The 72,089-nt window shown below is 45.0% G+C and overlaps 2 protein-coding genes across 16 annotated transcripts; one reads left to right on the top strand and one right to left on the bottom strand.

Annotated features, from left to right (window-relative positions):
• Window positions 1-25,258: 25,258 nt before the first annotated feature.
• LOC123078623 (CTD small phosphatase-like protein 2) lies at window positions 25,259-30,821 on the top strand. Of its 15 annotated transcripts, none has more exons than XM_044501193.1 (8): window positions 25,337-25,493; window positions 26,300-26,416; window positions 26,655-26,724; window positions 27,182-27,312; window positions 28,326-28,428; window positions 28,651-29,160; window positions 29,655-29,992; window positions 30,406-30,821. In XM_044501193.1, exons 4-8 carry the CDS (start codon window positions 27,220-27,222, stop codon window positions 30,571-30,573), a joined length of 1,212 nt encoding a protein of 403 aa, XP_044357128.1. In that variant the 5' UTR covers window positions 25,337-25,493; window positions 26,300-26,416; window positions 26,655-26,724; window positions 27,182-27,219; the 3' UTR covers window positions 30,574-30,821. The 15 variants fall into 15 exon arrangements, with proteins under 15 accessions (XP_044357124.1, XP_044357136.1, XP_044357127.1 ...); XM_044501196.1 differs by having other exon boundaries at window positions 25,340-25,493; window positions 26,308-26,416; XM_044501189.1 differs by lacking the exon at window positions 26,655-26,724 and having other exon boundaries at window positions 25,259-25,493; window positions 26,201-26,416.
• A 546-nt stretch (window positions 30,822-31,367) lies between these two features.
• On the bottom strand, window positions 31,368-38,171 carry LOC123078622 (mitogen-activated protein kinase 10). The gene is made up of 10 exons (XM_044501188.1): window positions 37,736-38,171; window positions 36,267-36,675; window positions 35,427-35,554; window positions 35,268-35,327; window positions 34,479-34,628; window positions 34,238-34,393; window positions 33,912-34,123; window positions 33,695-33,793; window positions 32,325-32,491; window positions 31,368-32,242 (listed from the first exon to the last, which is right to left on the bottom strand). The coding sequence occupies exons 1-10, from the start codon at window positions 37,757-37,759 to the stop codon at window positions 31,806-31,808; spliced, it is 1,842 nt and encodes a 613-aa protein (XP_044357123.1). The 5' UTR covers window positions 37,760-38,171; the 3' UTR covers window positions 31,368-31,805.
• Window positions 38,172-72,089: the final 33,918 nt, after the last annotated feature.

Consider the following 72,089-nt stretch of genomic DNA (forward strand, 5'->3'; position numbering starts at 1 on the left):
TCTTACATGCGGAAAGGGAAGATTCGGAAAGGAGCGAGTTCACCTTGTGTCCAATGACGTATGCTTGAGGTCTCAACATGTGGGCACTTGGGGCTTGGGGAGTAGTCATAGTGTACATGGGAATGATCGTAGGATGCTCCGCATCAATCTAGGAGGGACTGGTCTAATGATAGGGGCCATGAGTGGTGATGTACAGGGTCTACTTCGGGGTTTTAATGGATGTCAAGAAGAGTGTTGATGTGGCTTGATAAAAATCTCCGAGATGAATCGAATGGATTATCTGGTGACGAGCATGCCATGAGCACTGAGAGGCGCTCGTCCACATTACACCGACCAAGGAGGTGCAGGAGTCATTCCGGCCCGGTGTTGGTGATGTCCTCCAGGGTCGGCGTCCATGGCATTCCATAGGTCCCGTGCAAAACATGGAATGTATCCTTTGTGTCGTGGTTTTGTCACGGCAGATGTCCTAAGGAAAGGACTTAGTCGTGGAGCCATCGCGCGGGTTAGCTTAAAGGGTTTAAAGCGGACAAGGGACGCAGAGAGTTTATACTGGTTCGGCCCCTTGCGGTGAAGGTAAAAGCCTAATCCAGTTGTTGTGGAATTGCTAGGGTTTCGATGACTAGGGAGCGAATACGCTTTGCCTGAGTCTCGAGTTGTTGTCTGTTGTCCTTGAACCGCCGCCAGGTCGTCCCCTTATATACATGGGTTGACGCCCGTCGGTTTACAGAATCCCGAGGCCGGCTCATAAACATGTCCGGCTCGGTCTCTGCTCTTTCTATCTTACAACACAAGTTTACATATCAATGCCGGTTTATGTCTACAGGCCATAAACCGGCTTTGGGCCCTGGGCCTTCATACAGCGTCACCGTCTGTCTTCATGGGCTTCAGATATAGTGAACTACCATGGGGTTAACCCGGTCTCTCCTGGTCGGTTTACGCCCAGTGGTAATATCCCCAACATTAGGCCCCAGATTGATTTGAACTGGTTCATGTCAATCCTCAATACTTTAGAAAAAAATTCTTCAACATCTTCACGTAATCTTGTAAACCGCCGTGACATCATCTTCCAGGACCATGGTAAATCGCCGTGACGTCATCTGTTATTTAAAACTGTGTATAACCCATCTTCATTAATGAGCCTCCGACAATCGAGGTAACAACTCCGCCTCATATCCAAATTTTGGGCTCCTCGATTTTCACGCCTGACGCTTATCTTTTTGCCTTTATAAATAGGGCCAGGGGGTCTTTCCACCCCCCCCGTACCTCTTCACATCATCTTCTTCCTTGCGCTGCCCGACCTTTCGAGCTCCGCCGCCACCGTCGACCTTCGTTTCTGCCTCCGCAACGGCCGCTGCATCAACCTGACCGGACCAGAAAAGTGCGGCGCTCCTCCGCTGTTCCCTCATCATTAGTGAGTTCTTCTTTTCTTTGCTCTAGATCCACCATTAGGGTTTCAATGTTCATCGGAGTCTATCCAATCTCCGCCATTGTTCTTTCCTGTTCTTTTCATTAGCATAAACAACTAGCTGGATCCGATATTTCTTACGCGGCCGTAGCCATAATCCCCTTTTTGTTAGATCTGTTCCTTTACACAAAACTCATATGAACCTTGCTGAACTGTTCAAACACTTGAAATTAGGTCTGAATTTATTTTGATTTTCCAACGCACGGCAGATCTGAAATTACCATGCCAAGCTGTGAAACTTGTTTTTCCTTCACTTACGCATTTTCAAACTTGTATCTTCAATACCAGATTAGGCGGTTTAACTTCATAGAAAAAATGATGACCCAGTAGATACCATTAGTCCCCTGTTGAACCGCCACTGCATTCATCATTGCACTGTCTCCATTGTCAGACTCCGGTTTACATATAACCAGCTCCGGTTTAACAATATGCTTAGATCCTTACCGCCTTATAGTTGTCCACTGTAAATCCTAAACCGGCAATAATCATGTTTCAGATTTTCATTGTCATGGCCAAGCAAGTCTATGAATGTGATTGGGCTCCTTCTCGAGTAACCGAAGAACAGTTAAACAACTGTGTTAAAACGGGCGCTTTAGCCAAGAAAGATGTCATCCACTGGAGGGTCCCTGGCCCGAAAAATCCTCCTACTCCCAAGGATGGAGAGGTAGTCGTGTTTGCTGATCACTTGGGTCAAGGTTTTAGCCCTCCCGGTTCAAAAACTTTCTAAGATGTACTGGCCAGCTTTCAGTTGCACCCTCAAGACATCGGTCCAAACTCTGTGACCAACATTTGCCACTTCCAAGTCTTCTGTGAGGCTTATCTACAAGAGGAGCCCACGGTTGAATTGTTTAGGGACTTCTTTCACTTAAACTGTCACACAGAGTTCACGGATGGACCCAATACAGAATTGGGTGGAATGGCGGTTCAGAAAAGGAAGGAGTTACTTTCCCTCATCCCAAGCTCCACAGTCACCCCAAAGAGTGGAACAAGACTTGGTTTTATTGCAAAGACACATCTCCAACTGATGAGAACCCCTTGCCAGGTTACCGCCCTCACCGCCTTAGTAACACGCATCCTTTTCCCCAGAGGTTGACTGCCAAAGAAAGGGCCAACTATGCCCCTCAGCTATCAAAGCTTAGAGCCTTCATGGCGAACGGTTTGACAGGAGTTGACCTTGCTCGTTGTTGGATAAGCTGGAGTATTCTGCCCTTAAGCCGGCGCTCCAGTTTGATGTGTGAGTACACAGGGAGTTTGAAGGATGCACAGCGACACATTGATATTCAGCTTACAGATGCAGAAGTAACTGAGGCTGTAAAGAAGATGCTGAATGAACCGGAGGCTGTCTATAGCCAGACCGGACTACTCCCTTTCTGTACCTTCAACAAACCGCCAGTTGTAAGAATCATCTAACTTCCTTACTGTAAGTTACCTCTTTTCAACATATTTCCTGAGAGCTTGTCTGATTTTGACACGGTGATGATCCATTCTGGAATAAAAAGCCACAAGACAAACCAGTAAAACCGCAAGACAAACCGGTCAAGCCGCAAGACAAACCGGTCAAGCCAGTTCGTCCAAAGACCAAGGTTGTTAAAAAACCTGCTAAGAAAAGGACCACTGCATCCTCCGAGCTACCAGCTGATGACGATGTGGGTAACCCGGAATCAGAGGTAGAACTTGACTCTCTTGGTTCATTTTTCGTACACCTCATTGACAATGATTATTATTAGGACGACGCTGAAGGCAGTCATGCTGATGATGTAGAGGTAATCATTCTTTCCTCCGATTCAGATCCTCTGCCAACATCAAAAATCCGTCGAGCAAACCGGAAAGTAAAATTTTCTCACCCCCTTGCTTACTTGGACCCAAACTTTCTTTTGAAGACACAGCAGCACGAAGCTCGCCGCACAACCCGGCACAGCGGCCAGGTGGTTACCTCCGTCGGTTTACCGAACACTCCGGTTCGGAAACGCCGATCAGAGGTCTCTCATCCCCTTGACACTTCATGCCCCAAAGTGGGTTGTTTCCGTCAGCCTCTTAACCCGTCTGATTCAAATTATCAGGGTACTTCTCACTCATCTTCTGGCGAGTCATCGGCCACAAAGCTTCCACCCCTCAAAACAGTTCTTGGGTGAGCCATACACTTATTTTTATCCTTGATATGTTATTTTTATATATGGTACTGATCCTCATGTTTATTTTTCTCAGCGCCAAGCCCAGACCCAGCAAGAAGGCTCGGTTGAATAAACCGGCTGATGATAACATAGCTGGTGAACCGGACCCAACTCCAGATCCTGAAGAGACCGATGTTGACGCCATGCTTAATGACCCCCCACCTCAAGACCATGACCTTTTTGCTGAGCAGGTAGAAGTTGACACCACAAGCCATGCTGACCAGCCAACCAGCCCTGTCCGGCCTGATGACAAACCGGTTAGTCCAGTTAAGGCTACTGACAACCCACCAACTCCAGCAAAAGCTGCTGATGATAAAGAGGATGATATTATGATTACTGGCATTGGCCACACCACTCCTGGTAATCCTGTCGCTTTGTCAAAGCATACTGCCAAGGACGAGCTCTCTGCTATCGGCAAAGGCAAATGGAACGTCGATTTGTCAAACTATGCCCATCTTAGTGCTCAAGACCTTCACTCCGGCTTCTTGAACCGTTTGTACACTAGCCGTGACTATGAAGCCGGTTTGGTAAATTTGATGAAAGAGCGATATGAGGTAATCAATACTCAACTCTGCTTAACTGTCTTTCTTTGTAAATTTCAAATGTCAACTCCAGTAGCCCCCAAGTGACGGTTTAAGATATCAATCTAAACCGGGACTTTTAATAACAATCTTTATATTTGCAACACTTCATCTTTTTTCACTGGTATAGCCCCCAAGGGCCGGTTTAACTTTATAAAGATGAACCGGGACTGTAGAAGAATTCCCATAGCAGCAATTATGAGCAAACACACATTAGCCCCCAAGTGCCAAGATTAATACTTGTATTGTGCTTGGGACTTGTAAAAATTTCTGATAAAGAGGAAATATGCATTAGCCCCCAAGTACCAAGGGCATAACTTGTTATGTGCTTGGTACTTCAAATATGTACTGTCAACTCATGATATATCTGTCTCTTTATAGGCTGAGCTGAGTAAGAAGGAAAGCCAAACCGCTGATCTGCAAGAGAACCTCAAATCCGAGCAAGCCGAAACCTCCAAAGCCAAGGAAGAGTTGACTAGCGCTCTAGGCGCTATGGAGAAACTGAAAGAGGGCTTCAACAAGGAGCGGGCGGATTGGGAGACTGAAAAATCCGCTTTGATAAAAAGGGCTGAGAACGCAGAAGCAGCTCTTAAACCGGTGGTTGATGAACTGACCGGTGTAAAGCGGTAGATTCATGCCATGACTTCTGTTGTGTTCGGTAAAAATCTTTTCCTTAATACTTTCAACATGTCTTCCCATGCATTGTCGGTTTACTGATGTGTACAATGGTGCAGGAACTCGCATTAGCCATTTGGGCTCTGATGTACAAAAGAAGTTGAAGGCTGCCTACACTCTGATAGAGCAGTTGTACACCGGCACACAGCGGATCATCTATACCGCTTCACACAATAATCCTCCTCCCACCTTGATCAAGGAAACCTTAGAAAGGTTATCTATGCTTCTTGCCCGGGTAGAAGAGCTAAAAAAGTCTGCCACAAGAACGGGCGCTCTGACCGCACTAATCCGGGCAAAAGCATGGGTACCTGACTTTGATCCAGTGGAAGCGGCCCAAGGCTATCCCAGCTTGAAAGAAGACGGAACAGAATTTGGCAATGATGATCTCCGAACCATAAACCGGGAAGTACGTCCATTGGCTTGTCAACTGGCTGAAGAGGCGGATCTCTCGTACTATCAGGCGAGTTATGATGACAAGAACAGACGGGTTGCTGCACCAATTCCGGAAGCGCAAAATCTTACCCCACCAATCCGTAAGCACACTTATGCCCCTGACATTGAACCGTCCACGCTTATAAGCGATGAAGCTGTATTCCAAGCCCTAACTGGGATCGACTGGGCAACTGTTGACTTCCAGCCACTGGGTAGAGAAGAGGGAGTTGAACTGGTGCAAGATGATCCGCAGCCGTCAGGCCAAGCTGGTGACGAATCATGATCCGGAGGCCGGTTTAGCCTTCTACATGCTGCCACACGTATTTGAGAAAACAATTATCCTTTTGGGCACTGAAACGCCCTGTAATAGGCTAGTTAAAACACTTGGTCTGTTATGCCTTCGTGCATATTTATCTGTGACTGATGCTTGCTAATTCGCCATGCTTAAGATATAATGTTCATAATCCATAGCCATTTATTCAAGCTATCCCTGCAGATAAGAAGCTTAAAGCGCCCTGGCGGTTTACCACCGGGCGGGTCACAATACCCAAATATATATATGACCAAGGTTTATAACCAAGGTTGTAAAGTATGATACTTGTGACCTTTAGGCATAATGTTGGCTGACCAACTTTGTAGTGAGGATCATAACCCTACTCCGGAGGAGAAATAACTCCTGTTATATGATGCCGGTTTACAATAAAACCGTTCCGGGTTGTGATAAACACCGATTTATTCCATACTGGTGACTTTGAGTCAAAACCAGACCGGGTTGATAGTCTCCGGATTATAATTTGATCGTGTACTGACAACTTGTAGTTGACAGCCTAACCGGGTTGATAAACACCGGTTTGAAAACATCACAAATCTTATCAAAAGAAAGAAAAACTTAGCAAAAGGCAAATAAAAACCGTTGTAGTCGAGGCTTTTCACGGGCTGCCAGGCCCCAAATTCGAGGCTTTTCATGGGCTGCCAGGCCACTGAGTTAAACCATTTTTGCAAAGCCTTTTAAGATGGTCCTCAATCCTTAACCAATCATCGTTTTAACTTGACAAGTTCAGGGTCTTTATTTTAGAGTAACTTGTCAAAGTTCGAAGGGTCATACCAGGTTTACCTGGGCGGAGTGACTTACTTAAATAGGTAGGTTAACCCGGGGTTTTAGGTGTATACACCAGGCTTCCAAGCCATGGCTTGATAGCCTATTACAAGTGTAGATTCTTAGTTCATTTCAACAGCAAAGAATCCCCAAGTAACGTTTTGAGCTATGTTCAGTGGGTGCCTATGTTTGAGTTGTTGTTTTACAACACTCTCTTTGGCCCCGGATTGATTTGGCTCTGAGCCGATCAAGAGGTGTGACTATGGTTCAGATACGACCAAGCCCCCAAGTGATGTTGTGGCGTTGCGCCGATCAAGAGGTGTAGCTATGGTTCGGATACGACCAAGCCCCCAAATGATGTAATCTAAAGCTTTGAGAAGCTAAATCAAGGGGTAAACCGGACGCCGCTTTATAAACAGAAGCTCCATGTAACCACACATGATGTAAGAAAAACAACAGATACCCCGCTTTAGCTGAGGTTCCGGTTTATTATATTGATTATAATATATACATTGTCATAATATGTACATAAGCAGAGCCTATGGCTCAAGTATAGTAGGGCCGAAGATGAGCGATATTCCACGGCCGGTGGGTCTCCTCCTCCGATTTACGTGAGTCTTTGCGCTCTCGAACATCTATGAGGTAGTATGACCCGTTGTGTAGATTCTTGCTGACCACAAAGGGTCCTTCCCAAGGAGGGGATAACTTGTGCATATCCGTCTGATCCTGGATGAGCCAAAGCACCAAATCGCCTTCTTGAAAGGTTCTGGTTCTAACCCGGCGGCTATGATAACGACGCAGATCTTGCTGATAAATCGCCGAACGGGCTGCCGCCATGTCACGCTCCTCATCTAACAGGTCAAGAGCTTCCTGCCGTGCCTTCTCGTTGTCAGCTTCAACATATGCCGCTACACGAGGTGAGTCATGACGGATGTCACTAGGAAGAACCGCTTCCGCTCCATAAACCATGAAGAACGGTGTGTATCCTGTCGATCTGTTGGGTGTGGTATTGATGCTCCATAACACAGAAGGTAACTCCTCAACCCAACAACCCGGCGTCCGTTGCAAAGGAACCATAAGCCGGGGTTTGATGCCTCTCAAGATCTCTTGATTGGCCCTCTCCGCTTGACCATTGGACTGGGGGTGAGCCACTGATGATACGTCAAGCCGGATGTGCTCACGTTGACAAAACTCCTTCATGGCACCCTTTGACAGATTGGTACCATTGTCTGTTATAATGCTGTGTGGAAAGCCAAACCGGAAAATCACCTTTTTGATGAATTGAACCACCGTAGCTGCATCACACTTACTAACTGGCTCTGCCTCCACACACTTCGTGAACTTATCAACCGCCACCAAGAGGTGGGTCTTCTTGTCCTTGGATCTCTTGAAAGGCCCAACCATATCCAGCCCCCAAGTTGAAAACGGCCAGGTGATTGGAATCATCCTCAATTCTTGAGCCGGTACATGAGCGCGCCTTGAGAATTTCTGACAGCCATCACATCTTTTGACCAAGTCCTCGGCATCAGCATGAGCTGTCAACCAATAGAAACCATGACGAAACGCCTTGGCCACCAAAGATTTTGAACCGGCGTGGTGACCACAATCTCCTTCGTGGATCTCACGCAAAATTTCACGGCCTTCTTCGGGAGACACACAGCGTTGAAACGCCCCCGTCACACTGCAATGATGTAATTCTCCATTGATAATAGTCATGGACTTGGACCGCCGGATTATCTGCCTGGCCAAAGTTTCATCCTCTGGTAACTCACCCCGATTCATATACGCCAGATATGGAACCGTCCAATCCGGGATAACATGAAGAGCCGCCACCAACTAAGCTTCCGGATCAGGAATAGCCAAATCCTCTTCACCAGGGAGCTTGACGGACGGATTATGCAACACATCCAGGAAGACATTAGGTGGAACCGGTTTACGTTGGGAACCTAAACAGCTTAAAGCGTCCGCCGCTTCGTTCTTCCGCCGGTCCACATGATCCACCTGATAATCTTTGAAGTGACCTGCAACAATATCCACCTCACGACGATATGCCGCCATGAGTGGGTCCTTGGAATCCCAAGTGCCGGACACTTGTTGAGCCACCAGGTCCAAGTCACCGAAGCACTTAACTCGGCTTAGGTTCATTTCCTTAGCCATCCGAAGACCATGGAGTAAGGCCTCATATTCAGCTGCATTGTTAGTGCAAGGGAACATTAAACGGAGAACATAACAAAACTTATCACCTCGTGCGGAAGTTAATACGACTCCAGCCCCCGAGCCCTCCAATTGCCTGAACCCATCAAAATGAATAGTCCAATAAGTATGATCCGGCTTCTCTTCTAGCGCTTGTAGTTCCGCCCAATCATTGATGAAATCCACAAGTGCCTGAGATTTGATCGCCATTCGGGGTATGTATTTCAACCCGTGAGGCCCGAGCTCGATAGCCCACTTAGCAATCCGGCCAGTTGCTTCCCTGTTCAGGATTATATCCCCCAAAGGAGCAGAGCTGACCACCGTGATGGGATGACCTTGTTGGGGAACGTAGTAATTTCAAAAAAATTCCTACGCACACGCAAGATCATGGTGATGCATAGCAACGAGAGGGGAGAGTGTTATCCACGTACCCTCGTAGACCGACAGCGGAAGCTTTATCACAACGCGGTTGATGTAGTCGTACGTCTTCACGATCCGACCGATCAAGTACCGAACGTACGGCACCTCCGATTTCTACACACGTTCAGCTCGATGACGTCCCTCGAACTCCGATCCAGCCGAGTGTTGAGGGAGAGTTTCGTCAGCACGACGGCGTGGTGACGATGATGATATTCCACCGATGCAGGGCTTCGCCTAAGCTCCGCGACGGTATTATCGAGGTGTAATCTGGTGGAAGGGGGCACCGCACACGGCTAAGAGATCTCAAGGATCAATTGTTGTGTCTCTGGGGTGCCCCCTGCCCCCGTATATAAAGGAGCAAGGGGGAGGCAGCCGGCCAAGGGGAGAGGCGCGCCATAGGGGGGAGTCCTACTCCCACCGGGAGTAGGACTCCTCCTTTCCTTGTGGGAGTAGGAGAAGGGAAGGGGGAAGGAGAAAGAAGGAAGGGTGCGCCCCCCTTCCCTAGTCCAATTCGGACCAGACCATGGGGAGGGGTGCGGCCACCTTTTGAGGCCTTTCTCTCCTTTCCCGTATGGCCCATTAAGGCCCAATACGAATTCCCGTAACTCTCCGGTACTCCGAAAAATACCCGAATCACTCGGAACCTTTCCGAAGTCCGAATATAGTCGTCCAATATATCGATCTTTACGTCTCGACAATTTCGAGACTCCTCGTCATATCCCCGATCTCATCCGGGACTCCGAACTCCTTCGGTACATCAAAACTCAATAAAACTGTCATCGTAACGTTAAGCGTGTGGACCCTATGGGTTCGAGAACTATGTAGACATGACCGAGACATGTCTCCGGTCAATAACCAATAGCGGGACCTGGATGCCCATATTGGCTCCCACATATTCTACGAAGATCTTTATCGGTCAGACCGCATAACAACATACGTTGTTCCCTTTGTCATCGGTATGTTACTTGCCCGAGATTCGATCGTCGGTATCTCGATACCTAGTTCAATCTCGTTACCGGCAAGTCTCTTTACTCGTTCCGTAATACATCATCCCGCAACTAACTCATTAGTCACAATGCTTGCAAGGCTTACAGTGATGTGCATTACTGAGTGGGCCCAGAGATACCTCTCCGACAATCGGAGTGACAAATCCTAATCTCGAAATACGCCAACCCAACAAGTACCTTTGGAGACACCTGTAGAGCACCTTTATAATCACCCATTTACGTTGTGACGTTTGGTGGCACACAAAGTGTTCCTCCGGTAAACGGGAGTTGCATAATCTCATAGTCATAGGAACATGTATAAGTCATGAAGAAAGCAATAGCAACATACTAAACGATCGAGTGCTAAGCTAACGTAATGGGTCAAGTCAATCACGTCATTCTCCTAATGAGGTGATCCCGTTAATCAAATGACAACTCATGTCTATGGCTAGGAAACATAACCATCTTTGATTAACGAGCTAGTCAAGTAGAGGCATACTAGTGACACTCTGTTTGTCTATGTATTCACACATGTATTATGTTTCCGGTTAATACAATTCTAGCATGAATAATAAACATTTATCATGATATAAGGAAATATATAATACTTTATTATTGCCTCTAGGGCATATTTCCTTCAGACCTTGGAAATATTGCTTAAGCTTCCGGCGTGCCATGAAAACTCCATACACCAACTTTTGCCAATGCGGGTACCTCTGCTTGGACTCAATAAGTACCTCACTGATATAGTAAACCGGCCGTTGAACCGGATATTCCTTCCAGCCTCCTTTCGCTCTACCACAATAGCCACGCTAACAGCCCGAGCATTAGCTGCCACATATAGCAACAATGGCTCCTTGTCAACCGGAGCAGCGAGAACCGGCGGATTAGCCAACTGCCGCTTTAAGTCCTCAAATGCTTCATTACCGGCGTCACTCCAGACGAAGTTATCCGTTTTCTTCAGCATCTGATATATAGGGATGGCCTTCTCGCCCAGGCGACTGATAAACTGGCTCAACGCGGCAATCCGGCCTACCAGGCGTTGAACATCATGGATACACTTCGGTTTGGCCAAAGAGGTGATGGCTTTGATCTTTTACGGATTAGCTTCAATGCCCCTGTTAGACACCAAAAAACCCAAGAGTTTTCCTGCAGGTACACCAAAGACGCACTTGGCCGGATTAAGCATCATTTTATAAACCCGCAGGTTATCAAAGGTTTCCTTCAAGTCATCAATCAATGTCTTTTTCTTCCTTGATTTCACCACAATATCATCCACATAGGCATGAACATTGCGACCAATCTGTTTATGAAGACAATTCTGCACACATCGTTGATAAGTCGCCTGGGCACTCTTGAGCCCAAAGGGCATGGACACATAGCAGAAGGCTCCAAAGGGAGTTATGAAGGTTGTCTTCTCCTGATCCTTAACTGCCATTTTGATCTGATGATAACCAGAATATGCATCCAAAAAGCTTAAACGCTCGCAACCCGCCGTAGCATCAATAATTTGATCAATACGGGGGAGGGCAAAAGGATCTGCTGGACAAGCTTTGTTGAGATCTGTGTAGTCCACACACATACGCCAAGTGCCGTTCTTCTTAAGGACCAGCACCAGATTAGCCAACCACTCAGGATGAAATACTTCAACGATAAATCCAGCAGCCAAAAGCCTGGCTACTTCTTCTCCAATAGCTTTGCGTCTTTCTTCATTGAACCGGTGGAGAAACTGCTTGACCGATTTATACTTGGGATCAACATTGAGAGTGTTCTCAGCGAGTTCTCTCGGTACACCTGGCATGTCAGAAGGCTTCCACGCAAAGATGTCCCGATTCTCACGAATGAACTCGATGAGCGCGCTTTCCTATTTCGGATCCAAGTTAGCACTGATGCTAAACTGCTTGGACGAATCGCCAGGCACGAAGTCAACAAGCTTAGTTTCATCAGCCGATTTAAACTTCAGGGCCGGATCATGCTCTGTAGTTGGTTTCTTCAATGAAGTCATATCCGCCGGATCAACATTGTCTTTGTAAAATTTCAACTCTTCTGTCTCACAAACCGACTCAGCATAAGCCGCATCACCTTCTTCACACTCCAGAGCGATCTTGTGGCTCCCATGCACTGTTATAGTTCCCTTGTGGCCCGGCATCTTGAGCTGCAGATAGACATAACAAGGCCATGCCATAAACTTAGCATAAGCTGGCCGTCCAAACAGGGCATGATACGGGCTTTTGATTTTCACCACTTCAAAGGTCAAAGTTTCTGATCTCGAGTCATGCTCATCTCCAAAAGCCACCTCCAGAGCTATTTTACCAATAGGATATGCCGATTTACCAGACACCACGCCATGGAACACCGTATTGGACGGTTTAAGATTTTTATCTGTTAACCCCATGCGACAGAAGGTTTCATAATAAAGGATATTGATACTACTCCCCCCATCCATGAGTACCTTAGTGAACTTATAACCTCCCACCTGAGGCGCCACCACCAACGCCAGATGACCCGGATTGTCAACCCGAGGCGGATGATCTTCTCTACTCCACACGATTGGCTACTCAGACCAGCGCAAGTAACGGGGCACCGCCGGTTCAACGGAGTTCACTGCCCTCTTATGAAGCTTCTGATCGCGCTTGTCCAGGCTAGTGGTGAAGGCGTGATACTGCCTGCTATTCAACTGCTTCGGGTTGCTCTGGTAACCCGACTGCTGCTGCTGTTGTTGCTGATTCCCCTGATTATTATAACCACCTTGGTTGCCCTGATTGCTTTGATTGCCATGTCCGTTCTGGTTACCGTGAAAACCTGAACCGGAACTGCCTCCACCATAACCCGGCCCATGAGACCCGGGGCCCGAACCGCCACCCGGTCCATGATCATACCGAAAAGAATCGGAATTTTTGAACTCCTGCATAATGTAACAATCTTTCCAGAGGTGCGTGGACGGGTTCTCCTTCGTCCCGTGCTTTGGGCAAGGCTGGTTCAACAAATAAGACAGGCAGTCCGGATTAGGACTTGGTCCTCCACCGCGCTAGGGCGGTTTACCCTTACACCGCTGGCCCTTGTCATGTGTGTTGGTATTAGCCACAAAGTCTAAACTGTGGTCCACCTTACGCTTGCCGCCGTTTCCATGACCCGCCGTATTGTGGTGCTGCCCCTTGGTGTTGCCGCTCCTTTTTCCCTTCCCTGTCTTATCATCGTCAGACTCGGGATCCTTGGTACTATCAGAGTCGGCATACTTCACCAGAGCGGCCATGAGAGTTCCCATGTCATTACAATGACGTTTGAGCCGTCCCAACTTCAACTTCAGGGGTTCAAACCGGCAATTGCCTTCCAATGTTAAAACTGCGGTATCAGCGTTGATGCGGTCCGATGAATGCAAAATCTCCGAAACCCGGCGCACCCAACGGGTCGTTGACTCTCCTTCCTCCTAGACACAGGCAGCTAAGTCCACAATTGACATGGGCTGCTTGCATGTATCCTTGAAATTCTGGATAAACCGGGCTCTCAACTTGGCCCATCACCTGATAGAATTAGCCGGTAAGCTCTTCAGCCAAGTGCGTGTTAGAAATAAGCCCTAGAGGCAATAATAAATTGGTTATTATTATATTTCCTTGTTCATGATAATCGTTTATTATCCATGCTAAAATTGTATTGATAGGAAACTCAGATACATGTGTGGATACATAGACAACACCATGTCCCTAGTAAGCCTCTAGTTGACTAGCTCGTTGATCAATAGATGGTTACGGTTTCCTGACCATGGACATTGGATGTCGTTGATAACGGGATCACATCATTAGGAGAATGATGTGATGGACAAGACCCAATCCTAAGCCTAGCACAAGATCGTGTAGTTCGTTTGCTTAGAGCTTTTCTAATGTCAAGTATCATTTCCTTAGACCATGAGATTGTGCAACTCCCGGATACCGTAGGAATGCTTTGGGTGTACCAAACGTCACAACGTAACTGGGTGACTATAAAGGTGCACTACAGGTATCTCCGAAAGTGTCTGTTGGGTTGGCACGAATCGAGACTGGGATTTGTCACTCCGTGTAAACGGAGAGGTATCTCTGGGCCCACTCGGTAGGACATCATCATAATGTGCACAATGTGACCAAGGAGTTGATCACGGGATGATGTGTTACGGAACGAGTAAAGAGACTTGCCGGTAACGAGATTGAACAAGGTATCGGGATACCGACGATCGAATCTCGGGCAAGTAACATAGCGATAGACAAAGGGAATTGTATACGGGATTGATTGAATCCCCGACATCGTGGTTCATCCGATGAGATCATCGTGGAACATGTGGGAGCCAACATGGGTATCCAGATCCCGCTGTTGGTTATTGGCCGGAGAACGTCTCGGTCATGTCTGCATGGTTCCCGAACCCGTAGGGTCTACACACTTAAGGTTCGATGACGCTAGGGTTATAGGGAATAGATATGCGTGGTTACCGAATGTTGTTCAGAGTCTCGGATGAGATCCCGGACGTCACGAGGAGTTTCGGAATGGTCCGGAGGTAAAGATTTATATATGGGAAGTCCTGTTTTGGTCACCGGAAAAGTTTCGGGTGCTATCGGTAACGTACCAGGACCACCGGGAGGATCCCGGGGGTCCACCAGGTGGGGCCACCAGCCCCAGAGGGCTGCGTGGGCCAAGTGTGGGAGGGGACCAGCCCCAGGTGAGCTGGTGCGCCCCCCACCAAGGCCCAAGGCGCAGGAAAAGGGGAAGGGGGGAAACCCTAGGCTCAGATGGGCCTAAGGCCCACCTAGTGGTGCGCCCCCCTCTCTCCCCCCTTGGCCGCCCCTCCAAGTCCCATCTAGGGCTGGCTGCACCCCTTTGGGGGGAACCCTAGATGGGGGCGCAGCCCCTCCCCCTCCCCTATATATAATGGGGGTTTTGGGGCTGCCAGGGACACGAGAAGATCTCCCTCTTGGCGCAGCCCTACCCCTCTTCCTCCTCCTCTCCCGCGGTGCTTGGCGAAGCCCTGCAGGATTGCCACGCTCCTCCATCACCACCACGCCATCGTGCTACTGCTGGACGGAGTCTTCCCCAACCTCTCCCTCTCTCCTCGCTGGATCAAGGCGTGGGAGACGTCATCGGGCTGCACGTGTGTTGAACGCGGAGGCGCCGTGGTTCGGCGCTTAGATCGGAATCAACCGCGATCTGAATTGCTACGAGTACGACTCCTTCATCCGCGTTCTTGCAACGCTTCCGCATCGCGATCTACAATGGTATGTAGATGCACTCCCCTTCCCCTCGGTGCTAGATTACTCCATAGATTGATCTTGGTGATGCGTAGAAAATTTCGAATTTCTGCTACGTTCCCCAACAGTGGCATCATGAGCTAGGTCTATGCGTAGTTTCTATGCATGAGTAGAACACAAAGTAGTCGTGTGCGTCGATTTTGTCAATTTACTTGCCATTACTAGTCTTATCTTGATTCGGCGGCATCGTGGGATGAAGCAGCCCGGACCGACCTTACGCGTACTCTTACGTGAGACAGGTTCCACCGACTGACATGCACTAGTTGCATAAGGTGGCTAGCGGGTGTCTGTCTCTCCCACTTTAGTCGGATCGGATTCGATGAAAAGGGTCCTTATGAAGGGTAAATAGAAATTGGCATATCACGTTGTGGCTTTTGCGTAGGTAAGAAACGTTCTTGCTAGAAACCCATAGCAGCCACGTAAAACATGCAACAACAATTAGAGGACGTCTAACTTGTTTTTGCAGGGTATGCTATGTGATGTGATATGGCCAAAAGGATGTGATGAATGATATATGTGATGTATGAGATTGATCATGTTCTTGTAATAGGAATCACGACTTGCATGTCGATGAGTATGACAACCGGCAGGAGCCATAGGAGTTGTCTTAATTTATTGTATGACCTGCGTGTCAATGAAAACGCCATGTAATTACTTTACTTTATTGCTAACCGTTAGCCATAGTAGTAGAAGTAATAGTTGGCGAGACAACTTCATGAAGACACGATGATGGAGATCATGGTGTCATGCCGGTGACGAAGGTGATCATGCCGCGCCTCGAAGATGGAGATCAAAGGCGCAAGATGATATTGGCCATATCACGTCACTTTATGATTTGCATGTGATGTTTGTCATGTTTACATCTTATTTGCTTAGAACGATGGTAGCATAAATAAGATGATCCCTCACTAAAATTTCAAGAGACGTGTTCCCCCTAACTGTGCACCGTTGCGAAGGTTCGTTGTTTTGAAGCACCACGTGATGATCGGGTGTGATAGATTCTAACGTTCGCATACAACGGGTGTTGACGAGCCTAGCATGTACAGACATGGCCTCGGAACACATGCGAAACACTTAGGTTGACTTGACGAGCCTAGCATGTACAGACATGGCCTCGGAACACAAGAGATCGAAAAGTCGAACTTGAGTCGTATAGTAGATGCGATCAACATGGAGATGTTCACCGATGATGACTAGTCCGTCTCACGTGATGATCGGACACGGCCTAGTTTGACTCGGATCATGTATCACTTAGATGACTAGAGGGATGTCTATCTGAGTGGGAGTTCATTAAATAATCAGATGAACTTAATTATCATGAACATAGTCAAAAGGTCTTTGCAAATTATGTCATAGCTTACGTTTTAGTTCTACTGTTTAAGATATGTTCCTAGAGAAAATTTAGTTGAAAGTTGATAGTAGCAATTATGCGGACTGGGTCCGTAAACTGAGGATTGTCCTCATTGCTGCACAGAAGGCTTATGTCCTTAATGCACTGCTCGGTGTGCTGAACCTCAGCGTCGTCTGTACATGTTGCGAAACATCTGACATACACGTTTTGATGACTACGTGATAGTTCAGTGCGTAATGCTAACGGTTTAGAATTGTGGCACCAAAGACGTTTTGAAACGTCACAGAACATATGAGATGTTCCGAAGACTGAAATTGGGATTTCAGACTAGTGCCCACGTCAAGAGGTATGAGACCCCTGACAAGTTTCTTAAGCCTGCAAACTAAGGGAGAAAAACTCAATCGTTGAGCATGTGCTCAGATTGTCTGAGTACCACAATCGCTTGAATCGAGTGGGAGTTAATCTTCCAGATGAGATAGTGATGGTTCTCCATAGTCACTGCCACCAAGCTATTAGAGCTTCGTGATGAACTATAACATATCAGGGATAGATATGATGATCCTTGAGCAACTCGCGATGTTTGACACCGCGAAAGTAGAAATCAAGTAGGAGCATCAATTGTTGATGGTTAGTAAAACCACTAGTTTTAAGAAGGGCAAGGGAAGAAGGGATACTTCATGAAACAGCAAATCATTTGCTGCTCTAGTGAAGAATACCAAGGTTGAACCCAAACCCGAGACTAAGTGCTTCTGTAATGAGGGGAACGGTCACTGAAGCAGAACTACCCTAGATACTTGGTAGATGAGAAAGCAGGCAAGGTTGACAGAAGTTTATTGGATATACATTATATGAATGTGTACTTTACTAGTACTCCTAGCAGCACCAGGGTATTAGATACCGGTTCGGTTGCTAAGTGTTAGTAACTCGAAATAAAAGCTGCGGAATAAACGGAGACTAGCTAAAGGTGAGATGACGATATGTGTTGGAAGTGTTTCCAAGGTTGATGTGATCAAGCATCGCATGCTCCCTCTACCATCGAGAATGGTGTTAAACCTAAATAATTGTTATTTGGTGTTTGCGTTGAGCATAAACATGATTGGATTATGTTTATCGCAATACGGTTATTCATTTAAGGAGAATAATGGTTACTCTGTTTATTTGAATAATACCTTCAATGGTCTTGCACCTAAAATGAATCTCGATCGCAGTGATACACATGTTCGTGCCAAAAGATATAAAATAGTAATGATAGTACCACATACTTGTGGCACTGCCATTTGAGTCATATTGGTATAGAACGCATGAAGAAGCTCCATGTAGATGGATCTTTGGACTCACTCGTTTTTGAAAAGATTGAGACATGCGAACCATGTCTATTGGTATATATGCATGAAGAAACTCCATGCAGATGGATCGTTTGGACTCACTTGATTTTGAATCACTTGAGACATGCAAATCATACCACATGGGCAAGATGACTGAAAGGCCTCGATTTCAGTAAGATGGAACAAGAGAGCAACTTGTTGGAAGTAATACATTTGATGTGTGCAGTCCAATGAGTGCTGAGGCACGCAGTGGATATCGATATGTTCTTACTTCACAGATGATTTGAGTAGATGCTGAGAATATTTACTTGATGAAACATAAGTCTGAATTATTGAAAGGTTCAAGTAATTTCAGAGTGAAGTTGAAGATCGTCGTGACAAGAGGATAAAATGTCTATGATATGATCATAGAGATATCTGAGTTACGAGTTTGGCACACAATTAAGACATTGTGGAAAGTGTTTCACAATTAATTCCGCCTGGAGCACCACAATGTGATGGTGTGTCCGAATATCATAATTGTACCCTATTGGATATGGTGCATACCATGATGTCTCTTTACCACTATCGTTTATGGGTTAGGCATTAGAGACAACCGCATTCACTTTAAATAGGGCACCACGCAATTCCGTTGAGACGACACCGTTTAGAGAAACCTAAGTTGTCGTTTCTTAAAAGTTTGGGGCTGCGATGCTTATGTGAAAAAGTTTCAGGCTGATAAGCTCGAACCCAAAGAGGATAAATGCATCTTCATAGAATACCCAAAACAGTTGGGTATACCTCCTGTTTCAGATCTGGAAGTAAACAGGTCCTTTCTCGAGGAAAAGTTTCTCTCGAAAGAATTGAGTGGGAGGATGGTGGAGACTTGATGAGGTTATTGAACCATGACTTCAACTAGTGTGTAGCAGGGCACATGAAGTTGTTCCTGTGGCACCTACACCAATTGAAGTGGAAGCTTATGATAGTGATCATGAAACTTCGGATCAAGTCACCACCAAACCTCGTAGGTCGATAAGGATGCGTACTACTTCGAGTGGTACGTAATCCTGTCTTGGAAGTCATGTTGCTAGACAACAATGAACCTACGAGCTATGGGGAAGCGATGGTGGGCCCGGATTCCGACGAATGGCTCGAGGCCATGAAATCCGAGAGAGGATCCATGTATAAAAGCAAAGTATAGACTTTGGAAGAAATACTTGATGGTCGTAAGGTTGTTGGGTGCAGATGGATTTTAAAAGGAAGACAGACAATGATAGTAAGTGTCACCATTAAGAAATCTCGGCTTGTCGTTAAGATGTTTTCCGACAAGTTCAAGGAGTTGACTACGATGAGACTTTCTCACTCGTAGCGATGCTAAGAGTCTGTTGGAATTATATTAGCAGTTACTGCATTATTTATGAAATCTTGCAGATAGGATGTCAAAACATTGTTTCCTCGACGATTTTCTTGAGGAAAGGTTGTATATGATACAACCAGAAGGTTTTGTCAATCCTGAAAGATGCTAACAAGTATGCAATGCTCCAGCAATCCTTCTAAGGACTGGAGTAAGCATCTCGGAGTTGGAATGTACGCTTTGATGAGATGATCAAAGATTTTGGGTTTATACAAAGTTTGTTAGAAACTTGTATTTACAATAAAGTGAGTGGGAGCGCTACAACATTTCTGATAAGTATATGTGAATGACATATTGGTGATCCGAAATGATGTAGAATTTCTGGAAAGCATAAAGGGTTGTTTGAAAGGAGTTTTTCAAAGGCAGACCTGGATAAAACCGCTTACATATTGGGCATCAAGATCTATAGAGATAGATCAAGACGCCTAATGATACTTTCAAAGAACGCACACCTTGACATGATTTTGAAGGAGTTCAAAATAGATCAGCAAAGAAGGAGTTCTTGGCTGTGTTACAAGGTGTGAGTATTGAGTAAGACTCAAGACCTGACCACGGCAGAAGAGAGAGAAAGGACGAAGGTCATCCCCTATGCTTTAGACGTAGGCTCTACAGTATGCTATGCTGTGTACCGCACATGAAGTGTGCCTTGCCATGAGTTGGTCAAGGGGTACAATAGTGATCCGGGAATGGTTCACATGACAGCGGTCGAACTTATCCTTAGTATCTAGTGGACTAAGGAAATTTTCTCGATTATGGAGGTGAAAAAGGAGTTCATCGTAAAGGGTTACGTCGATGCAAACTTTGACACTAATCCGGATGACTCTGAGTAGTAAACCGGATTCGTATAGTAGAGCAGTTATTTAGAATAGCTCCAAGTAGCGCGTGGTAGCTGCATCTACAAGATGACATAGATATTCGTAAAGCACACACGGATCTGAAAGGTTTAGATCCGTTGACTAATAACCTCTCTCACAAGCGAGATATGAACAAACCCCATGGGTGTTGGATTCATTACATGGTGATGTGAACTAGATTATTGACTCCAGTAAACTCTTGGGTATTAATCACATGGCGATGTGAACTAGATTATTGACTCTAGTGCAAGTGGGAGACTGTTAGAAATATGCCCTAGAGGCAATAATAAATTGGTTATTATTATATTTCCTTGTTCATGATAATCGTTTATTATCCATGCTAAAATTGTATTGATAGGAAACTCAGATACATGTGTGGATACATAGACAACACCATGTCCCTAGTAAGCCTCTAGTTGACTAGCTCGTTGATCAATAGATGGTTACGGTTTCCTGACCATGGACATTGGATGTCGTTGATAACGGGATCACATCATTAGGAGAATGATGTGATGGACAAGACCCAATCCTAATCCTAGCACAAGATCGTGTAGTTCGTTTGCTTAGAGCTTTTCTAATGTCAAGTATCATTTCCTTAGACCATGAGATTGTGCAACTCCCGGATACCGTAGGAATGCTTTGGGTGTACCAAACGTCACAACGTAACTGGGTGACTATAAAGGTGCACTACAGGTATCTCCAAAAGTGTCTGTTGGGTTGGCACGAATCGAGACTGGGATTTGTCACTCTGTGTAAACGGAGAGGTATCTCTGGGCCCACTCGGTAGGACATCATCATAATGTGCATAATGTGACCAAGGAGTTGATCACGGGATGATGTGTTACGGAACGAGTAAAGAGACTTGCCGGTAACGAGATTGAACAAGGTATCGGGATACCGACGATCGAATCTCGGGCAAGTAACATACCGATAGACAAAGGGAATTGTATACGGGATTGATTGAATCCCCGACATCGTGGTTCATCCGATGAGATCATCGTGGAACATGTGGGAGCCAACATGGGTATCCAGATCCCGCTGTTGGTTATTGGCCGGAGAACGTCTCAGTCATGTCTGCATGGTTCCCGAACCCGTAGGGTCTACACACTTAAGGTTCGATGACGCTAGGGTTATAGGGAATAGATATACGTGGTTACCGAATGTTGTTCGGAGTCCCGGATGAGATCCCGGACATCACGAGGAGTTCCGGAATGGTCCGGAGGTAAAGATTTATATATGGGAAGTCCTGTTTTGGTCACCGGAAAAGTTTCGGGTGCTATCGGTAACGTACCGGGACCACCGGGAGGGTCCCGGGGGTCCACCAGGTGGGACCACCGGCCCCAGAGGGCTGCGTGGGCCAAGTGTGGGAGGGGACCAGCCCCAGGTGAGCTGGTGCGCCCCCCACCAAGGCCCAAGGCGCAGGGAAGGTGGAAGGGGGGGAAACCCTAGGCTCAGATGGGCCTAAGGCCCACCTAGTGGTGTGCCCCCCTCTCTCCCCCCTTGGCCGCCCCTCCAAGTCCCATCTAGGGCTGGCCGCACCCCTTTGGGGGGAACCCTAGATGGGGGTGCAGCCCCTCCCCCTCTCCTATATATAGTGGGGGTTTTGGGGCTGCCAGGGACACGAGAAGATCTCCCTCTTGGCGCAGCCCTACCCCTCTTCCTCCTCCTCTCCCGCGGTGCTTGGCGAAGCCCTGCAGGATTACCACGCTCCTCCATCACCACCACGCCGTCGTGCTGCTGCTGGACGGAGTCTTCCCCAACCTCTCCCTCTCTCCTTGCTGGATCAAGGCGTGGGAGACGTCATCGGGCTGCACGTGTGTTGAACGCGGAGGCGCCGTGGTTCGGCGCTTAGATCGGAATCAACCGCGATCTGAATCGCTACGAGTATGACTCCTTCATCCGCGTTCTTGCAACGCTTCCGCATCGCGATCTACAATGGTATGTAGATGCACTCCCCTTCCCCTCGGTGCTAGATTACTCCATAGATTGATCTTGGTGATGCGTAGAAAATTTTGAATTTCTGCTACGTTCCCCAACAGTGCGGGCCGTCCCCTCTAGCATCATGGTGAAGTACTTCGCACACGCCGCATCGTCCACATCTAGCATCTCCATGGCCATCTCATAGCTCTCGACCCATGTCTCAGGGGACAAATCGGCGGTGTAATTCGGCACCTTGCGCTGGCCTTTGAAATCCTTGGGCAGGCGCACACTGCGCAACGCTGGGACAAGACACGGTACTCCCAAAGAACTAGAAGTAACTCCTGGTTCCACCGACGTGGTTGGACGAACCGGAGTAAGCTGACGGGCTTCATGCTGCGCCGCTAACTCGGCCTCTCTACATGCCCGAGCCCGGTCCACCACCTCCTGAGCATCACCAGCACCACCCGCCGGGTTATTGCCACGGGGCGGATCACGGTTCCGTGCGTTGCTTGACACTATCGGTTCATCCATACGCCTGCTGTAACTCCGGCTTGGGCGGGGAGTGGAATGGACTCGGTCGCGACTATATGAATAACCCTCCTGCTGAACCAAAGCTGTCTGAAGAAGCTCCCTAACCCGACGCGTCTCGACCGCCGCCGGAGACTCACCTTCGATCGGGATGGCCGACAGCCGTGAAGCGGCACTGACAATGTTGTCCATCGGGTTAGAGTAATGACCCGGTGGTGTTGGGACATGCTGTGTTACAATGTTGTTCTGACGAGGCGGATCCACCAAACGTGGCTGAACCGGCGCCCCCGCTCCAGGTGCCCGCCTGGTTTACCACCGGCGGATTACTGGTCCCTGCTCCTGGGGTGTTAAAGAGGTTTCTAGCGTCATAAACCGGCGGCAGGCGAGATCGGTACCTCCTCTTCAGGACTTCATTCGACGCACTCTGATCCAGCATAATCCGGTAAGCCTGTGCATCCAATGCGGCCCGCTCCGCGGCCATCCTGGTATCCTTAGCTGTCAAGTCGGCTTTGGCCTGGGTGATCTGATCTTTCACCTTCGCGATTTCCGCATTGTGTGTATCCTGATCCGTCGGGTTAACCTCCGTCATCAGGTTGCCAACGCGTCAAACAAATCAGATAGAACCTGAGCCGGCGGTCGCACAGGGCCTCCTGCCCCGGCCGCTATCGCTGCTACCGATCCGGAAATCATCGCCGCTGCGGTCGAAGAGTGGAGCGCTGGTTGCGTACCGGCCATGAAGATCGCAACCCGGTTTGGCAGATCAAAGGGGTCCGGAATACTGTCGCCATCGGAACAGTCCCCAATCCGGCCATCTTGCAACTGATATAATGACTCGGTCTCTCCGGTCGATGACTCGTTGCCGGAATAAACGACGGTTTCACCACCAGATTCCGATCTATCCTCAGGTTCCCCTCCGTGGATGACTCCCACGAAGGCACGCTTCATGACAGGCTTAACCCGGGCAGGTCTCGCACGCTGAGCCGTTTCGACGAGGTCGGTGCAGGTGTCCGGCTCAGGTCCCGGTTCGCCGATCTTGCCAATGAAAACGTGTATGCCGCCGAAGGGGACCCGGTACCCGTACTCGATTGAGCCGGCCTCGGGGCCCTAGCCTGCATCGTCGATGTAGAGCTTGCCACGACGACTTTTGGTCATCCGGCCCACAGCGTAGCCCTTGAGTCCTTCAAAGCTGCCCTCTAAGAACTCGAAACCATCGTGCGATAGCCCCACGGTGGGCGCCAACTGTCGTGATTTTGTCACGGCAGATGTCCTAAGGAAAGGACTTAGTCGTGGAGCCATCGCGCGGGTTAGCTTAAAGGGGTTAAAGCGGACAAGGGACGCAGAGAGTTTATACTGGTTCGGCCTCTTGCGGTGAAGGTAAAAGCCTAATCCAGTTGTTGTGGAATTGCTAGGGTTTCGATGACCAGGGAGCGAATACGCTTTGCCTGAGTCTCGAGTTGTTGTCTGTTGTCCTTGAACCGCCGCCGGGTCGTCCCCTTATATACATGAGTTGACGTCCATCGGTTTACAGAATCCCGATGCCGGCTCATAAACGTGTCCGGCTCGGTCTCTGCTCTTTCTATCTTACAACACAAGTTTACGTATCAATGCCGGTTTATGTCTACAGGCCTTAAACCGGCTTTGGGCCCTGGGCCTTCATACAGCGTCACCGTCTGTCTTCATGGGCTTCAGATATAGTGAACTATCATGGGGTTAACCCGGCCTCTCCTGGCCGGTTTACACCCAGTGGCAATATCCCAAACACTTTGGGTCCAGTCCACAAGGCATACACATAACGTTTCTTAGCAAGTCTTTTTTTTGCAAATGTTTTTCTTAATAATTTGCGAATGTTTCTTAGCAAGTCTTCATTTCAAAATCACGACGGAAGAGCCGTGGAGAGACAATTCCGGTACCAACGTAGGCAAAGCTGCACAAGAAACATTTCACGTGAGCAATTCGGGTCCTCACGTGCGCCGCTGCCATTTGCTCACAGTCACAGCCTGATCCGCGAAGGCACGGCGGCGGCCGCACGAGCGTGGGGGGTCACAGGGTACCACATTTGCCGGGCCACGCGTCGTTTCAGCAGTGGTCGCAGCCAGGAAGGAGGAGCAAAGGATCAAGCGCCGTCCACGCGCGAAACCCCACCAACTCTATGACGCCCAGCACCAAATCGACCTCACTTACCACTGGGGCGCTGCCCGCGTGCTGCGCGCTGACCCGCGGCTGTCAGTGACGGAAAGGGGCAGCGGGTAGACATGGCCGGGTGGTTGGGTAAAGCAGGACTAATTGTTGTAAATTAAACGGGTGGACTCCGCTAGGCATGATGAGCTACCGATCCTTGCCGTCCACGTGTACCCATGGGCCCCGAGTCCCGCGCACACCACCACCATGTACTCGCACATGTATGCATGACACACGGGCCCCAACGTAGCCGGGCTCACCTGTCAGGGAGTACGGCCAAACATGCTAACGGAGGAACGATCGTTGAGAGGAAAGGGCGCCGCAACTCACCCCGAAATCGCGAGACCAACCCGAAACCATCTTCTCTGGGTCGCATTTCGGTGGGGTCGGCGAACCATGCCCCACATGGCAGCCAGAGTGGTGGAAGAGACCGGTGGTTTGGCCTGCCGAACGCGGATCGGTCGTATAGATTATGTGGTGCGGGATTAGCGAGCGATCGAGCTGTCCCCTACCTGTGTTGCTCTCCCTCTCCCTCCCTCTCCCCCTCTCTCTCTCTCTTGCGCGCTTGCTTGCTTCCCTTCTCCGTGTGAGCGAGGCCACCAGCGGAGGAGGGCTGTGCTGAAGAAGGCTGCGCCAGCGAGAGCTTGGTGACTGGGTACGTATCTCCCCTGCTCGTCGAGCTCCAAGCTTGAATTTCTCTCTCTTTTTTCCAATAGTATTCTTTCGTTCTCTGACTTTTATTTTCCGTGTGATTGCTGCGGATTTTGGTTACTAATTGAGTTGTTTGGGTTGGGGAGGGGGGCCGGGGTCAAACTTGAGGTATTTGTAGTATTTTGATACTAGTATTTAGGTTGCTTCAGCTTGCTGTTGGCTGTTGGGCGTATGGTGTGATTTGTGAATTCTGGCCCGGAAGATGATTTTGTGAGTTCAAGCTTCGGTGTGATTACATATCTCCTGCTCCGAATTTTCTGCCAAAATAACATGGATCATGGCGGGAGCTTTGTACCGGGAAAGTGTGCATCTCAAATGTCTAGAAATGAAGTTGGTGTTTGTTTGTTTGCGAGGTGGGATTAAATCTGTGGAGATATCAGTTTATCGGAGGCTGCTTGATTGTTGAATTCACTTGCCATATGACTACTACAGTATATTTTCTAAATAGCCTTCAGCTAGAGAACTATATAGGCGCAGCTTCGATGATAAAAGATTCATCATAAGAATTTGTTAAAAAAATGGACGCTCTTAATTTCTCGAGAACTACTAAAGTACTGTATTCTTTTTTCCACTACACTAGCCTTTAGATTTTTTTTTACTGCCAATACTTTTCTCCACTAATGTATTGAGTGATATCAAATGTCTCAACAGTTGGCCTTTTCCTACCTACTGGACCTGCAGTACTTTGAACATGCTTTTTGCATATCACTGCATTAAGGATGAATAAAATGTTAAGCACCGACTGTTTAGGGACGCAGGAGTTTCATACATTCCACAAAACCACTGAAATACTGGAAGACTCGCAATCTGAAGAGATTACATTCCGCGAAACAGCGCTGGGGTCAACGCTAGTAGATCATCAAAATGGTAAAGTCTGCTTAATTTTGATTCCGATCTACTTGGTTAGACTCGTTTTGATCTTTTCTCTCTCTCACTGAATTCTGGATTTTCTGCTTGGAATACACCTGCACTGTGGCTGCACTAGAGAAGTAGTGACTCTTTCAGAACATAAACTTCCTTGAATTATATAATCCTCAGGAATGTGTTATACTGCTTTACTGTTATACTACATTGCTTTAAAAATAGTAAATGTGTTGAATTGCAGGTGACTGAACATCAGTCTGGATATCTGGATTAATGTAATATAGGTATATTAGATAATACGAAATCGGAAGGTAGTTTTTGTTCCTTGTTGTACTTTTATACTGCTATTTATACTGCATGAGTGTATCTAGCATTAACCTCTTTATACTCTGGCTGCTAAACAATAAACACTACTGCTAAGTTCCAAGTCTATGTAGCAAACCTTCTGTAGAAATGAAATACTGCAAGCGATAAGAGGTTGTTGCTTATGTTGTGTGGTTAGCTCAAAGATAAGAATGTTCATATATATGTCCGTCTCTCCCCAGCATCAAGTTGTCAAATTTACCTTCTGTTTTAGAAAGCCCAGATATTTCACCGCTCTATAATTAGGATATGCATATGATGTTATTAATACCATTAATTAGTTGCATATGGATGTACGGTTCTCTCAAAGACGACAGTGAGTTCATAGTTGCGATTTAATTTATTTATTTATTGCAGTTCTCTCTACTGCCGAAGTGTTGCAATTTAATTTATTTTTGTTTGCAGTCCACTCTACTGCCGCAGTATCAGCAGGAGACACTGGAATGGCTGAAGTCAACTTGTTGCATGGTGAATCTGACACATCAGCTACCGGTTTACTGCCAGTGTCATTCTTGTCATGCAGTCCTAGATCTATGGTGATTAATCTTCTAATTCGTTTAATAAAATTTAATTCCTGATAAAAAAAACATACTTCTGTTTCTGGTCTCTGATAAGAAAATCACATATCATAACTTACCATTATTTGGTTGATTTCCTCTATTTCTCAGAAGCAAGTGCGTACTTAGGTTCATATCTTCTTTTAGATAATGCATAGACTCATATCTGGCATTGTGGTCCTATTGAAAAAGTATGCCGATCTAGGACTCATGCCAGTTGTAAGGATTATCAGCTAATTGCCACAGCGGTTGGTTTTACATCTTGTAGCAACTTTACTCAAGAACTATATTTGGAATTTATGTGTTAGTTTTACTTTGGAATTAGATGACTCTTCATTGTTCTTTTTACCTTCATGTTAATAAGTACTCCCTCCGTTTCTAAATATAAGCCCTTTTAGAGATTTCAATACGGATGTATATAGACACATTTTAGAGTGTAGATTCACTCATTTTGCTCCATATATAGTCCACGTTGGAATCTCTAAAAAGGTTTATATTTAGGAACGGAGGGAATAATATCTTATTCCTTTGCTTAATAGTCATTACTACATACACTTGTCACAAGTTAAATACTAAATAATGTTGAGCTGATAAAAAAACAATATATTTTCTGCTTATGTTACATTGGGAAATCAAGAATGTGGCGGGCTAAATTTTTTAAAGCCAATTATATGTTTGGAAGTATAAATTAAGGAACTATGAACCTGTAACATTGGTTGAAGTGATGAAACCATAACAGTTCCGTGACTGGGGCTGGAAATAACAAACCCATTCTCCTTCGCTGTGGTTGTTTTCTGCAATCCGCTTAGACACTAGGAGCTATCTCAGTTTAAGTTACTTAGACAATGATTATCAGCTGCCTTTGTAAAATCTAACAGAACGATTCCATCTTTGCTTTATTTATCCATTTCATCAGCCTAGAAGCACTGCTACGTATGTCAAGTTATGAATTCTGCAGTATGGATTATTCAACTAATACTTAATATTTGTAGGTTCCAATATCAGTTCCGTCATCATCTGGCCTTGAAGCTATCCTGACACCTAATCCAATGTACAGTGATGTTCAGTTGAAAGAAGTGAACTACAATGCTACAGGTAATATGGCTTGACTTTCAACTCTTCCAATGTTTTAAGTCGCTGACTTACTGTAGTATTTTAATTTTAGGCTTCATATCTTCAGCCTTTCCAGTGTTGTATTGGACTATATGTTGCTCAAGTATACGCATTTAGCTGCTTGCCTTTATCATGTTATCCAGTTCTTTATCTTACTATGTGGTATCTGAATGTGCTGATCTTCTCCCTATTCTGTCATTGCAGCAATGGACGAAAGCACCGAGTTCCTTCAGCTGATTCTTAGTGGCAATGATGAAGGCTACAATACTACAAGCGAACTGCAAGTTTGGGATGTTCTGGATTTCTACTTCTCAGAAAGTTTTTCTGATGTACAATTTGATAGCATAATGGGTTTTACAAGTGACGTCAGTACTTCCTCTCATGATTATATGATGAATATTGTTGACTTGGTAGAGCGGCCTGTGGCACTCCTGTCTCTCAATGAGACAGAGGAACCAAATAATGCAACCAATAAGGCTCCAGTCGATCACAGTACAATGGACCCTGATGACACATCCTTGTACCTTCAAATGAAACCACCAGATTCAGAAACCGAAAGTACTTCTGCCTCTCAGGATGTGATAGGAATTGAGTATGGTGATGAAAAGCTTCATTCTAGAGGTCTGCCTGATTTAATGGATGTTGACTCATCCAATCGTCTGCGAAAATCACCAGTGAGAACAAAGCATGTCACTCTTGTGCTTGATTTGGATGGTAAGCAGGCAATGTATTCACATCATTCAGTTATACTTCTGAAGTTTTCTTTCTTCTAGTAATTGTGACTTAAGCATGCTGCCATCCTGTCTGCTCAGGGATTTATAAGGTAAGTTTATAGATATTTTAGGAAGCAAAGTTCATAAATCTTCAGACTACATCGGCTGGAATTAAACCGCAAGAAAATTGATGATCAACTATTAAGGGGATTTGATTATGCTCTCCTACGATTAGGATTGTTTGAATCAATCCCTGCAAGCCCCATCAATATGTTGGATAAAATGGATCCAAATTTCTGTTTCCTTTGAAATCTTTGATCATCCAGTTCACTGTGAATGGTTTTCTTTTCCTTTGTGGTGTCACAAATTTTCAGTTTTTCATTTTAGGTCATGCATTGGCGCATTATCTTCAGCATTGCAAAATTCAGTTGTGATGTCAACATTCTTACTACGATTGCTAATTTTTTAAGATGGTTTACTCATTTTCATATGCAGAGACTCTTGTCCATTCAACATTGGATCACTGTGATATATCTGATTTCAGCATTCAAGTTTTCTTCAATATGAAAGACCATACAGTCCATGTGAGACAAAGGCCCCACCTGAAGATGTTCCTTGAGAAGGTAGCTCAGATGTTTGAGCTTGTCATTTTCACAGCTAGTCAGAGAATCTATGCTGAGCAGATAATAGATAGGCTTGACCCTGATGGGAAATTGATCTCGCAGCGAATATATCGTGAGTCATGTATATTCTCTGATGGCAGCTATACAAAAGACCTGACAATTCTGGGAGTCCACTTGGCAAAAGTTGCTATAATTGACAATACGCCACAGGTAACATTCCTTCCAAAATACTCCATGTTTTATCTCCACAGGCAGATATGTTTCTCCTTTGTAAACGTTGGCTAAAGGGGGAAGGATCCCTCCTTAACTGTCCACTGTATAGAAGTGCGAGCTCTCCGCGAATTAGCGCGGATAGCACCATACAGTGCAGCTGGGCGGGTTCAGCACCTTTGAACTCCAGACGGGAGCTAGCGCCCAGTTCTCAGTGTTTCTCCTCTTTGTTTGTAATTTTCAATCTTAGTAGCTATATTTTCTAGGCATGTGACCTGCAGGTATCTAGTTGCTTCCTTTTGAATCAAATGAAAACTTTTAACAGCTAGAGTCGCACTCTTCATGAGGGCTTCACAACTCCTGAACACTCTTATGGATGCATTATATTATAGCTGAAACCTCTCTTGTTTCAGGTTTTCCAGTTGCAAGTCGATAATGGTATCCCGATAAAAAGCTGGTTTGATGACCCCGCGGACCAGGAACTGGTTGAGTTACTCCCGTTCCTCGAGACCCTTGTTGATGCAGAGGACGTAAGGCCACTAATCTCAAAGACTTTTCATGGCACAGTCCAGCAGGATTAGACTTAAGATGCATCATTATCATGCACTGAGCCTGAGCCTGCCACTGTGTCAGCGAACTCCATCTTGGGAAATTAGGTATAGGATCAGCATTCACCATTTATGTTATGTTGGCTGTTACAGATAGCAAGCATAAACTGCATGTCGCCATGGCTTGTATACGTAGTATTGCTCGGGTTTTCTGTGTGGCAGGTCTGTGTACATAAATTATAGTATTGAATAAAGTGATCTGAATCCAGTTTTTGCTCAAAGGGACCTCTCAAGCAGCACAGAGTAGCTGACTATGCCTGAAGCTTTCACCTACACAAAATTCTCCCTAAATCCCTATCCTGGTTGTAGAACAATCGTAAATTTCCATTTTATTTTTGGAATAGCGCCCAACACGCATGCTTTGGAGTATGTGTGCAGCTAAAAGTGGGATAAGACTGCCTCGCTGTTATTATTTCTTTCTTTAATAGGTTAATTTGATAAATGTCACTTGAATTCTGGCGATTCCAAGAAGTGCTACTGCAATTTGCAAACTTTGAAAAATGCCATTTTCAGTGGCATTTTTCGAAGTCTACATTAGGAATGGAGGGAGTAGATAGAAAACCAATCTCCATGCCCTTGTGAAGCGTTCTCTTCACCGCCATCAAAATGCTTCCTAGCAAAGGGGCAGCGAGCTAAGACTAGGGACTGTACTCTTGGCGACGAAAACTCAGGGTTTGCGCAACATTGCGCTTCAGCAAGCTAAGATGAAATTGCCGTCCCCCCCGCGTTTGCCGTTTTTAAAACCAGAAGCCACTGATTCGACTACGTGGTGGCAATTATCACCTGCACCAAAAGTGTGCTTTATAAGTTTATATATATCTTTCTGAAGTTGCACATTGATGACAAACATCTCTATACAACAGAAAACGGGTTAGCATTCCTTCCTTTCCCTTGTGTCTCCTCGCCCTAGAAAAAGTAACCGGCGCCTAAATAGCTCAGATTACAAGCCACTGGACTGACTACCCACCCCCATCCAGTGTGCACACAGGCAGATACAACAAGCTGATGGCCCGAAACAGAACGAAGAGCTTCACACGCTTCCAGATCAGACAGCACACATAAGCATCAAACCCTGGGCTGCCCTGCCCTGCGCTGTAAACCTTGCGGGAACCCCACCCAAGCTTGATCCGCCACTTTGTTTCTCGCTGTTTCGTTGGCCACCAGCCGCACTCCAGGAAGGCATGTCGGATGCGCCTGACTGGCCACTAATACATCTGCGACATACCGTAGGGAACAACGCCGACCTTCCTGTGAGCACTTGCCGCCACTCCTGTTGTAGTTGGAGCCATGCCATTAAGGGATCTCGAGTATAGGTTTGATTCCGCTGATAGCCTATCAGAAGAACCCCTTTTCGGCCCTGCTGACTGATGGAAGGGAGGTGCTCTCATGTCCAGAGCAACATCAGGCACAGTTGAACTGTTTGCGCAAGCATAAGCCTGCTGGTGCAGCGTATACATTTCGGCCTGCGATGGCTCGGAGCAAGCTGACTTTGCCGGTGTCTGATAATAACCGTATATTTGCGGGATTTGCTGTTGGGGAGGATAACCTGAGCTCATTGCTGCCACTCTTCGTGGGTCATATGTATCCTTCATGCCAACATTTTCGTAAGGCAGAACTGGACCAACAACCCTTCCTGGTCTTGCTGTATAATTGACAAGCATTATATGATTAGATTAAAACTAGTACCAGCTAAGCACGTATATCAAACATGGACTAGAAAGCACCTGTTGGCACTCTTTGTGGAGCCTGTGAGGTTCTCTGGACATTGCCAGAATATTTTTCTGAATCTCGATGATTTTTATAAGACTCGTCAGGCGAAGGCTTATCCCTTGATGGGCCAATACGGGGTTGTTCCTTGCCATGAATTGGAGCTGAGTGAACAATAGTAGACCTGTAAAAACGTTAACAGATGTTTCATGAATCAATTCGCAAGAACTAAATGTCCAGCCAGGTAGACTGCAAGAGAATCAGTAAATCCTGCATCAATGTGCACTAATCAACTATCAGGTTGTGAGAGCTGAGATTCCGAATATGAAGTGTGTATCATCTCCTGGCATGTCAATTTGGCCAACCAGCCTAACAGTACGCAGGAAAGTTGACTTCAATGTTCTACAATCCACATTCAGTTGCATGAACCCAACTCCAACATGGCCCAAATTTTATGCTCGCTATTTGGTCAGGAACTGTTTAGTTAACATTTAGTGGTCATTACGATTTCACTTTATTAACATATTTTGCCATATTTTTATCATTCTTTTAGCAATAATATGGATTTTACAACAGCGGCCGGTCAGCAGCGACGGCTGAACGCTAGTAAGGCCGTGTGGGGCGTCGCGGTGTGCCAGGGATCCCTCCATCGGCCGTTGCTCAGAGGCGGGATGCGAGCATGGCGGTGTAGTCCTAGGTCCTAGCGGCGTGAGGGAGATGGCAGCGTTCGGTTCGACTGTTCATGGCATGCAGGCGTGATGTGTGTGGCTGCATGCGCCCTAGTCTCAACGAGATGCCAAAATGCATCTCACAGCAGGCCTTGGGCCATGACTATTACTTGGCCTAAACCCTACAAGGTGCTTTTCTTCGGATTTTCAGTTAACCGGGACTTAAAACTGAATTTGACTGCACCAGTTCGGTCAGTCAATTCTACAAACTGAATTTTCAGCTGCCAACTGAAAAACCCGATAATTCAGTTTAATTTTTGCCCAGCTCTAGCTACATACATTGAAGTCCAAAATGTTATTCATTATGTCACGTCAACATTGGCTCATTTCACCTTCTTGTGAAAGCATATTAAGACAACATTGTCATCGGAGTTAAAGTGTGGCCAATGTCGGTGTTCCAAAGTTCCAAACTGAAGCCAAAAATGCCATTCATTGTGTCATATTAGCATAGGTTTGTTTCACCTTCTTGTCAAGCCATATGAAGACAACATTATTATTAGACGAGGTGAAGTGTGACAAATGACGGTGTGCCTAAGTTCCAAACTGTGACCCTGACCAATCTATTAAGCTCTGATGTGTGCCTTTTAGCTGTTTTGAACTCCTGCCGCTAATATAATAAAAGGTAGAGAAAGAAATATCATGGAACAATGAAAGGTTACCTAGGAAGAGAGGTGTGCTTTCTATCCATTGGAACTACAGGGCCGTTCTCACTATTTTCTTCAAGATGAGCAAACTGCTTCCTAAATTGATCAACAGCACTGCATAAACACAGGTAGAGAGTGTCCTAGTCAGTAGACTGTGAAGAGATACAATGAAAACAAAGGTCAAAGCATGAGCAAAAGCACCATCTAATTCCAAAGATATTATTGCTCAGACCTTGGGTATAGAAAGGTTGTCCTTTCAGTTCCATTGGTGTAGTCTTTGAGCAACTGTGGATGGTATTCCAATATCTCACGAAATATAAGCTCCCTTATGTCTTCTTTTGTCACTCTTCTACGCTCAAACTCAAACTCCATTTTTGTGATTGGTTGGCAGGATGGTTCTCTCTCAACCTTGGCAAGCCCTTTAAAGTACGGATGAGACAATGCCTGACAGAAATCACAAGTTTCCAAATAATGTCACTTTATGCACCTCAATAACTCAAAAGTACAAGACACTCTGCTGCCAGCATAAGCAGGGCTGTAAAAACACTACCAATGTACCTCTTCAGCAGTTGGGCGGTCCTTTGGATCGAACGCTAAAAGCCTTTGCAACAGGTCTAAGGCCAAAGGATCTGCATTGGGAAATTTATGCGAAAACGAAATCAGCTCTTTCTTTCTCATGCTGCTCAGATACCTCCTTGCTTTCTCATTCCGGACCTGGAAAGGAAGAACCTATTAATGTCAATTGGATAACCGACCAAATAGACTATAGAAGGATTCCCAAATAAAACCAGCACTATACCCGAGAGATTGTATCCATAGATGGTGTGCCCAGAAGATCAGTCATCAGATCTAACTGATGTACAACATTTTTACCAGGAAACAAAGGTTTTCCTGTCAAGACCTCAGCAAAGATGCATCCGATGCTCCAGACATCAATGGCGGGTGTATACTGCAATTTTGTTAACAGAGCATTTATGTTAGAGAAAAACATGCATGAGTAACAAGTCACTGTTTATCAGTATCGCATCATGATAATGTTCATTGAGAATAATCAAATATAACAATGCCTGAGATGCTTTCGCAAGTCTTAACACAAATATAACTCATATGATTTTTAACAGCTCCTACCGAGAACGATACGAGGTCAAGATTCTATGTAGCATAGATTTACATAGAAATGGAGTAACTTCATGTTTGAGCACTCAATGCATGATCAACAATGCAATAAGGAAACAACAAACGTATGATTATGACAGTGGGGAAAGTCAAAGTGATGGTTTGCAGATTACATTAGCTTTTCACACAGAAGCAGAGCTTGTTCCAATAGAAGGTGCTGTGCTCCCATAAAATGTTCTATAAGATCTGTGGGGAAAATGAGGTTTCATGCCACAGCATAAATAAGCTTGGAACAAAACTAATGGACCAATCACCGAAGAAGAATGGTTTGTATTAATAGGTCGATTAATGGTAACGAAAGATGCATGGTATGGCAACGCAGCACCATTAGTCTACCGTTATATCAGTCTGTCAGCTCAATGCTTTCACCAAAATTCAACCAAGAGAATGCTAATAATGGAGGGAAGCTTACCTTTGAAAAGAAGGAACCACAGAGCTCTGGAGCTCTATACCATCTTGTCGCAACATAATCCTGTAGTGCAATTGAACAAATAGACATCATGATGATTAGCTCAAATCAAACAAGTCAGAAATGTAAGGATGGAAGGATATAGGTATTCCTTGAACATACCGTCCAAAAGATTGTTGTGGGGGTATCGTTGAATGCAACTCGTGCCAATCCAAAATCACAAATCTTCAGTTTGCAGTTGGAATTTGCCAATATATTCTTTGGCTTTAGGTCCCGGTGATAAACATTAGCTGCAGTTACATATGGCCATAGTATCAGCACTGGGTGCAGGCAGCAAAAGTAGCACGACTGGACATTTTATTTATACAGATTTTGTTCATGGAAAGAACTGTGGAGATGCTCCTTTTTGGTTGACGAAAAGACTACCACCACAAGGGAATACCATTTGAACCAGCAAATATGTAGTTATCAGGAAATTGCGTAATATAAAATCTCTAAATCATGAGGGAACAACACGCACTCTATGAAAGAAAATCTATCCTGGTGGTCACCACCTAATGCCTACAAAGATTAAGATAATTAGCTGTTTTTGAGCATATTTTGAATTCAAGTGATGGGCATATATTTATCACCCCTCTTCTCTACCCAACCAGCATGGCACTAGTTGGTACAGATTGTTTTGCTATGAACTCAATAACTTCAGCTAATCTAATACTCCCTCCGATCCAAAAAAACTGTCGCAGCTTTGAACTAAGGTTAGTTCAACTTTAGTTCAAAGCTGCAACACTTATTTTGGATCAGAGGGAGTATATGTCATATGGAAATTATTTGAATATGCTAGCGATACCGTAGATACGGCACCAACCATAAGCGTTCGGGTTTATTTAGCTAGTATATCTAACTGGAAGGTGGTGACCTGATGCAAGTTCACTAGAGCAAATATACTGTATGGTCCTGCGACATATGATTTCCAGAAAGATATGAAATCTGTATGTTACCTACCAGTGTGAATGTATTTCAGAGCCCGGAGTAATTGGTAAAGAAAGAACTGGTAATGCTCCTTTGTCAAGTCATCATTGGCCTTTATAACCTGGTGGAGATCAGACTCCATGAGCTCAAAAACGACATAAATATCTTTGAAGTCTCTTCTCGATGGAGGTAACATGATATGCTTGATCTCAACAATGTCAGGATGTCTTAAGAGCCTCAGAAGCTTGATCTCACGGAGAATCCGTGCAGCATCAGATATGTGCTCAAAGATATCATGTATCTTTTTTATCGCCACTTTCTCTCCGGTGTGGACATCTATTGCGGAGCACACGACACCGTAGCTGCCCTTTCCAACGATTTCCTGAATCTTGTATCGACTTGCGTCGCCGTACTCCGTAAAAAACTCTGCCTCTGCGGAACTCTGGAAAAGAATTGCAGATATCATGTCAAATACATTTCACAAATCTATCACTGGAAGCTCGTCAGAAGCTCCCGGCGACAAGAAGCTTGAGTGATCAATGGACCATCAGTTTTCGCAATCATATACGTATATACAAACAATTGATGTCACGCTGTCAAGCAAAGCAGAAATGGCACGGTAGGTGGTGGGTCGCAAAAATGATGGCAGATCTCCAGATACTTTTAATGGACGACATGTAAAATAACTAATCAATGGGAAGCTACAACCAGTATTAAGGAATAGATGCCAAATTCAACTGTTGTGCAGGTAGATCAAAGAAATTTTCTTGAGGAGAAAGATCTTGAAGCGTTGGTTGCGAAACTGAAATCGTGACACGCACCACTTGTGAGTCAAGTGCTCGTGCACAGATCGGGAGAACCCCACAAGAAAAGCCAACAGCTTTGCCCACCGACAAGGAAAAGCAACGGCCACAATGTGTTTGCGCGGGCAGACTCTCGAGGTCACAGAATGCGGTCAACTTTTGCATGTGAATTGCGAGCTGGTATAGTAAAGGAGCGCCAAATTACACCTTTTTTCCCAAATATAGAAGGAAGACTGCCGCATAACTCAATGCGATGCGACGGGAGTGCGGAAAATGCATGGGACAAGAAGATGAAAGCGAGAAGGAGCGACATGATCATATAGAGATTCATCAGATTATATAGAGGGAAAAGATCGTGGACGGCTAACGAAAATACTGCCAAAAAATACCTACCCTTGTGGGAATAAAAATAAATTCAAACATCCGGATTGACACGGCACTGAAATGAGAATAGTGATACGGCGGCGGAACGTCAAATCTATGGGAGTGATGCCCAGAACAGAAACAAGAAACTGTGCCGAACAGAAAGGGAAAACGAAGGCTTGAACGGACAGAGACCCCAAACAAGGCAAAGCATTGCCTCGAAATAATAATAATAATAAAAGCAAGGCAAAGGAGCAGCTGAGCTGCATCAATCAGCTCGACTGGAGCGGAATTCACGCACGCAAAAATGCTAGGGATCTCTGGGAAGGAGCCCACCTTCTTGCGCTGATCCTGCTGCATCTCGCCGCTCACCGGATCTCACCCGGAATCTCCTCGGCTCCCCCGTACCGTAAGGGCGGCAACACCAACACCAACACCAAGCCCGCCTCCGAACAGACACGGTCAGACACACGGCATTTGCTGGCGCCGGGCCGGGCCGGCGAGGCCGAAAAGCGCACACGCCGCAGGGCGCCGGCGGGCGGATCGTGAGACGAGGCGAGGCGACGAAGGGAGGGCGGGAAAACTCGGGGGAGACCCTAACCCTAGCGACGGGGCGCCGGGGCAGGGCTAGGGCTCTCTCTCTCTCTCTCTCTCCTGTTCCTCCTCCTCCTCTCCTGGTCTGCGCTCGCGCTCCGGGAGGGAATAAGAGAGGGAGAGAGAGAGAGGACGACGGGTGGAGAGGAGAGGAGGCAGGCAGTGTGTTTGGCTTGTTTTTGTTGCCATGAAATGAAATGAAAGGAATCCTGCTTTGATTTCCGTGCGCGGGCGGACGAGATTGCCCCTCCCCGGTTGGCCGCCTGTCGTGGGTCGCGTGGCCTCGGGGTTGGTTGGAAGCCATTTCTCGCTTCAGGTTTGCTCCTCCTTCGCTGACCCGTTTTTATTTAATGCTGATGCGCCCTGCTGCTTGTATACGGTGGATTTACCGGTGGGCCGTCGGTGACGACGGGAAAATGGAGGTGGCTTTCCAAATGTCAAATCCCTTTTGGTATCTTCTCATAATCAGTGGTGGTTTATGCTCGATTCCATGGCCATTGTTATGGTTCTAATCTATTTTTGGACTGGTATTGTTTGAATTCTCACTCCGATGAGCCAGTGCCATTATCCGTTTGCGGTGTTTTAGGAATGGATATCATGACATTTATTGCATACTATGCATATAATCCTTCTATCTAGAAGAAAAAATGCGTGAAACTTTTCTCCTGCGGATAACCACGGAGCTCGTGATCGAATGTTTAGCGGTTAATTACTCTCCTCCAAAATCCTGCAAAAAAATTACTCTTCTCTAATTTCCCGAAAAAAAATTACTCTCCTCCAATTCAGGGGTTGTGGCCTGACTGGGGAAATAACGTACAAACGATTTCAGGATCGAGAAGGTGGAACGGACTCGAGGCGCCCGTCTTTGCTGCAACTCACGTGAAAGGAGTACATACCTGGCCGTTTAATTTAAATTTATTTGAATTTAAACATCAGACTAATACAGGAGGGGTTGTATCGAACCCGAAAAGCTCGGAGTGAAGCATGGTGCATAGACCATTTAACACATAGTGCTTCGTGTGCAACCACAACTTGAATTTAATATATTTTGGTAGTTAAATGTCTTTTTGAAAAATTTCCAGGCGAAAAAAATCCAAAAATACAGAGATTTTCCAAAAACGGATTTTCCTGCCCCTCCCAGAGAAAAAAAACAAAAATGAGGGGAAAAAACCTTGCTACATACTACATACACACCGATAATCCAAAATAAGTAAATTTCGTTCTAATTTAGAGTCGGTATCTTTGAAACACAAAGTTGAAAGTGACACTAGATTACCGTCGCATTTCACTCAACGCTAAGAAAACTACGATGCATACATTCCCTTTATCTGGGAACAAATGGGAGTATAGACTTTTTATAGTCACCGGTGAGCAACTTTGCAAATAATATCCATACACATATTTTAGCAAGTAATCATAAAAATTGTGTGTTATAAAATTATAATTATAAACCTTGCCAATTCTATGATTGAAATATATCCCCTCGTTTGCTTCGTTTCTTCTACCACACCTTTCTTTTCTCCCTTTTGATTTTGGTTCTTAGCTTGCGACTCACTTTCGATCGATCGTTGGCCTCCATCTGGCTAAACAACGTGGTGGACAACCAACGTGCTGCCCTCCTTTTTTTTTCTTCCCCTTTCTAGGAACGCCAACCAACGTGCTGCCCTTGTTTCTGTGATATGCGTATCTTGGCTATGCACGTATCTGACTGTGACATTAGCACTTAAGCTACAGGTTAGTGGAGCTTAATAATTTGCTGGTGCCTGAGGATTAGGTGGCGGGCATTTGTTTTGGAATTGAAGTTTCAACTAATTAGTGTGCCCTTTAAGTTGCATCCTCAAGGGTGATGCTTTTCCAAAAATAAATAAAATGTTCCATTGTACGACTTTCTTCAGGGAAAGAATAGTTTGCTACTGCCATTTCAAATATGAGCGTTTCCTTGAGATTAATCAAGTTAATTCTGATGTGTCTTACGTATTCGTAAACCACCAGGAGATTACCGGGAGCTTTCATATTCAGCATCAGCTGACACAACCACCAGACTACTATATCAAAAAGAAGAGAGGACCGCTAGAGGTTAGACTAGCTCTAAAAGCAAAGGGGGCGTTAAATGCTAGGGAATAGATTATATAGTATGTGTTTGGTTGTGTGAATAAGTTAAACTCCGGCTTTGGCCCGCTTTATCTCCGGAGGCAGGCTCACGCACCCTTTTACAGATAAAATCGAATGATCAAACAATACAAGTGTTTGAGGAAACTGAGTAAGGCATTTTGGAGACCGAGCTCCATGAAGGTCTTTATTTTGAAACATTCAAAATTTAAACTTTTTAATTTCAAAAAATTCTAAAAATAAATGCACATGTTTGCAAGGATGTAATGTGTATGTGTGAAAAAATTCAGGATGAAATACCTTGAATTGCGAGCTGTACAAATAAAACAAAATCATAGACTTTAAGGATGAACAGTGCATATGCTAAAAAGCCTTAGATTTATCTTTTTTGTGTAGCTCTCATTTTAATGTATTCCGATCTGAAAATTTGCACACATGTTCATTATGCATCCAGGTATATGCGTAAATTTTTCAGAATTTTTTAAAACGAAAAAGTTTGAATTTTGATTTTTTCAAATTAAGGCCTTCATGGAGCTCGGTCCCCGTTTGGCTTTTTTGGAGGAAACTCTCTTACAAAATTGGTCAAATAATAGTTAGACAAAACAAGAAAAGCAACGGCACCAATACACAAGAAATGCACCAGAGGGCGCCCCTAGCTTGCCGCCAAGCAAGAGCACATGAGCGGCATGAATGCAAAATAAGGTGCAGCAGGGACCGAACGCAAATAAACTGCGGCTCCTAGGAGAAACCGCCACACTCCATCACCGCCTTCCCATTGAATTCCTGCGGAAAGGTCCTTCTGCCCTCTCGCTTCGTATCAAGGATCACCAATCTTGCCAGCGAGCAGAGAGTACCAAGAGCCCGGACCATAGGGCCACATGTATATGAGAGGAGCAAACAAGGCTAACAAAAGACGGTGCCTGATATGCATAGTGTCACAGTCCATGCTAGCCCTATGACTGTACCGCACCGCCATTCGGAGAACATATACTTCCCCCAATGATCCCTCCCCCTCACCCCAAGATCGTAACGACGGCACGCGCCGCCATCATGACGTTCGTCGCCTCATGCATGAGTTTTCATTGGGAGCAGGAACATGGGGAGGGAGGATTGCCTTAGCGGTGCCCCGGGAGGGACGCGACATCCGCGGGGCATCATCCGCGGTGTTGGGGAACGTAGTAATTTCAAAAAAAATCCTACGCACACGCAAGATCATGGTGATGCATAGCAACGAGAGGGGATAGTGTTGTCCACGTACCCTCGTAGACCGACAGCGGAAGCGTTATCACAACGCGGTTGATGTAGTCGTATGTCTTCACGATCCGACCGATCAAGTACCGAACGCACGGCACCTCCGAGTTCTACACACGTTCAGCTCGATGACGTCCCTCGAACTCCGATCCAGCCGAGTGTTGAGGAAGAGTTTCGTCAGCACGACGGCGTGGTGACGATGATGATGTTCCACCGGCGCAGGGCTTCGCCTAAGCTCCGCAACGGTATTATCGAGGTGTAATATGGTGGAGGGGGGCACCGCACACGGCTAAGAGATCTCAAGGATCAATTGTTGTGTCTCTGGGGTGCCCCCCTGCCCCCGTATATAAAGGAGCAAGGGAGGAGGAGGCCGGCCCTAGGAGGGGGCGCACCAAGTGTGGAGTCCTACTAGGACTCCCTAGTCCTAGTAGGATTCCACCTCCCATATGGAATAGGAAAAGAGGAAGGGAAAAAGAGAAGGAAGGAAGGGGGCGCCCCCCTTCCCTAGTCCAATTCGGACCAGACCAAGGGGAGGGGTGCGGCCATCCTTGAGGCCCTTTTTCTTCTTTCCCGTATGGCCCAATAAGGCCTAATACGTATTCCCGTAACTCTCCGGTACTCCGAAAAATACGCGAATCACTCGGAACCTTTCCGAAGTCCGAATATAGTCGTCCAATATATCGATCTTTACGTCTCAACCATTTCGAGACTCCTCGTCATGTCCCCGATCTCATCCGGGACTCCGAACTCCTTCGGTACATCAACATACATAAACTCATAATAAAACTGTCATCGTAACTTTAAGCGTGCGGACCCTACGGGTTCGAGAACTATGTAGACATGACCGAGACACGTCTCCGGTCAATAACCAATAGCGGGGCCTGGATGCCCATATTGGCTCCCACATATTCTACGAAGATCTTTATCGGTCAGACCGCATAACAACATACGTTGTTCCCTTTGTCATTGGTATGTTACTTGCCCGAGATTCGATCGTCGGTATCTCGATACCTAGTTCAATCTCGTTACCGGCAAGTCTCTTTACTTGTTCCGTAATACATCATCCCGCAACTAACTCATTAGTCACAATGCTTGCAAGGCTTATAGTGATGTGCATTACCGAGTGGGCCCAGAGATACCTCTCCGACAATCGGAGTGACAAATCCTAATCTCGAAATACGCCAACCCAACAAGTACCTTTGGAGACACCTGTAGAGCACCTTTATAATCACCCAGTTACGTTGTGACGTTTGGTAGCACACAAAGTGTTCCTCCGGTAAACGGGAGTTGCATAATCTCATAGTCATAGGAACATGTATAAGTCATGAAGAAAGCAATAGCAACATACTAAACGATCGGGTGCTAAGCTAACGGAATGGGTCAAGTCAATCACGTCATTCTCCTAATGAGGTGATCTCGTTAATCAAATGACAACTCATGTCTATGGCTAGGAAACAGAACCATCTTTGATTAACGAGCTAGTCAAGTAGAGGCATACTAGTGACACTCTGTTTGTCTATGTATTCACACATGTATTATGTTTCCGGTTAATACAATTCTAGCATGAATAATAAACATTTATCATGATATAAGGAAATATATAATACTTTATTATTGCCTCTAGGGCATATTTCCTTCAGTCTCCCACTTGCACTAGAGTCAATAATCTAGTTCACATCGCCATGTGATTTAACATCAATAATTCACATCACCATGTGATTAACACCCATAGTTCACATCTCTATGTGACCAACTCTCAAAGGGTTTACTAGAGTCAATAATCTAGTTCACATCGCTATGTGATTAACACCCACAGAGTACTAAGGTGTGATCATGTTTTGATTGTGAGATAATTTTAGTCAACGGGTCTGTCACATTCAGATGCGTAAGTATTTTGCAAATATCTATGTCTACAATGCTCTTCACGGAGCTACTCTAGCTAATTGCTCCCACTTTCAATATGTATCTAGACCGAGACTTAGAGTCATCTAGATTTAGTGTCAAAACTTGCATCGACGTAACCCTTTACGACGAACCTTTTGTCACTTCCATAATCGAGAAACATTTCCTTATTCCACTAAGGATAATTTTGACCGCTGTCCAGTGATCTACTCCTAGATCACTATTTTACTCCCTTGCCAAAATCAGTGTAGGGTATACAATAGATCTGGTACACAGCATGGCATACTTTATAGAACCTATGGCCAAGGCATAGGGAATGACTTTCATTCTCTTTCTATCTTCTGCCGTGGTCGGGCTTTGAGTCTTACTCAATTTCACACCTTGTAACACAGGCAAGAACTCTTTCTTTGACTGTTCTATTTTGAACTACTTCAAAATCTTGTTAAGGTATGTACTCATTGAAAAAAACTTATCAAGCGTCTTGATCTATCTCTATAGATCTTGATGCTCAATATGTAAGCAGCTTTACCGAGGTCTATCTTTGAAAAACTTCTTTCAAACACTCCTTTATGCTTTGCAGAATAATTCTACATTATTTCCGATCAACAATATGTCATTCACATATACTTATCAGAAATGCTGTAGTGCTCCCACTCACTTTCTTGTAAATACAGGCTTCACCGCAAGTCTGTGTAACACTATATTCTTTGATCAACTTATCAAAGTGTATATTCCAACTCCGAGATGCTTGCACCAGTCCATAGATGGATCGCTGGAGCTTGCATATTTTGTTAGCACCTTTAGGATTGACAAAACCTTCTGGTTGCATCATATACAACTCTTCTTTAATAAATCCATTAAGGAATGCAGTTTTGTTTATCCATTTGCCATATTTCATAAAATGCGGCAATTGCTAACATGATTCGGACAGACTTAAGCATAGATACGAGTGAGAAACTCTCATCGTAGTCAACACTTTGAACTTGTCGAAAACCTTTTTTCGACAATTCTAGCTTTGTAGATAGTAACACTACTATCAGCGTCCGTCTTCCTCTTGAAGATCCATTTATTCTCAATTGCTTGCCGATCATCGGGCAAGTCAACCAAAGTCCACACTTTGTTCTCATACATGGATCTCATCTCAGATTTCATGGCCTCAAGCCATTTTGCGGAATCTGGGCTCACCATCGCTTCTTCATAGTTCGTAGGTTCGTCATGGTCTAGTAACATAACCTCCAGAACAGGATTACCGTACCACTCTGGTGCGGATCTTGATCTAGTTGACCTACGAAGTTCAGTAATAACTTGATCTGAAGTTTCATGATCATTATCATTAACTTCCTCACTACTTGGTGTAGGTGTCGCAGAAACAGATTTCTGTGATGAACTACTTTCCAATAAGAGAGCAGGTACAGTTACCTCATCAAGTTCTACTTTCCTCCCACTCACTTCTTTCGAGAGAAACTCCTTCTCTAGAAAGGATCCATTCTTAGCAACGAATGTCTTGCCTTCGGATCTGTGATAGAAGGTGTACCCAACTGTCTCCTTTGGGTATCCTATGAAGACACATTTCTCCGATTTGGGTTTGAGCTTATCAGGACGAAACATTTTCACATAAGCATCGCAACCCCAAACTTTTAAGAAACGACAACTTTGGTTTCTTGCTAAACCTCAGTTCATAAGGCGTCGTCTCAACGGATTTTGATGGTGCCCTATTTAACGTGAATGCAGCTGTCTTTAATGCATAACCCCAAAACGATAGTGGTAGATCGGTAAGATACATCATATATCGCACCATATCTAATAAAGTACGATTACGACGTTCGGACACACCATTACACCATGGTGTTCGAGGTGGCATGAGTAGTGAAACTATTTCACATTGTTTTAACTGAAGGCCAAACTCGTAACTCAAATACTCTTCTCTACGATCAGATCATAGAAACTTTATTTTCTTGTCACAATGATTTTCCACTTCACTCTGAAATTCTTTGAACTTTTCAAATGTTTCAGACTTATGTTTCATCAAGCAGATATACCCATATCTGCTCAAATCATCTGTGAAGGTCAGAAAATAATGATACCTGCTACGAGCCTTAATATTCATCGGACCACATACATCTGTATGTATGATTTCCAACAAATCTGTTGCTCTCTCCATAGTTCCGGAGAACGGCGTTTTAGTCATCTTGCCCATGAGGCACGGTTCGCAAGCATCAAGTGATTCATAATCAAGTGATTCCAAAATCCCATCAGTATGGAGTTTCTTCATGCGCTTTACACCAATATGACCTAAACGGCAGTGCCACAAATAAGTTGCACTGTCATTATTAACTTTGCATCTTTTGGCTTCATTATTATGAATATGTGTATCACTACGATCGAGATCCAACAAACCATTTTCGTTGGTGTGTATGACCATAAAAGGTTTTTATTCATGTAAACAGAACAACAATTGTTCTCTAACTTAAATGAATAACCGTATTGCAATAAACATGATCAAATCATATTCATGCTCAACGCAAACACCAAATAACACTTATTTAGTTTCAACACTAATCCCGAAAGTATAGGGAGTGTGCGATGATGATCATATCAATCTTGGAACTACTTCCAACACACATCGTCACCTCGCCTTTTACTAGTCTCTGTTTATTCTGCAACTCCCATTTTCGAGTTACTACTCTTTAGCAACTGAACCAGTATCAAATACTGAGGGGTTGCTATAAACATTAGTAAGTACACATCAATAACATGTATATCCAATATACCTTTGTTCACTTTGCCATCCTTCTTATCCACCAAATACTTGGGGCAGTTCCGCCTCCAGTGACCAGTCCCTTTGCAGTAGAAGCACTTAGTCTCAGGCTTAGGTACAGACTTGGGCTTCTTCACTTGAGTAGCAACTTGCTTGCCATTCTTTTTGAAGTTCCCCTTCTTCCCTTTGCCCTTTTCTTGAAACTAGTTGTCTTGTTAACCATCAACACTTGATGTTTTTCTTGATTTCTACCTTCGTCGATTTCAGCATCACGAAGAGCTCGGGAATTACTTTCGTCATCCCTTGCATATTATAGTTCATCACGAAGTTCTACTAACTTGGTGATGGTGACTAGAGAATTCTGTCAATCACTATTTTATCTGGAAGATTAACTCCCACTTGATTCAAGCGATTGTAGTACCCAGACAATCTGAGCACATGCTCACTAGTTGAGCGATTCTCCTCCATCTTTTAGCCATAGAACTTGTTGGAGACTTCATATCTCTCAACTCGGGTATTTGCTTGAAATATTAACTTCAACTCCTGGAACATCTTATATGGTCCATGACGTTCAAACGTCTTTGAAGTCCCGATTCTAAGCCGTTAAGCATGGTGCACTAAACTATCAAGTAGTCATCATATTGAGCTAGCCAAACGTTCATAACGTCTGCATCTGCTCCTGCAATAGGTCTGTCACCTAGCGGTGCATCAAGGACATAATTTTTCTGTGCAGCAATGAGGATAATCCTCAGATCACGGATCCAATCCGCATCTTTGCTACTAACATTTTTCAACATAATTTTTCTCTAGGAACATATCAAAAATAAACACAGGGAAGCAACAACGCGAGCTATTGATCTACAACATAATTTGCAAAATACTATCAGGACTAAGTTCATGATAAATTTAAGTTCAATTAATCATATTACTTAAGAACTCCCACTTAGATAGACATCCCTCTAATCATCTAAGTGATTACGTGATCCAAAGCAACTAAACCATGTCCGATTAACACGTGAGATGGAGTAGTTTCAATGGTGAACATCACTATGTTGATCATATCTACTATATGATTCACGCTCGACCTTTCGGTCTCTGTGTTCCGAGGCCATATCTGTATATGCTAGGCTCGTCAAGTTTAACCTGAGTATTCCGCGTGTGCAACTGTTTTGCACCCGTTGTATTTGAACGTAGAGCCTATCACACCCGATTAACACGTGGTGTCTCAGCACGAAGAACTTTTGCAACGGTGCATACTCAGGGAGAACACTTTTATCTTGAAATTTTAGTGAGAGATCATCTTATAATGCTACCGTCAATCAAAGCAAGATAAGATGCATAAAGGATTAACATCACATGCAATCAATATAAGTGATATGATATGGCCATCATCATCTTGTGCTTGTGATCTCCATCTCCGAAGCACCGTGCTCGTGATCTCCATCTCCGAAGCACCGTCATGATCACCATCGTCACCGGCGCGACACCTTGATCTCCATCGTAGCATCGTTGTCGTCTCGCCAACTTATTGCTTTTACGACTATCGCTACCGTTTAGTGATAAAGTAAAACTATTACATGGCGATTGCATCTCATACAATAAAGCGACAACCATATGGCTCCTGCCAGTTGCCGATAACTCGGTTACAAAACATGATCATCTCATACAACACATTATATCACATCATGTCTTGACCATATCACATCACAACATGCCCTGCAAAAACAAGTTAGACGTCCTCTACTTTGTTGTTGCAAGTTTTACGTGGCTGCTACGGGCTTAGCAAGAACCGTTCTTACCTACGCATCAAAACCACAACGATAGTTTGTCAAGTTGGTGCTGTTTTAACCTTCGCAAGGACCGGGCGTAGCCACACTCGGTTCAACTAAAGTGAGAGAGACAGACACCCGCCAGTCACCTTTAAGCAACGAGTGCTCCAAACGGTGAAACCAGTCTCGCGTAAGCGTACGCGTAATGTCGGTCCGGGCCGCTTCATCTCACAATACCGCTGAACCAAAGTATGACATGCTGGTAAGCAGTATGATTTATATCGCCCACAACTCACTTGTGTTCTACTCGTGCATAGCATCAACGCATAAAACCAGGCTCGGATGCCACTGTTGGGGAACGTAGTAATTTCAAAAAAATTCCTACGCACACGCAAGATCATGGTGATGCATAGCAACGAAAGGGGATAGTGTTGTCCACGTACCCTCGTAGACCGACAGCGGAAGCGCTATCACAACGCGGTTGATGTAGTCGTACGTCTTCACGATCCGACCGATCAAGTACCGAACGCACGGCACCTCCGAGTTCTACACACGTTCAGCTCGATGACGTCCCTCGAACTCCGATCCAGCCGGGTGTTGAGGGAGAGTTTCGTCAGCACGACGGCGTGGTGACGATGATGATGTTCCACCGGCGCAGGGCTTCGCCTAAGCTCCGCAACGGTATTATCGAGGTGTAATATGGTGGAGGGGGGCACCGCACACGGCTAAGAGATCTCAAGGATCAATTGTTGTGTCTCTGGGGTGCCCCCCTGCCCCCGTATATAAAGGAGCAAGGGAGGAGGAGGCCGGCCCTAGGAGGGGGCGCACCAAGTGTGGAGTCCTACTAGGACTCCCTAGTCCTAGTAGGATTCCACCTCCCATATGGAATAGGAAAAGAGGAAGGGAAAAAGAGAAGGAAGGAAGGGGGCGCCCCCCTTCCCTAGTCCAATTCGGACCAAACCAAGGGGAGGGGTGCGGCCACCCTTGAGGCCCTTTTTCTTCTTTCCCGTATGGCCCAATAAGGCCCAATACGTATTCCCGTAACTCTCCGGTACTCCGAAAAATACGCGAATCACTCGGAACCTTTCCGAAGTCCGAATATAGTCGTCCAATATATCAATCTTTACGTCTCGACCATTTCGAGACTCCTCGTCATGTCCCCGATCTCATCCGGGACTCCGAACTCCTTCGGTACATCAACATACATAAACTCATAATAAAACTGTCATCGTAACTTTAAGCGTGCGGACCCTACGGGTTCGAGAACTATGTAGACATGACCGAGACACGTCTCCGGTCAATAACCAATAGCGGGGCCTGGATGCCCATATTGGCTCCCACATATTCTACGAAGATCTTTATCGGTCAGACCGCATAACAACATACGTTGTTCCCTTTGTCATTGGTATGTTACTTGCCCGAGATTCGATCGTCGGTATCTCGATACCTAGTTCAATCTCGTTACCGGCAAGTCTCTTTACTTGTTCCGTAATACATCATCCCGCAACTAACTCATTATCATGAATAATAAACATTTATCATGATATAAGGAAATATATAATACTTTATTATTGCCTCTAGGGCATATTTCCTTCACGCGGAGCAAGGAACATCGGTTCTCCCACATGCCTCGTAAAATGATCCTAGCCACTGATCCCGCCCCGAGGGGCATCACGACAGGATCTAGGCCTCCAGATCTGTATTAGGGTCTAGCCACCGCTAGCGGCGGCAACTTCCTCAGGACCACACACTGTCGATCTCCTCATCGTCTACACGGCCAAGGACAAGAACCAACATTGTGATAGGTCTCAAACATATTGATGTTTTTATGATTCATGTTATATTGGTACCAATTATGAACACTTTGGGCATATATTTTTAATTGAGTTTGGACTAACATATTAATCTAGTGCCCAGTGTGAGTTTCTGTTTTTTTAGTGTTTTGCATTTGTAGGAAAATACCCAAAAAAATGTCCCCAAAAATCTAGAGAAAATAGTTTCGGGATATTTAAGACGAGAAAGACCCCTAGAGACCTTGACCCACATCTGGTGGGCCCCATAGCCCCAAGGCGCCATAGGGCAGGTTGTGACGGATATGGAGATTTTTCAGCATAGCACTTTTATGTTGGGGAACGCAGTAATTTCAAAAAAATTCCTACAAACACGCAAGATCTATCTAGGTGATGCATAGCAACGAGAGGGGAGAGTGTTGTCTACGTACCCTCGTAGACCGAAAGCGGAAGTGTTATGACAACGCGGTTGATGTAGCCGCACGTCTTCACGATCCGACCGATCCTAGCACCGAACGTACAGCACCTCCGTAATCTGCACACGTTCAGCTCGGTGACGTCCCACGAACTCTAGATCCAGTTGAGGTCGAGGGAGAGTTTCGTCAGTACGACGACATGATGATGGTGTTGATGAAGTTACCGGCGCAGGGCTTCGTCTAAGCACTACAACGATATGACCGAGGTGGAAATCTGTGGAGGGGCACCGCACACGGCTAAACAATCAACTTGTGTGTCTATGGGGTGCCCCCTCCCCCGTATATAAAGGAGTGGAGGAGGGGAGGGCCGGCCCTCTCTATGGCGCACCCAAGGGGGGGGGAGTCCTACTCCCAGTAGGAGTAGGTTTCGCCCCTTCCCTAGTTGGAGTAGGAGAAGAAGGAAGAGGGAGAGGGAGAGAAGGAAAGGGGGGCCGGCCCCCTCCCAATTCGGATTGGGCTTAGGGGGGGGCGCCCCCACCTTGGCCGCCTCCTCATCTCTTCCACCATGGCCCATTAAGGCCCATTAACTCCCCGGGGGGTTCCGGTAATCCCCCGGTACTCCGGAAAAATGCCCGAACCACTCGGAACCTTTCCAGTGTCCAAACATAGCCTTCCAATATATCAATCTTCATGTCTCGACCATTTTGAGACTCCTCGTCATGTCCGTGATCACATACGGGACTCCGAACAACCTTCGGTACATCAAAACACATAACCTCATAATACTGATCGTCATCGAACGTTAAGCGTGCGGACCCTACGGGTTCGAGAACTATGTAGACATGACCAAGACTCACTTCCGGTTAATAACCAATAGCGGAACCTAGATGCTCATATTGGTTCCTACATATTCTACGAAGATCTTTATCGGTCAAACTGCATAACAACATACATTGTTCCCTTTGTCATCGGTATGTTACTTGCTCGAGATTCGATCGTCGGTATCTCAATACCTAGTTCAATCTCGTTACCGGCAAGTCTCTTTACTCGTTCCGTAATGCATCATCCCGCAACTAACGCATTAGTCACATTGCTTGCAAGGCTTATAGTGATGCGCATTACCGAGAGGGCCCAGGGATACCTCTCCGAAACACGGAGTGACAAATCCTAATCTCGATCTATGCCAACCCAACAAACACCATCGGAGACACCTTTAGAGCATCTTTATAATCACCCAGTTACGTTGTGACGTTTGATAGCACACTAAGTGTTCCTCCGGTATTCGGGGGTTGCATCTCATAGTCATAGGAACATGTATAAGTCATGAAGAAAGCAATAACAATAAACTAAACGATCATAGTGCTAAGCTAACGGATGGGTCAAGTCAATCACATCATTCTCTAATGATGTGATCCCGTTAATCAAATGACAACTCATGTCAATGGCTAGGAAACTTAACCATCTTTTATTAACGAGCTAGTCAAGTAGAGACATACTAGTGACACTCTGTTTGTCTATGTATTCACACATGTACTAAGTTTCCGGTTAATACAATTCTAGCATGAATAATAAACATTTATCATGATATAAGGAAATATAAATAACAACTTTAGTATTGCCTCTAGGGCATATTTCCTTCAGTCTCCCACTTTCACTAGAGTCAATAATCTAGATCACATTGTAATGATTCTAACACCCATGGAGTCTTGGTGCTGATCATGTTTTGCTCGTGAGATAGGCTTAGTCAACGGGTCTGCAACATTCAGATCCGTATGTATCTTGCAAATCTCTATGTTCCCTTTCGACACTTGATGACGGATGGAATTTAAGCGTCTCTTGATGTGCTTGGTTCTCTTATGAAATCTGGATTCCTTCGCCAAGGCAATTGCTCCAGTATTGTCACAAAAGATTTTCATTGGACCCGATGCACTAGGTATGACACCTAGATCGGATATGAACTTCTTCATCCAGACTCCTTCATTTGCTGCTTCCGAAGCAGCTATGTATTCCGCTTCACATGTAGATCCCGCCACGACGCTCTGCTTAGAACTGCACCAATTGACAGCTCCACCGTTCAATATAAACACGTCTCCGGTTTGCGACTTAGAGTCATCCGGATTAGTGTCAAAGCTTGCATCGACATAACCATTTACGACGATCTCTTTGTCACCTCCATAAACGAGAAACATATCCTTAGTCCTTTTCAGGTATTTCGGGATGTTCTTCACCGCTGTCCAGTGATCCACTCCTGGATTACTTTGGTACCTCCCTACTATACTTATAGCAAGGCACACATCAGGTCTGGTACACAGCATTGCATACATGATAGAACCTATGGCTGAAGCATAGGGAATGACTTTCATTTTCTCTCTATCTTCTGCAGTGGTCGGGCATTGAGTCTCACTCAACTTCACACCTTGTAACACAGGCAAGAACCCTTTCTTTGACTGATCCATTTTGAACTTCTTCAAAATCTTATCAAGGTATGTGCTTTGTGAAAGTCCAATTAAGCGTCGTGATCTATCTCTATAGATCTTGATGCCCAATATATAAGCAGCTTCGCCGAGGTCTTTCATTGAAAAATTCTTATTCAAGTATCCTTTTATGCTATCCAGAAATACTGTATCATTTCCAATCAGCAATATGTCATCCACATATAATATTAGAAATGCTACAGAGCTCCCACTCACTTTCTTGTAAATACAGACTTCTCCAAAAGTCTGTATAAAACCATATGATTTGATCATACTATCAAAACGTTTAATCCAACTCCGAGAGGCTTGCACCAGTCCATAAATGGATCGCCGGAGCTTGCACACTTTGTTAGCATCCTTTGGATCGACAAAACCTTCTGGTTGCATCATATACAACTCTTCTTCCAGAAATCCATTCAGGAATGCAGTTTTGACATCCATTTGCCAAATTTCATAATCATAAAACGCGGCAATTGCTAACATGATTCGCACAGACTTAAGAATTGCTACGGGTGAGCAAGTCTCATCGTAGTCAACTCCTTGAACTTGTTGAAAACCTTTCGCAACAAGTCGAGCTTTGTAGACAGTAACATATTACCGTCAGCGTCAGTCTTCTTCTTGAAGATCCATTTATTCTCGATGGCTTGCCGATCATCGGGCAAGTCAACCAAAGTCCATACTTTGTTCTCATACATGGATCCCATCTCAGATTTCATGGCCTCAAGCCATTTTGCGGAATCTGGGCTCATCATCGCTTCCTCATAGTTCGTAGGTTCGTTATGGTCTAGTAACATGACATCCAGAACAGGATTACCGTACCACTCTGGTTGACCTATGAAGTTCAATAGTAACTTGATCTGAAGTTTCATGATCACTATCATTAGCTTCCTCACTAATTGGTGTAGGAATCATTGGAACTGATTTCTGTGATGAACTACTTTCCAATTCGGGAGAAGGTACAATTACCTCATCAAGTTCTACTTGTCGAGGAACGTAGCAATAATTCAAAATTTTCTACGCATCACCAAGATCAATCTATGGAGTCATCTAGCAACGAGAGAGAGGAGTGCATCTACATACCCTTGTAGATCGCGAGCGGAAGCGCTCAAGAGAACGGGGTTGATGGAGTCGTACTCGTCGTGATCCAAATCACCGATGATCCTAGCGCCGAACGGACGGCACCTCCGCGTTCAACACACGTACGGAGCAGCGACGTCTCCTCCTTCTTGATCTAGCAAGGGGGGAGGGGAGGTTGATGGAGATCCAGCAGCACGACGGCGTGGTGGTGGAAGTAGCAGGATCCCACAGGGCTTCGCCAAGCGCAAGCGGGGAGGAAGAGGTGTCACGGGAGGGAGAGGGAGGCGCCAGGGCTTGTTGTGTTGCTGCCCTCCCTCCCCCCACTATTTATAGGGGTCCTGGGGGGGGGGGGGCGGCCACCCTGGAGATCCCATCTGAGGGGGGCGGCGGCCAAGGGCTGGCTTGCCCCCCAAGGCAAGTGGGGCGCCCCCCACCCCTAGGGTTCCCAACCCTAGGCGCAGGGGGAGGCCCAAGGGGGGGCGCCCCAGCCCACTAAGGGCTGGTTCCCTTCCCACTTCAGCCCATGGGGCCCTCCGGGATAGGTGGCCCCACCCGGTGGACCCCCGGGACCCTTCCGGTGGTCCCGGTACAATACCGATAACCCCCGAAACTTTCCCGGTGGCCGAAACTGGACTTCCTATATATAATTCTTCACCTCCGGACCATTCCGGAACTCCTCGTGACGTCCGGGATCTCATCCGGGACTCCGAACAACTTTCGAGTTTCCGCATACTAATATCTCTATAACCCTAGCGTCACCGAACCTTAAGTGTGTAGACCCTACGGGTTCGGGAGACATGCAGACATGACCGAGACGACTCTCCGGTCAATAACCAACAGCGGGATCTGGATACCCATGTTGGCTCCCACATGCTCCTCGATGATCTCATCGGATGAACCACGATGTCGAGGATTCAATCAATCCCGTATACAATTCCCTTTGTCTATCGGTATGTTACCTGCCCGAGATTCGATCGTCGGTATCCCGATACCTTGTTCAATCTCGTTACCGGCAAGTCTCTTTACTCGTTCCGTAACACATCATCCCGTGATCAACTCCTTGGTCACATTGTGCACATTATGATGATGTCCTACCGAGTGGGCCCAGAGATACCTCTCCGTTTACATGGAGTGACAAATCCCAGTCTCGATTCGTGCCAACCCAACAGACACTTTCGGAGATACCTGTAGTGCACCTTTATAGCCACCCAGTTACGTTGTGACGTTTGGTACACCCAAAGCATTCCTACGGTATCCGGCAGTTGCACAATCTCATGGTCTAAGGAAATGATACTTGACATTAGAAAAGCTTTAGCATACGAACTACACGATCTTGTGCTAGGCTTAGGATTGGGTCTTGTCCATCACATCATTCTCCTAATGATGTGATCCCGTTATCAACGACATCCAATGTCCATGGTCAGGAAACCGTAACCATCTATTGATCAACGAGCTAGTCAACTAGAGGCTTACTAGGGACATTGTGTTGTCTATGTATCCACACATGCATCTGAGTTTCCTATCAATACAATTCTAGCATGGATAATAAACGATTATCATGAACAAGGAAATATAATAATAACCAATTTATTATTGCCTCTAGGGCATATTTCCAACAGTCTCCCACTTGCACTAGAGTCAATAATCTAGTTCACATCACCATGTGATTAACACTCACAGGTCACATCACCATGTGACTAACATCCAAAGAGTTTACTAGAGTCAACAATCTAGTTCACATCACTATGTGATTAACACTCAATGAGTTCTGGTTTGATCATGTTATGCTTGTGAGAGAGGTTGTAGTCAACGGGTCTGAACCTTTCAGATCCGTGTGTGCTTTACGAATATCTATGTCATCTTGTGGATGCTACCACGCGCTACTTGGAGCCATTTCAAATAACTGCTCTACTATACGAATCCGGTTTACTACTCAGAGTCATCCGGATTAGTGTCAAAGTTCGCATCGACGTAACCCTTTACGACGAACTCGTTTTCACCTCCATAATCGAGAAAATTCCTTAGTCCACTAGATACTAAGGATAAGTTCGACCACTGTCATGTGATCCATTCCCGGATCACTATTGTACCCCTTGACCAACTCATGGCAAGGCACACTTCATGTGCGGTACACAGCATAGCATACTGTAGAGCCTATGTCTAAAGCATAGGGGACGACCTTCGTCCTTTCTCTCTCTTCTGCTGTGGTCAGGTCTTGAGTCTTACTCAATACTCACACCTTGTAACACAGCCAAGAACTCCTTCTTTGCTGATCTATTTTGAACTCTTTCAAAATCATGTCAAGGTGTGCGTTCTTTGAAAGTATCATCAGGCGTCTTGATCTATCTCTATAGATCTTGATGCCCAATATGTAAGCAGCTTTATCCAGATCTTCCTTTGAAAAACTCCTTTCAAACAACCCTGGATGCTTTCCAGAAATCATTTCTTATCAACAATATGTTAACAACATATACTCATCAAAAATTCTATAGTGCTCCCACTCACTTCTTTGGAAATACAAGTTTCTCACAAACTTTGTATAAACCCAAAATCTTTGATCATCTCATCAAAGCGTACATTCCAACTCCGAGATGCTTACTCCAGTCCTTAGGAGGATTGCTGGAGCTTTGCATACTTGTTAGCATCTTTCAGGATTGACAAAACCTTCTGGTTGTATCACATACAACCTTTCCTCAAGAAAATCGTTGAGGAAACAATGTTTTGACATCCTATCTGCAAGATTTCATAAATAATGCAGTAACTGCTAATATAATTCCAACAGACTCTTTAGCATCGCTACGAGTGAGAAAGTCTCATCGCAGTCAACTCCTTGAACTTGTCGGAAAACATCTTAACGACAAGTCGAGCTTTCTTAATGGTGACACTTACCATCATTGTCTGTCTTCCTTTTAAAATCCATCTGCACCCAATAGCCTTACGACCAGCAAGTATTTCTTCCAAAGTCTATACTTTGCTTTTATACATGGATCCTCTCTCGGATTTCATGGCCTCGAGCCATTCGTCGGAATCCGGGCCCACCATCGCTTCTCCATAGCTCGTAGGTTCATTGTTGTCTAGCAACATGACTTCCAAGACAGGATTACGTACCACTCGAAGTAGTACGCATCCTTATCGACCTATGAGGTTTGGTAGTGACTTGATCCGAAGTTTCATGATCACTATCATAAGCTTCCACTTCAATTGGTGTAGGTGCCACAGGAACAACTTCATGTGCCCTGCTACACACTAGTTGAAGTCATGGTCTAATAACCTCATCAAGTCTCCACCATCCTCCCACTCAATTCTTTCGAGAGAAACTTTTCCTCGAGAAAGGACCTGTTTCTAGAAACAATCACCTTGCTTCCGGATCTGAAATAGGAGGTATACCCAACTGTTTTGGGTATTCTATGAAGATGCATTTATCCGCTTTGGGTTCGAGCTTATCAGCCTAAAACTTTTTCACATAAGCGTCGCAACCCCAAACTTTTAAGAAACGACAACTTAGGTTTCTCTAAATGGTGTCATCTCAACGGAATTGCGTGGTGCCCTATTTAAAGTGAATGCGGTTGTCTCTAATGTCTAACCCATAAACGATAGTGGTAAAGAGACATCATGGTATGCACCATATCCAATAGGGTGCAGTTATGATGTTCGGACACACCATCACACTATGGTGCTCCAAGCGGTATTAGTCGTGAAACAATTTCCACAATTTCTTAATTGTGTGCCAAACTCGTAACTCAGATACTCATCTCTATGATCATATCACAGACATTTTATCCTCTTGTCACGACGATCTTCAACTTCACTCTGAAATTACTTGAACCTTTCAATAATTCAGACTTGTGTTTCATCAAGTAAATATTCTCAGCATCTACTCAAATCATCTGTGAAGTAAGAACATATCGATATCCACTGCGTGCCTCAGCACTCATTGGACTGCACACATCAAATGTATTACTTCCAACAAGTTGCTCTCTTGTTCCATCTTACTGAAAACGAGGCTTTTCAGTCATCTTGCCCATGTGGTATGATTTTCATGTCTCAAGTGATTCAAAATCAAGTGAGTCCAGACGATCCATCTACATGGAGTTTCTTCATGCATATATACCAATAGACATGGTTCGCATGTCTCAATCTTTTCAAAAAAACGAGTGAGTCCAAAGATCCATCTACATGGAGCTTCTTCATGCGTTCTATACCAATATGACTCAAATGGCAGTGCCACAAGTATGTGGTACTATCATTACTATTTTATATCTTTTGGCACGAACATGTGTATCACTGCGATCGAGATTCATTTTAGGTGCAAGACCATTGAAGGTATTATTCAAATAAACAGAGTAACCATTATTCTCCTTAAATGAATAACTGTATTGCGATAAACATAATCCAATCATGTTTATGCTCAATGCAAACACCAAATAACAATTATTTAGGTTTAACACCAATCTCGATGGTAGAGGGAGCATGCGATGTTTGATCACATCAACCTTGGAAACACTTCCAACACATATCGTCATCTCACCTTTAGCTAGTCTCCGTTTATTCCGCGGCTTTTATTTCGAGTTACTAACACTTAGCAACCGAACCGGTATCTAATACCCTGGTGCTACTAGGAGTACTAGTAAAGTACACATTCATATAATGTATATCCAATAAACTTCTGTCGACCTTGCCTGCCTTCTCATCTACCAAGTATCTAGGGTAGTTCTGCTTCAGTGACCGTTCCCCTCATTACAGAAGCACTTAGTCTCGGGTTTGGGTTCAACCTTGGTATTCTTCACTAGAGCAGCAAATGATTTGCTGTTTCATGAAGTATCCCTTCTTCCCTTGCCCTTCTTAAAACTAGTGGTTTTACTAACCATCAACAATTGATGCTCCTACTTGATTTCTACTTTCGCGGTGTCAAACATCGCGAGTTGCTCAAGGATCATCATATCTATCCCTGATATGTTATAGTTCATCACGAAGCTCTAATAGCTTGGTGGCAGTGACTATGGAGAACCATCACTATCTCATCTGGAAGATTAACTCCCACTCGATTCAAGCGATTGTGGTACTCAGACAATCTGAGCACATGCTCAACGATTGAGTTTTTCTCCCTTAGTTTGCAGGCTTAAGAAACTTGTCAGGGGTCTCATACCTCTTGACGTGGGCACTAGTCTGAAATCCCAATTTCAGTCTTCGGAACATCTCATATGTTCTGCGACGTTTCAAAAACCGTCTTTGGTGCCACAATTCTAAACCGTTAGCATTACGCACTGAACTATCACGTAGTCATCAAAACGTGTATGCCAGATGTTTCGCAACATCTACAGACGACGCTGAGGTTCAGCACACCAAGCGGTGCATTAAGGACATAAGCCTTCTGTGCAGCAATGAGGACAATCCTCAGTTTACGGACCCAGTCCGCACAATGGCTACTATCAACTTTCAACTAAATTTTCTCTAGGAACATATCTTAAACAGTAGAACTATAGCGTAAGCAATTTGCAAAGACCTTTTGACTATGTTCATGATAATTAAGTTCATCTGATTAATGAACTACCACTCAGATAGACATCCCTCTAGTCATCTAAGTGATACATGATCCGAGTCAAACTAGGCCGTGTCCGATCATCACGTGAGACGGACTAGTCATCATCGGTGAACATCTCCATGTTGATCGCATCTACTATACGACTCATGTTCGACCTTTCGATATCTTGTGTTCCGAGGCCATGTCTGTACATGCTAGGCTCGTCAAGTCAACCTAAGTGTTTCGCATGTGTTTCGAGGCCATGTCTGTACATGCTAGGCTCGTCAACACCCATTGTATTCGAACGTTAGAATCTATCACACCCGATCATCACGTGGTGCTTCGAAACAACGAACCTTCGCAACGGTGCACATTTAGGGGGAACACGTCTCTTGAAATTTTAGTGAGGGATCATCTTATCTATGCTACCGTCGTTCTAAGCAAATAAGATGTAAACATGATAAACATCACATGCAAATCATAAAGTGACGTGATATGGCCAATATCATCTTGCGCCCTTGATCTCCATCTTCGAGGCGCGGCATGATCACCTTCGTCACCGGCATGACACCATGATCTCCATCATCATGATCTCCATCATCGTGTCTTCATGAAGTTGTCTCGCCAACTATTACTTCTACTACTATGGCTAACGGTTAGCAATAAAGTAAAGTAATTACATGGCGTTTTCATTGACACGCAGGTCATACAATAAATTAAGACAACTCCTATGGCTCCTGCCGGTTTTCATACTCATCGACATGCAAGTCGTGATTCCTATTACAAGAACATGATCAATCTCATACATCACATCCTTTTGGCCATATCACATCACATAGCATACCCTGCAAAAACAAGTTAGACGTCCTCTAATTGTTGTTGCATGTCTTACGTGGCTGCTATGGGATTCTAGCAAGAACGTTTCTTACCTAGGCAAAAGCCACAACGTGATATGCCAATTTCTATTTACCCTTCATAAGGACCCTTTTCATCGAATCCGATCCGACTAAAGTGGGAGAGACAGACACCCACTAGCCACCTTATGCAACTAGTGCATGTCAGTCGGTGGAACCTGTCTCACGTAAGTGTACGTGTAAGGTCGGTCCGGGCCGCTTCATCCCACGATGCCGCCGAATCAAGATAAGACTAGTAACGGCAAGTAAATTGACAAAATCGACGCCCACAACTACTTTGTGTTCTACTCGTGCATAGAAACTACGCATAGACCTAGCTCATGATGCCACTGTTGGGGAACGTAGCAATAATTCAAAATTTTCTACGCATCACCAAGATCAATCTATGGAGTCATCTAGCAACGAGAGAGAGGAGTGCATCTACATACCCTTGTAGATCGCGAGCGGAAGCGTTCAAGAGAACGGGGTTGATGGAGTCGTACTCGTCGTGATCCAAATCACCGATGATCCTAGCGCCGAACGGACGGCACCTCCGCGTTCAACACACGTACGGAGCAGCGACGTCTCCTCCTTCTTGATCCAGCAAGGGGGGAGGAGAGGTTGATGGAGATCCAGCAGCACGGCGGCGTGGTGGTGGAAGTAGCGGGATCCCGGCAGGGCTTCGCCAAGCGCAAGCGGGGAGAAAGAGGTGTCACGGGAGGGAGAGGGAGGCGCCAGGGCTTGTTGTGTTGCTGCCCTCCCCCCCACTATTTATAGGGGTCCTGGGGGGGCGCCGGCCACCCTGGAGATCCCATCTGAGGGGGGGGGTGGCGGCCAAGGGGTGGCTTGCCCCCCAAGGCAAGTGGGGCGCCCCCCACCCCTAGGGTTCCCAACCCTAGGCGCAGGGGGAGGCCCAAGGGGGGGCGCCCCAGCCCACTAAGGGCTGGTTCCCTTCCCACTTCAGCCCATGGGGCCCTCCGGGATAGGTGGCCCCACCCGGTGGACCCCCGGGACCCTTCCGGTGGTCCCGGTACAATACCGATAACCCCCGAAACTTTCCCGGTGGCCGAAACTGGACTTCCTATATATAATTCTTCACCTCCGGACCATTCCGGAACTCCTCGTGACGTCCGGGATCTCATCCGGGACTCCGAACAACTTTCGGGTTTCCGCATACTAATATCTCTATAACCCTAGCGTCACTGAACCTTAAGTGTGTAGACCCTACGGGTTCGGGAGACATGCAGACATGACCGAGACGACTCTCCGGTCAATAACCAACAGCGGGATCTGGATACCCATGTTGGCTCCCACATGCTCCTCGATGATCTCATCGGATGAACCACGATGTCGAGGATTCAATCAATCCCATATACAATTCCCTTTGTCTATCGGTATGTTACTTGCCCGAGATTCGATCATCGGTATCCCGATACCTTGTTCAATCTCGTTACCGGCAAGTCTCTTTACTCGTTCCGTAACACATCATCCCGTGATCAACTCCTTGGTCACATTGTGCACATTATGATGATGTCCTACCGAGTGGGCCCGGAGATACCTCTCCGTTTACACGGAGTGACAAATCCCAGTCTCGATTCGTGCCAACCCAACAGGCACTTTCGGAGATACCTGTAGTGCACCTTTATAGCCACCCAGTTACGTTGTGACGTTTGGTACACCCAAAGCATTCCTACGGTATCCGGGAGTTGCACAATCTCATGGTCTAAGGAAATGATACTTGACATTAGAAAAGCACTTAGCAAACGAACTACACGATCTTGTGCTAGGCTTAGGATTGGGTCTTGTCCATCACATCATTCTTCTAATGATGTGATCCCGTTATCAACGACATCCAATGTCCATGGTCAGGAAACCGTAACCATCTATTGATCAACGAGCTAGTCAACTAGAGGCTTACTAGGGACATGGTGTTGTCTATGTATCCACACATGTATCTGAGTTTCCTATCAATACAATTTTAGCATGGATAATAAACGATTATCATGAACAAGGAAATATAATAATAACCAATTTATTATTGCCTCTAGGGCATATTTCCAACACTACTTTCCTCCCACTCACTTCTTTCGAGAGAAACTCCTTCTCTAGAAAGGATCCATTCTTACCAACAAATATCTTGCCTTCGGGTCTGTGATAGAAGGTGTACCCAACAGTCTCCTTTGGGTATCCTATCAAGACACATTTCTCCGATTTGGTTTCGAGCTTATCAGGTTGAAGCTTTTTCACATAAGCATCGCAACCCCAAACTTTCAGAAACAACAACTTGGGTTTCTTGCCAAAGCACAGTTCACAAGGTGTCGTCTCAACGGATTTAGATGGTGCCCTATTTAATGTGAATGCAGCCGTCTCTAAAGCATAACCCCAAAACGATAGCGGTAAATCAGTAAGAGACATCATAGATCGCACCATATCTAATAAAGTGCGGTTATGACATTCGGACACACCATTACGCTGTGGTGTTCCCAGTGGCGTGAGTTGCGAAACTATTCCACATTGTTTCAATTAAAGACCAAACTCGTAACTCAAATATTCTCCTCCTCGATTAGATCGTAGAAACTTTATTTTCTTGTTACGATGATTTTCCACTTCAGTCTGAAATTCTTTGAACTTTTCAAATGTTTCAGACTTACGTTTCATCGAGTAGATATACCCATATCTTCTCAAATCATCTATGAAGGTCAGAAAATAACGATACCCGCCGCGAGCATCAACACTCATCGGACAGCATAAATCAGTATGTATTATTTCCAACAAGTCTATTGCTCGCTCCATAGTTCCAGAGAACGGAGTTTTAGTCATCTTGCCCATGAGGCATGGTTCGCATGTATCAAGTGATTCATAATCAAGTGATTCCAAAAGCCCATCAGCATGGAGTTTCTTCATGCGCTTTACACCAATATGACCTAAACGGCAGTGCCACAAATAAGTTGCACTATCATTATTAAACTTATATCTTTTGGCTTCAATACTATGAATATGTGTATCACTACTATCGAAATTCAACAAAAAAAGACCACTCATCAGGGGTGCATGACCATAAAAGATATTACTCATATAAATAGAACAATCATTATTCTCTAATTTAAATGAATAACCATCTCACATCAAACAAGATCCAGATATAATGTTCATGCTCAACGCTGGCACCAAATAACAATATTCAGGTCTAAAACTAATCCTGAAGGTAGATGTAGAGGTAGTGTGCCAACCGCGATCACATCGACTTTAGAACCATTTCCCACGCGCATCGTCACCTCGTCCTCAGCCAATCTTCGCTTAATCCATAGCCCCTATTTCGAGTTGCAAATATGAGCAACAGAACCAGTATCAAATACCCAGGCGCTACTGCGAGCATTAGTTAAGTACACATCAATAACATGTATATCAAATATACCTTTTACTTTGCCATCCTTCTTATCCGCCAAATACTTGGGGCAGTTCCGCTTCTAGTGACCAGTCCCTTTGCAGTAGAAGCACTCAGTCTCAGGCTTAGGTCCAGACTTGGGCTTCTTCACTTGAGCAACAACTTGCTTGCCGTTCTTCTTGAAGTTCCCCTTCTTCCCTTTGCCCTTCTTCTTAAACTGGTGGTCTTGTTGACCATCAACACTTGATGCTCCTTCTTGATTTCTACCTCCGCGGCTTTTAGCATCGCGAAGAGCTCGGGAATTGTCTTATCCATCCCTTGCATATTATAGTTCATCACGAAGCTTTTGTAGCTTGGTGGCAGTGATTGAAGAACTCTGTCAATGACACTATCATCAGGAAGATTAACTCCCAGTTGAGTCAAGTGGTTGTGGTACCCAGACATTCTGAGTATATGTTCACTAACAGAACTATTCTCCTCCATCTTGCAGCTATAGAACTTATTGGAGACTTCATATCTCTCAATCCGGGCATTTGCTTGAAATATTAACTTCAACTCCTGGAACATCTCATATGCTCCATGACGTTCAAAACGTCGTTGAAGTCCCGGTTCTAAGCCGTAAAGCATGGCACACTGAACTATCGAGTAGTTGTCAGCTTTGCTCTGCCAGACGCTCTTAATGTCATCAGTAGCATCTGCAGCAGGCCTAGCACCCAGCGGTGCTTCCAGGACGTAATTCTTCTGTGCATCAATGAGGATAATCCTTAAGTTATGGACCCAGTCCGTGTAGTTGCTACCATCATCTTTCAACTTAGCTTTCTCTAGGAACGCATTAAAATTCAACGGAACAGTAGCACGAGCCATTAATCTACAACAACATAGACATGCAAAAATACTATCAGGTACTAAGTTCATGATAAATTAAAGTTCAATTAATCATGTTACTTAAGAACTCCCACTTAGATAGACATCCCTCTAATCATCTAAGTGATCACGTGATCCAAATCAACTAAACCATGTCTGATCATCACGTGAAATGGAGTAGCTTTCAATGGTGAACATCACTATGTTGATCATATCTACTATATGATTCACGCTCGACCTTTCGGTCTCGGTGTTCCGAGGCCATATCTGCATATGCTAGGCTCGTCAAGTTTAACCCGAGTATTCTGCGTGTGCAAAACTGGCTTGCACCCGTTGTATGTGAACGTAGAGCTTATCACACCCGATCATCACGTGGTGGTGGAACACTTATACCTTGAAATTTAGTGAGAGATCATCTTATAATGCTATCGCTGAACTAACCAAAATAAGATGCATAAAGGATAAACATCACATACAATCAATATAAGTGATATGATATGGCCATCATCATCTTGTGCCTTTGATCTCTATCTCCAAAGCACCGTCATGATCACCATCGTCATCGGCTTGACACCTTGATCTCCATCGAAGCATCGTTGTCGTCTCGCCAACTATTGCTATGACGACTATCGCTACCGCTTAGTGATAAAGTAAAGCAACTACATGGCGATTGCATTTCATACAATAAAGCGACAACCATAAGGCTCCTGTCACTTGCCGATAACTTTTACAAAACATGATCATCTCATACAACAATTTATATGTCATCACGTCTTGACCATATCACATCACAACATGCCCTGCAAAAACAAGTTAGACGTCCTCTACTTTGTTGTTGCAAGTTTTACGTGGCTGCTACGGGCTTAGCAAGAACCCTTCTTACCTACGCATCAAAAACCACAATGATTTTTCATCAAGTGTGATGTTTTAACCTTCAACAAGGACCGGGCGTAGCCACACTCGATTCAACTAAAGGTGGAGAAACAGACACCCACTAGCCACCTGTGTGCGAAGCACGTCGGTAGAACCAGTCTCGCGTAAGCGTACGCGTAATGTCGGTCTGGGCCGCTTCATCCAACAATACCGTCGAATCAAAGTATGACATGCTGGTAAGCAGTATGACTATTATCTCCCACAACTCTTTTGTGTTCTACTCATGCATATAACATCTACGCATAGACCTGGCTCGGATGCCACAGTTGGGAAACGCTGTAATTTCAAAAAAAATCCTATGAACACGCAAGATCTATCTAGGTGATGCATAGCAACAAGAGGGGAGAGTGTTGTTTATGTACCCTCGTAGACCGAAAGCGGAAGCGTTATGATAACGCGGTTGATGTAGTCGTACGTCTTCACGATCCGACCGATCCTAGCACCGAACGTACGACACCTCCGCGATCTGCACACGTTCAGCTCGGTGACGTCCCACGAACTCTAGATCCAGCTGAGGTCGAGGGAGAGTTTCGTCAGCACGACGATGTGATGACGGTGGTGATGAAGTTACCGACGCCGGGCTTCGCCTAAGCACTACAACGATATGACCGAGGTGGAAATCTGTGGAGGGGGGCACCGCACACGGCTAAACAATCAACTTGTGTGTCTATGGGGTGCCCCCCTCCCCCGTATATAAAGGAGTGGAGGAGGGGAGGGCCGGCCCTCTCTATGGCACGCCCAAGGGGGGAGTCCTACTCCCAGTAGGAGTAGGTTTCCCCCCTTCCCTGGTTGGAGTAGGAGAAGAAGGAAGAGGGAGAGGGAGAGAAGGAAAGGGGGCCGGCCCCCCTCCCAATTCGGATTGGGCTTGGGGGGGTGCCCCCACCTTGGCCGCCTCCTCCTCTCTTCCACCATGGCCCATTAACTCCCCGGGGGGTTCCGGTAACCCCCCGGTACTCCGGAAAAATGCCCGAACCACTCGGAACCTTTCCAGTGTCCAAACGTAGCCTTCCAATATATAAATCTTTATGTCTCGACCATTTCGAGACTCCTCGTCATGTCCGTGATCACATCCGGGACTCCGAACAACCTTCGGTACATCAAAACACATCTATACCTACTAATAAAGCAAGGTGCGTTTCTCCAATTTTTTCATCCGTACACCAACGAAAAGTTTTTTTCTATTCGAGGTGGTACTAAATTTTTGTCCGCGCTCTATTAGAAAAGGAAAAACGCCCGAATTTCATACATGGGCCGCCAGCAGTGTGGCCCAGCAAAGCAAGCCCATTTATTTTCGTGCCCATGTAGGTAGCAAAACTCTATTTATTGCAGTGAGCGTCAAATAGCCGCAAATTAGCACATGGCCACCAAGCTGGGCTGACCCGTTTTATTTTTCTTTGTTCTGAGTTATGATTCTATTTTTTGTCTTTTTCTTTCCTGTTTCTTTTGCCTTTTTTCCCTTGAATTTTATTTTTCTTTCTCCCTTTTCAGTATACTATTTTTTGAAAAAAATTCATAATATCAGAAAGATTAAATTAAAAAAATGTTCAGAATTTTGAAATATATTCCATTTTGAAAAATGTACAAAACATTAAATCTTTGTTCTCATTCCAAAATAGATGCAAATTCGCACAGCGCGCCCAAGTTGCCTTGAACCATTTTCTTCTTTTTGTTCTGTCTTATGTTTCTATTTTTCTTTTTTCGTTTCTTTCTCTTTTTCCTTTATGTTTCTTTTGTCTTTTTTTCCTTTCAAGTTTATTTTTCTTTCTCCCTTTTTTAGTATATTCATTTTTTTAAAAGTTCATAATATCAGAAAAAATCATATTTTTTAGAAAATGCCCAAAATTTTATAATATAATACGTTTTGCAAAACGTTCAGAACATTAGATCTTTGTTCTCCTTCCAATATTAGTTCAGATTTTAAAAAATCCACTTTTTTCTTTGTGTTTTCCAAAGTTATTTGAGATTTTCCAGTAAAAGTAGCATTTTAAAAATATGAAAAATATTCATGTTTTAGTGAAATGTTCGCATATTCAGAATAATGTCCGAGTTTAAAGAAACACATTTCTTTAAATGGTTCTGATTGTTCAAAATGTGTTTCCTTTTTAAAAAACAATCACAAATTCAAAAAATATTCATGTTATTATAAAAGGTTCATGTTTTCAAATAAAATTGTGAATTTCAAATGTTTCAAATTTTGTTGTGTATTTCTGAAAAATGTAAAAAATGACAAAAAATGGTTTGGGATTTTCAAAATTATTCATGTTTCCAAGAATATTCAGCAATTTGTATATTTTTTAAAGTATTTTTTTACCAATCTGACATTGGAGTATGATCTTAAATCTTTGAGTTGGCCATTTGTTGGTATAACTCGTGTCTTTGAGTGGCTAGCAGCACGTAGTCGGGTTTTTGAGGTCAAGATTTCGATCCTTCAACTCATCATTTTTGGGATTTTTTCGCGCCTTACAAAGAAAGGTCACCTTGGAGCCTACCAGTGTGTTGGCCCATACATGAACTGATGTGCGTCCCACGCGCTATTTTACGCAACTAGCTTCATATAGTAGCCCCCGCGCAGTTGGCCCAAGAATTTTTTTGCTTCATTGCACATGCAATATTTGGCCTTAGCCGCAGTCCCTACTGGGTCGTCCGAGGGAGAAATTCTTTTCTTGGACCCATAAAAGAGAATATGTTGGTTTGGCTCGAATAAAAAAATTGTGGGCACGTTAGTGCTAAAATAATAAAAAATAATAAACCCTAATAAAGAAGGGACAATGATGTCTGGTTATTCGCTAAATATGCTAATGAAACGGGATTTATGCGCTACAATTAGTAATCCATCCGGTTACGCAATCGTAAGAGAGAGTGGTCAAAACAACCGTGCCCTGAAGGTCATTGCATAGCTACCAAATGAGGAGGCAGACACAACCCCGAGACAGAGGCGGACCCAGAGGAAAAAAAGGCACGAGCTGGATGGCTGCCGCCATGCCAACTAACCCCACCAATATCAAGATCTCACGGGACAAACATGACCCGCGAGAAGACCACAACTCCTTTCTATCACACCGCTATGGAGATCGTTTTTGGTGAACAAATCACTTATCTCTCCCATTGCTTCTCGCAAAGAAATAGCTCTCCCGTTGCAACGCACGGGCATATGTGCTAGTAAACTCATAATACCGATCGTCATCGAACGTTAAGCGTGCGGACCCTACGGGTTCGAGAACTATGTAGACATGACCGAGACTCACTTCCGGTTAATAACCAATAGCGGAACCTGGATGCTCATATTGGTTCCTACATATTCAACGAAGATCTTTATCGGTCAAATCGCATAACAACATACATTGTTCCCTTTGTCATCAGTATGTTACTTGCCCAAGATTCAATGTCGGTATCTCAATACCTAGTTCAATCTTGTTACCAGCAAGTCTCTTTACTCGTTCCGTAATGCATCATCCCGCAACTAACTCATTAGTCACATTGCTTGCAAGGCTTATAGTGATGTGCATTACCGAGAGGGCCCAGAGATACCTCTCCGAAACACGGAGTGACAAATCCTAATCTCGATCTATGCCAACCCAACAAACACCATCGGAGACACCTTTAGAGCATCTTTATCATCACCCAGTTACGTTGTGACGTTTGATAGCACACTAAGTGTTCCTCCGGTATTCGGGAGTTGCATAATCTAATAGTCATAGGAACATGTATAAGTCATGAAGAAAGTAATTGCAATAAACTAGACGATCATAGTGCTAAGCTAATGGATGGGTCAAGTCAATCACATCATTCTCTAATGATGTGATCCCGTTAATCAAATGACAACTCATGTCAATGGCTAGGAAACTTAACCATCTTTGATTAACGAGCTAGTCAAGTAGAGGCATACTAGTGACACTCTGTTTGTCTATGTATTCACACATGTACTAAGTTTCCGGTTAATACAATTCTAGCATGAATAATAAACATTTATCATGATATAAGGAAATATAAATAGCAACTTTATTATTGCCTCTAGGGCATATTTCCTTTGTTTTATCCCACCAAGCTTGGCAGATGCTGCAAGAGCCTCTCTCGCTTAGCGCCGGAATTCTAAAGGCAGCATATTTCCCTGAGGTCAGCCACGACAACGAGATCAATGATCCACGGCAATATCCAGGCTAAAAATCTCCATGCGCCGACAGCCACGACAACGAGAGCAGTGATCCAGTGGCTAGATCACTGGTTTTCTCCACGGCGAACATGACCAAATTCAACGTTGAAGCGGCAGTATCACAGAGTCCTGCTTATGGTGCATGGGAGCAGTTTGCAGGGACCATGAAGGTAATTTTCTAGGAGTGTCGGCGGTATTTTTTGGTGCCATAGTTGATCATCCCACTCTTGAAGCACTGGCGATTCATGAGCTCATGGCTTTAGTTGAGGACCTCCATGTTCGACAGATTCATGTGGCGTCAGATTGCAAGGTAGTGGTGGAGGCCAACGAGAAAGGAAGCTCAGCTAGTTATGGTGTCCATGAGATCATAGATCGTTCTCGGACTTCTATTTCCTGCAATTTTATGTATGAGTTTAGGAGTTTAAAGGTCGAGGCTCACAATCTCGCGATGCATGCTCTTTCTTTAGGGTTGGCCGCCATGCTTGGTCAGGCCAACTCGACAATCTCTTTTTTAGCTATGTAAACTTTGTGGCGAATCAGTAAAAGCTTCATGAGCTTGCCCAAAAAACTAGAGCAACAGTATATCGGGTTGGAAGAATCTTTTTTTAGTAAAAGAAAAAAACAAGCGTGTTAACTCGGGGACGAGGGCACAAATCTAGTAAAAAAAACATTAGCACGGTGATGAGGGCACAAATCCAGCAGTGGATTGGTTGGGGGTGAGCGGGCCAACAAAGAAATTCGAAGACCTAGTACATGATCAGTTGAATATTTTGCCAAACCGGAACGAGCGCCCACACTTGTCAATGTATAATTGGCCAAAAATTCTACTTAGACTGAAACCAAATTCGGGCTGATAATTAGGCAGTCCTATAATGATGGTGCGGGCAGCCATCTTTGTCACATTGGGGCAAAACTACATTTTTTTCTTTGTATGCACGCTTCTAGTGGAGCAAGGAAAAAAAATACTACACCCTTTGTTTCAAAACTGTTCTAAATATAAAATGTTTAAAAACTGTCAAAACATATTATATTTATAAACAGAGGTAGTATGCGAATTGAGCATAGCTTCAGGTGGTTAGGTTACCAGCCCATCATGGTTTAATTCTTTAACTTGGCACCAATGCTTGTATTTTTCTAAATTTATTTTAAAATTTCAGCGACGTTCATTTAGTGAGAGCAGACGTTCCCGAATACTACGAGAGTATATCTGTGGGTTTATGTGATTGTATATATAAATAGAAAAGGATAAGTAGTGGTACTTCCTTCATTTCAAAATATAGTGCGTCCATACTTTTCGAGATTTAACTTTGATCATAAATTTAATGAATGAGATCGACTACGGCGGGAGCAAAAATTATATAATTGAAAAGTTCTTTTGAATACAAATTCATTGGTATAAATTTTGCTCCCGTTACAATTGGTCTTGTTGATTAAACATATGATCAAAGTTAAAAGGAAGAACGTACTATATTTTAAAACGGAGAGAGCAGTATTTTAAGCGCTGACCCTGATGGGTCGCTTGGTACACCTGATCGGCCGTTGGCTGGCCTCGTGACCCGTGGGTGTCGGTGCTGCATAGTTGTTGGCGCGCACGAGTCGTCAGACGGACGTAGGTCAGCACGTGCACCGCGGGACGTGTCGCCAGCCCTATGGGCTACGCGCGAGTTGACCGTTCCTTCAGATAAAATCCTTCGGACCTGGAACTGGAAGGTTCGTACGCACGCGTCCTTTCTGAAAGACCGTGAAGGTGTTGCGTTTTACATGACGGGCAGATCAAATCACTGACGACGACCAAACGTTTCCTTCTCCCGTCTCGGTGTCACCATCCACACCGCCAATCCCATCCGTTAACCAACTTCAACCGGCCGACCCAAACGGATGTAATTTTATTTGTTTTTTATCCGTTTGGATCGGTCCGGCGTACATTCATGTCTGTTTTATTGTTTGCGTTGGGCGCAGCCCGATTCATCTTCGACGTCGCGTGAAAAAAAACATTATCGTAAATATTTTGAAAATAAAAAACATTAATTAAACATTAATGTCGGCCACAAAGGCCGACCAGAGTCCACGAGTCCACTTTACATTAAATTAAAAACATTTAATAAAACAAAAAACTAGGAGGAGGTGCGCTGCCCTAGGCGTCCTGATCGTCGTCGTCGCGACCGGTGAGGTCGATGAGCGTCGACGCCGGGCCAACCAGGGGATTGTTGTCTCCCAGGCTGCGGCGATGTCCTCCGCCGCTGGCTGTACCGCCCCCGACACGACGCTCCTCCTCCGCGTCGCGCTCCAACTGCTCGAGCCACTCGCCCTTGCGGCGCTCCTTCGCTAGCCTGCTGATGTCTACTACGCAACCTTCTTCTTATAGACGTTGTTGGGCCTCCAAGTGCAGAGGTTTGTAGGACAGTACCAAATTTCCCTCAAGTGGATGACCTAAGGTTTATCAATCCGTGGGAGACGTAGGTTGAAGATTGTCTCTCTCAAACAACCCTGCAACCAAATAACAAAGAGTCTCTTGTGTCCCCAACACACCCAATACAATGGTAAATTATATAGGTGCACTAGTTCGGCAAAGAGATGGTGATACAAGTGCAATATGGATGGTAGATATAGGTTTTTATAATCTGAAAATATAAAAACAGCAAGGTAGCAAGTGGTAAAAGTGAGCGTAAACGGTATTGCAATGCATTGAAACAAGGCCTAGGGTTCATACTTTCACTAGTGCAAGTTCTCTCAACAATAATACACATAATTGGATCATATAACTATCCCTCAACATGCAACAAAGAGTCACTCCAAAGTCACTA

Source organism: Triticum aestivum, chromosome 3D, assembly GCF_018294505.1.
Source record: "Triticum aestivum cultivar Chinese Spring chromosome 3D, IWGSC CS RefSeq v2.1, whole genome shotgun sequence".
Lineage (NCBI taxonomy): Eukaryota > Viridiplantae > Streptophyta > Magnoliopsida > Poales > Poaceae > Triticum > Triticum aestivum.

Excerpts from the sequence above, each read along its gene's own strand:
- LOC123078623 (XM_044501189.1), top strand. The coding sequence starts at position 26,269 with ATGAATAAAATGTTAAGCACCGACTGTTTAGGGACGCAGGAGTTTCAT. Across the intron at positions 26,417-27,181 it reads GCTAGTAGATCATCAAAATG|TCCACTCTACTGCCGCAGTA; the intron begins GTAAAGTCTGCT and ends TTTTGTTTGCAG. Across the intron at positions 27,313-28,325 it reads CATGCAGTCCTAGATCTATG|GTTCCAATATCAGTTCCGTC; the intron begins GTGATTAATCTT and ends TAATATTTGTAG.
- LOC123078622 (XM_044501188.1), bottom strand. The coding sequence starts at position 37,759 with ATGCAGCAGGATCAGCGCAAGAAG. Across the intron at positions 35,555-36,266 it reads TCTGAAATACATTCACACTG|CTAATGTTTATCACCGGGAC; the intron begins GTAGGTAACATA and ends ATGTAACTGCAG. Across the intron at positions 34,394-34,478 it reads CTATGGATACAATCTCTCGG|GTCCGGAATGAGAAAGCAAG; the intron begins GTATAGTGCTGG and ends CTTCCTTTCCAG.